Raw genomic sequence first — 72,089 nt, 5'->3', positions numbered from 1 at the left:
ATGTTGCAGTATCTATAACAACCCAAACACACAGGATTTCAGAATTAGACACCCCCAGTTATTAATTTCACCAGATCTGAATGCCCTGTTAAAAAACTTCACATCGCGTTCCCCCCTGATGTCATTTACGTTGAGTTGCAATAAATGCAAAACTCTCTGCAGGTTCTTGTCTTTGTCGTCCACTCTATTCAGCTGGCTTTGGAAACACACCGCGAGAAGGTGGGGGCTGGGTGGTGAGGGTTACGGGGGCGAGAAACGCAAAAGTAACGCAATAGTTACTTTTACTTGTAACTAGTTACTTTTATTGGGGAGTAACTCAGTTAGTAACTCAGTTACTTTTTGGGAGAAGTAACTAGTAACTATAACTAATTACTTTTTCAAAGTAACGTGCCCAACACTGGTCATGAGAGAGGGGAGGATTAGAATGGCTGATGTATAGTGAGGTTCCGTCTGTCAGTTGGGTAGGTGGGTGTTTCTGCTGGTGGGTGTTAATGTACAGCACACACAGAGAGATGGAGAGTGAGGAGGATCCAGCAGCAAAACAGCGTTTTCCAGATGGAAATACCGGTGTTACGTCGAGCTGCGTTTCCCCATCAGATACGGTTTCCCCTGCATCTCCGCACAGCGCAGGCGGCACGATTCACCACGCAAGCGACAGGAAACGCGCATGCTCGCTAAAGGCACGCAACAGTCGCCCTGTGCTCGCGCCACAGGGGAACTAACGGAGAGCGCGAACGAACAAATGATAGCCTATATGGAGAAAGGGAGAAATCTGGATGGATGGATGGATGGATGGATGGATGGATGGATGGATGGATGGATGGATGGATGGATGGATGGATGGATGGATGGATGGATGGATGGATGGATGGATGGATGGATGGATGGATGGATGGATGGATGGATGGATGGATGGATACTCTGCCTTTTCAACCTACTGTATTTTTTATCTTAAACATTATTTGATGGCCTTTGTGGCAGGGATGGAGATCCATATTTTATTTCACACACAGAGTATACATCTAGATAGATAGATGGATAGATAGATGTTGCAGTATCTATAACAATCCAAACGAAAGTGAAAGTGCGCATTCAGCTCGGCAAAGAACTCATGCTCTTCCTCAACACTGAAGTCCTCAGACATTTTTCTTTCATTGTTTCTTTCTTTGCACAGGTAAACAGCACATTTCTTCTTCTACGCTTGCATTATCGGCAGAGCAGACGCTGAATGCGCACTTTCATCTGGCTTGGTCTGCCGCAGTTTCCGTAGGCTCGTGAACTCGCAGGCACGCACTTTTAGGAAATCCTATACACTACTGTTTATGCTCTAAAAACATTCTAAATGACTTTGTTTCGAGTAAATTATGGACGCTACCCACTCAGGACACTTGGAATACATTGGACGAGCAGTATGGAGGAATATTGACACGTTTTTTGTGGACTTTTATGGACCTTTCTGCCTCGGGCACCATAGACCTCCATTATTTGAATGTCAGCAGACAGCAAGAAGCCTCCCAGATCTCCAGATGCATTTGAGATATCAAAAATGTACTCCAGAGTGTTGTTCAGCATGGGGGTGAGTAGAAAATGAAGGCTAATCATGTTTTGGGTGTACTATTCCTTTAATTTCATATACTCACCAGATCTGAATGCCCTGTTAAAAAACTTCACATCGCGTTCCCCCCTGATGTCATTTACGTTGAGTTGCAATAAATGCCAAACTCTCTGCAGGTTCTTGTCTTTGTCATCCACTCTATTCAGCTGGCTTTTGAAACACACGTCGAGAAGGTGGGGGCTGGGTGGTGAGGGTTACGGGGGCGAGAAACTCAAAAGTAACACAATAGTTACTTTTACAAGTAACTAGTTACTTTTATTGTGGAGTAACTCAGTTAGTAACTCAGTTACTTTTATTGTGGAGTAACTAGTAAATAAAACTAATTACTTTTTCAAAGTAACATGCCCAACACTGATTGTGAGTAGTCTTTAGAAAGTCAAAAGTTCATCTAGTAACTTATCAAGTTCTTAAACTCTGCCAGTTTCTGCATCCCATAGGGATTCTCTACAGCTGAGCTGTTGAGGTGTTTACTAATGAAATCAGCTGCATTTTATTGCATATTTAAAGCAGTTTAATAAAAGCACTTATGCAGTATGACAATACATATTTTACCAAAAATTTTACAAAATGTACAGGGGAGGTTTAGCCTCCCTAGTATTTGATGTGACATTGCCCCCGGTTGAAACCTTAGGAATACCATACTTACTTGGAGCTGCTCAATAGTCACAGACTAAAGGAGGTTTCTGCTCCAGAGCAAAAAAAAAATGGATGGAAATGGATTGGGACTGCAATTAATTCATTTTGAATAAAGAATGACTTTGTTAAAAAAACATGGTAAATCCCACTTTGATCATAAGCCTATGCTGTCTGAAGGTGTCCAAACACAATTTAATACAATGATTATGAATGTTCTTTTTGAGTAAAATAGCATCACCCCACCCCTCCTCTTCATCTGTTTGGTTGGTGGTGGAGCTGCTGAAAAGAGAGGAGAGGGTGAATCGGTTTTTCATTTGGTTAGTCTGGATGAAAGGAAAGCAACAAAAATGTTGCACTTATTCTGAGACCAAGCTTTGCATGTTGATTTTGGGCTAATATAACTCCAATTTTAGATTTGAAGCCAAATAATCTTTATTGTGGAATAATAAATCCTTACAAGGTGAAAAGCCATAAAAAGCTGAGTTTGAGATGGTGCTGATTTGACAGCATGCTTTAAATGAGACCTGAGCTTTTTCAGTTTATTTTATTTACCTTTTTGGGAGAGACTAAATAAACATTTTAACATTTACAGCATCACCACGGCTGCTCTACACCTAATGTGTATGAACCGAAGAATGAAAGCCCCAATATTACAGTTTCCACCACATCAAATGGAAAAAAGTCATACAATTTTTTTAGGTCTATTATCATAACCATTAAAAGGTAGAGGGTTAGGGTTAGTTAGAATCTTTTTAGGTCAAATTAAGTGGGTCAATTGCTTTGACTAAGGGAAATAAAGAACATTAACAATAGATTAAACAGTTTAAGAGCAATGTTTGTCAGGCAGAATATGTTGAGTGTGGCATAGTGGTCAAGGCATTGCATTTGGAATCCAAAGGTTCTAATTTCAAGCCCCACTCCCACGGACTGACACTATGGCTCCCTGAGCAAGATCATTGACCCCACACTGCTCTCCAGGCGCTACACAATGGCAGCCCATGGGGTTAAATGCAGAGAGATTATTTCATTGCTCTGTACTTTGACAGTGTACTGACAATAAAAAAGCTGAGAAGAAAAAGAAAATAAGAATCTGAGATTTAAAATCTGTCATTGTTAAGATCTAATTCAATCAATGGTAATCATTAAACTCAAAGCTCTGCTGCACATTTTCCATGTAGTTCACTCCAGCTTAAGCAATAAAATAAATAACCTAAACAAAATATATGCTAAATACACTTTTTTATTTCATTGTGACCAGTTCTACGTAAGTATTTAAAAGATCATTTTAAAGTATACTTTAAAATTATACTGCTTCTAGGTGAAAATGAACTTAATTCAGGGGTGGGCTTAGACACCAGTAAATCAGGATGCTGAAAACATATGAAACACTTCCTCATATCAAAAGCATTACAGAAAAATTGACATTAAAGTGTTACTATGTTCCTACATGCAAACAAAAACTCAATTATAAGTCATATATCAACTGTCTGTTGTCAGCATACTATGGCCCTACGCAGACGTTTGCAAGGGGGCTGGGTAATGAATAGTTTGAGGGATCAGCAGAAGCACTGAACTAGTATAAAATACATAATTTAAATGTCAACATGTTTAATGGTAATAAAAAGACATCTGCTGAATTGGAATTGATGCAACGTAGTTGTGTGTGTATAATAGAAAAAGCTAAAAAAAAAAACAGTGAAGAAACATCTGATCAGTTTGACTATGAACAAACATGATGAATGAAAACTTTTTAAACAAGAAAAACCAGTCTGACAAGGATTACAGGGTGGGAACTGTTGCAAAAAAAATTTAGTTTTTTTCCACTAGTGTTTCAGGGTCTAATCCAGGGTAAGACAGAAGATAGAGTTTGCATATTTTCTAAACCAAAGCCCAGGCTTTATTGAGCTGCTCTATAAAGCTTGGATCTCAATGCTAATCCAGACATTTTGAATTGAAAAAGCTTCCTGGATGGGAAGTGAAACATCTTCAACTTGGTAAACAAAAATCCAGTGGTGTGTTTTTTTACTTTTTTGGAATGACTGTGACCAGGATGACTGAGAATCTTTACCAGCATAAGGTACAATAGAGCAGGGCTCATTTTGACCTGTTTTGAGGAGATTACATCATAGGAGGATACGTCTGTATTCAGTGGTGGTTGCTGTTCTTTGTAACGTGGGAGGCTCAAATGTGTTAATTAAATCAAAACGTCAAGGTATGCTAATAATTAAATGTGCAAAATGAAACCCATAAAACACAATATTTTCACTAGTTGAAATTAGATATGGTTAGGCACTCTGAAATAATAAACTTCAGAAACCAAATTGTGATTTCATATTAATGGAAAAGATTTATTTAAATTTTGCTGGCATTCCAATTCAGCTGCTGTGAGTTTCTGCCCATATTTCACATTTCTTCAACTTTTCAACACATTAACTAAGCTTCTAATGTAGTCTGTTTCTAAATGTTCTAAACTTCTATATTTGTATTTCTTTCCAACAGTTATGACAGTTCTTAACATTTCAACAATTTCAAACTTAGCTCCTTACTCAAAACCATATTCTTCAACATTTCAGTCACTATCCTTAAAACACTATATTTTTTTCTTTAACTAAATAAGATCCCAGTTTCTCCATACTATTTTTCAGCTGTTTGTGCTCATTTATTAGATCTCAGCAGGTTTTATATTGTCAACTTTAGCTAGATTCTTAAAACTTTTAGAGCAGGTATTGGGCTTTTTCTGTCTCTTACTATTTCATGACATTCGTTTCTGTTGGCAATTTCAGTTTGCTTCTGCTACTTTTCAGGAAAGTAATTAAGCATTTCTCTTTTCTTCTATTTTCGTTGAGTTTAATTTCAGATTGCCTGTCAGAATAGGCTACTGATGACAGAAGTGTGCCACGTAGAAGTAGAAACACATCCGGTGAAAAAGGCGGAGCTAGTGACATCTGATATATCCTTTATTTCAGTTAGACCTATCTTCCACTTAGACCTTGACTTGCCAACTGCACTTTCCTGCAATATTTGCATCCATCAGCAGCATTTATTTCCCCCTTTACCACCAAGATGCCTGTGGAGTTTGAGCTGTGCCCTGGCCGGATGATCGGAGGGAACCATCCATGCTTCATCATAGCTGAGATTGGACAGAACCACCAGGGAGACATCGAGATAGCCAAGAAAATGATTAAAATGGCAAAGGTGAGGGTTTTTTTTTTCAAATCATTTCATACATGTAAGTCTGTTTTGATTATACCTGGCAATTTTTGTATTGTATACATTTTTTTTCTTTGACATTCTAAATGCATTTTATTATTCAAAATTTCTGGATGTAGTTAATGAAATTAAACACGTTTAAGATTCACAATGAAGACTAGTAATTCAAAATTTTGTTTGTAAAGCAAAAATATTTTACGAAGAGACAAAACTGTTCCTAAATGCAGCTCTTATCCATGTATATATAAACATTATTCATTCAAAAAAAATCCCCTGAGAGTAAAAAAAAAAAAGCTAAAAAAAATCAGACTAATTGTAAATAAAATTTCTCTTCTTTTTTTTAACTTATTATTATTGTTAATATCATCATTCGTTTATTTTTATTTTACTTGTACTGACAATAATGGGGTTCACAGAGGTATCTTTATTCTTTTTGTTGAGATGTTGGACCTCTTTTGGTATAGAATTAATGGCACGCCCTGTAACTGATGGGTTTTTCGTTCGAGCACAATAGACACAGTTGTACGCTATACTATATTTACATATGAAATTAAATGTAAGGGTAAAAAGAGGTGAACAGTGTAAAAATGCTAAAATTAAGAGTTTCTTAAAATACTTTCATATTTTTCTTGGAGTTTATTGCAGATTTTTGGAGCATATTAATTAAAAGCTGCTTCTGTATGTGACTAATTGTACAGAATGTTCACATCTGCTGTTCTAGTTTTTTATTTCCTTCTCTGTAACCATTTCCTGATGTCGGTCCTATAGCTTTATATATATATATATATATATATATATATATATATATATATATATATATATATATATATATATATATATATATATATATATATATATATATATATATTCAGTTTATATACCTACTACTTTTTATGTACTTTATTTACAGCCTACCGTCTTAAAAGAAAAACTGCGTTTTAAAGTTGTTCTTTGAGTGAATTTCACAGGTTTCAGCCACACGGATTTAATATAGTGTTAAAAAAAACACCTCAGTTTACAGGATATGTTAGATAATGAACTATCGACGTTATTTTATTTTTATTTTTACAATAGATGTAGAGCTGCTACAATTATGTTCACATACATACATGAATTAATTAGACAGGTAAAAAAGGAATTACCTTAGCGTTACGGTTTTATTCGGTGATAAATAGAAAAACTATTTTATGGGACTGATAACCGCTCATAACGACCATTTGATGCGATGATAACGCTCTAAAAGGCTGGCTCCGCCCGCCGCTTTTCTTTTCTTTTTTAACTAACTTAAACATATCAAGGATTTCAAAAAACGCCCTTTGTCGTGGGTAATTGATAAAATCTGAATGAGTAAAAAACAAAGATAAAATACGCAGAACGACTGATTCCCGCCCGCGCGCATTCATGTGCATAACTTTTGCGTTTTAAATGTAAAAGTAGTTTGTAGTTCAGCTTAAAAATAATCTTATAATAAAAAAGAAAGAAAGAAAAAAAAGCTAATGAGACACTTTGTCTCAGACGAACGGGTTGGTTGAAAAAGTTGTAATTTAACTCCTTTGGTTATTTTGTAAATGGCGACTGTTAACTTTACCGTTCAATACAGTTATTTATGCAATAATGAGTCTTTAGTGTGTCTCTGAAAATAGATCATCCTCAGCGGTTAGAGCTGTCCTAAAATGACGATTGCTGTAAAAAAAAAATATTTGCGGTCCTTAAAGGATACCATATACAGGTGCTGGTCATAAAATTAGAATATCATGAAAAAGTAGATTGATTTCAGTAATTCCATTTAAAAAGTGAAACTTGTATATTATATTCATACATTACATACAAACTCATATATTTCAGATGTTTATTTTGTTTAATTTTGATGATTACAAATGACAACAAATGAAAATCTGAAATTCATCATATCAGAAAATTAGAATATTACTGAAGACCAATAAAAACAAAGGATTTATAGAAATGTTGGCCAACTGAAAAGTATGAACATGAAAAGTATGAGCATGTACAGCACTCAGTATTTAGTTGGGCCTCCTTTGGCCTGTATTACTGCAGCAATGCGGCGTGGCATGGAGTCGATCAGTCTGTGGCACTGCTCAGGTGTTATGATAGCCCAGGTTGCTCTAATAGTGGCTTTTAGCTCTTCTGAATTGTTGGGTCTGGTGTATTGCATCTTCTTCTTCACAATACCCCATAGATTTTCTATGGGGTTAAGGTCAGGAGAGTTTGCTGGCCAATTAAGAACAGGGATACCATGGTCCTTCAACCAGGTACTGGTAGCTTTGGCACTGTGTGCAGGTGCCAAGTCCTGTTGGAAAATGAAATCTGCATCTCCAAAAAGTTGGTCAGCTGCAGGAAGCATGAAGTGCTCTAAAACTTCCTGGTATGTGGCTGCGTTGACCCTGGACCTCAGAAAACACAATGGACCAACACCAGCAGATGACATGGCACCCCAAACCATCACTGACTGTGGAAACTTTACACTGGACTTCAAGCAACGTGGATGAAGTGCCTCTCTTCTTTTCCTCCAGACTCTGGGACCTTGATTTCCAAAGGAAATGCAAAATTTACTTTCATCAGAGAACATGACTTTGGACCACTCACCAGCAGTCCAGTCCTGTTTCTCTTTAGCCCAGGCAAGACGCTTCTGACGCTGTCTGTGGTTCAAGAGTGGCTTGACACAAGGAATGCGACAGCAGAAATCCATGTCTTTCATACGTCTGTGTGTGGTGGTTCTTGAAGCACTCACTCCAGCTGCAGTCCACTCTTTGTGAATCTCCCCCACATTTTTGAATGGGTTTTGTTTCACAATCCTCTCCAGGGTGCGGTTATCTCTCTTGCTTGTACACTTTTTTCGACCACATCTTTTCCTTCCCTTCGCCTCTCTATTAATGTGCTTGGACACTGAGCTCTGTGAACAGCCAGCCTCTTTAGCGATGACCTTTTGTGTCTTGCCCTCCTTGTGCAAGGTGTCGATGGTCGTCTTTTGGACAACTGTCAAGTCAGCAGTCTTCCCCATGATTGTGTAGCCTATAGAACTAGACTGAAAGACCATTTAAAGGCTTTTGCAGGTGGTTTGAGTTAATTAGCTGATTAGAGTGTGGCACCAGGGGCCATCAATTTTGAACCTTTTCACAATATTCTAATTTTCTGATATGATGAATTTGAGATTTTCATTTGTTGTCATTTGTAATCATCAAAATTAAACAAAATAAACATCTGAAATATATGAGTTTGTATGTAATGTATGAATATAATATACAAGTTTCACTTTTTAAATGGAATTACTGAAATCAATCTACTTTTTCATGATATTCTAATTTTATGACCAGCACCTGTAAGCGTCCATTAAAAAATAATAATAAAATATCTTACATAAAATGATAAAAAGCTGTACCAGTGAAGGATGCATTCTTAAATCCACCGGGTAGAGCTGCAGATTCGCTATTTAATGCTTGTACGGTCCTCTCGCCAGTGGAGTCTGACAATCTGTCTTTGGGAGTGCGGACTGTCAGCGGGGAGGTGTGCATAGTAGCAGAGTAGTCTTATTAGAGATTTTATTTTTAACAGGCTGTAACGTTATGATAATAAAGTAAATAAAGTAGGAGAATTACGTGAATATGTTCTGATCAAAAGGGTACAAAAGCGCATATACTTCTTGCAAAGGATGAGGAGAGCCCACCTGCCCCCACCCATCCTCAGCACCTTTTACAGAACAGGGTTTCTGCGAGTCAGAAAATCTTTAAAAGTCATTAAATTATTAATTTTTAAATTAAGGCCTTAATTGGCATTATCATTCATTAAATTTCATTATCATTGCATTTAAAATGCTTTATATAAAAGGAAAAAAAAAAAAGTCAAATATATCAGATTTAACTGGTTCCACGTGTTTGCGTGAAACTGCTTCAGGTTGATCGTAAAGATAAAATTTCTGTGCCTTGAGGATATGGCTACAGCCTGTCGATGGTAAAGATTGCGAAGGATTTGGCCGCGTTTATATATATGTATATATATATATATATATATATATATATATATATATATATATATATATATATATATATATATATATATATATATATATATGGTGATGGCTAACCAACCAGACATTGTGTTGATCGACAAACAGCAGAAGAAGGCAGTAGTGATAGATGTGGCAATCCCAAGCGACAGCAACATCAAGAAGAAAGAACACGAGAAGCTTGAGAAATACCAAGGACTGAAGGAGGAGCTAGAAAAGATGTGGAAAGTGAGAGCAGCAGTGGTGCCAGTGGTAATTGGAGCACTGGGGGCTGTGACCCCCAAACTGGGAGAGTGGCTACAGCAGATTCCAGGTAAAACATCAGAGGTCTCTGTCCAGAAGAGCACAGTCCTAGGAACAGCTAAGATACTGCGCAGAACCCTCAAACTCCCAGGCCTCTGGTAGAGGACCCGAGCTTGAGGATGACACATACCACCCCACGAGGGGTGAGAAAACAGTTTTTTTTTTTTTTTTTTTTTTTATATGTATATATATATATATATATATATATATACTTTAATTTAATGCTTTTTAATGCTCTTAGAAATAATGTTAATGCCATTATATATATATATATATATATTTACATATTTATTTATATATATAATGGTATTAACATTATTTCTAAGAGCATTAAAAAGCATTAAATTAAAGTTCCTCCTTCCTGTATACACCCTGCAGAAGCACCATGGAGAGCATTCTGACCAGCAGGGGCGGAGCTAGATGGGGGGCCAGGGGTGGCCTTGGCCACCCTTAGCTAATCTATGGCCATCCCCTACCATTTTTTCCCCCTATAATACAGACAGTGGCAGCAGTAACACTCTCAATATTCAAAACTTTTTCATTTTTCATACATTAACAATTGCTTGACAACAAAAACACTGGTTAATTATTCACATCAAAATACTAACATTAAAGATGATTTCTTCCCCACTGCCATTAGACTGCTAAATGTTGTTTAAAATGGGTTATTTTATTTTAAAAAAAATAATGTTAGAACTGTAAATATATGTTATATATATGTTTATATTACTGTTTTTAATGTTCTTAATACTGTTTTCAAGGCTGTACTTTAAAAAATGAAATTGTCTAGAGCTGTTCTAAATGGAATTTTTTTTTGTATACACTCGTGTATACAAAATGACCAAATAAATCTGTCTAAGTCTAAGGACATACTATTATAAAGTCGTAATATTAGAGACTTAGAATTAGACTCTCATTAGGAGAATACAGTCATAATATTACGAGATTAGACTCCTAATATTACCAGATTAAAGTCTAAATATTACGACTTTATTCTCATAATTTTTTTTTTCTTTTTGTTCGGCCCTAATACTCCGTTGTACACAGACAGGACTAAAGCAAGAAAATGGAGCAAAAATAAAAGAAATAAAAATCAAGAACACTAGAAACCAAAATTTCAAATATACCATTTATAGCTTTAGTAAATGTTTAGATTAAAGAGAGAAAAAGTTGGTTTAAGTTTTCTTTTTTTTTTAAGTCAGAAATGCACAACACTAAACTCACACATAACTCAAATTGACACATAATGATGTCATGACACTGTATGTTTTTTCTTGGTAGGTCTAGCTTTTTCTAAGTTAAAAAGGGCCAATCAAGGGCCAAATGTAAAAAAAAAACGGCGTTCCCCTTTAAGTTTGCTTATCATTTGCATACTTGCTTTTTTAAAAGTCACATGTTCCTTACTTGTGGAAGGAACCTCATAATATACATGTATTATATATGCCTCATAATATATATGTATTTTTTATTGCAAAGCTGTAGATTTATTGAAAATATAACAACAAATATAAAATCCAACATGTATGTTTTATATGTTTTGCCTCCTCTTTTATAGGACTGTGGTGCTGATTGTGCCAAATTCCAGAAAAGTGAGTTGGAGGTGAGGTTTAACAAGCAGGCCTTGGAGCGTCCATACACCTCCAAGAACTCCTGGGGGAAAACTTATGGTGAACATAAGCGCCACCTAGAATTCAGCCATGAGCAGTACAGGGAGCTGCAGAAATATGCAACAGAAGTGGGGATCTTCTTCACTGCCTCAGGGATGGACGAGGTAACAGACTTTTGATTAAAAGCTCATGATTTATCTGATCAGAGCTTTAACCTGTATCTGTACGTTTCAGATGGCTGTGGAGTTTCTCCATGAAATCAATGTCCCTTTTATCAAAGTAGCATCTGCAGATGCCGACAACTTTCCATATCTTGAGAAGACAGCCAAGAAAGGTGAGAACCAAATGCAACTAATCAGCCAAGTGTTGGAATTTTATGTTGAATTTTAAAAACTTAAAGGTACAGAGAATGATCTTTTATATCCTGGTGGATTATCAAAAGAAGTGGTCCTCCTAATTGTCAATAATGCTGGTGATATGTTTACGTAAGGCCATCCTATGTACTCGTCCTATGTTTTTCTGCGCATATACACTTTCACGTGTATATGTGTGGTGTGCTATGGTTTCAGACAGTCATTGAAGCTCACCTTTCTCACCACGGTTCTTTGAAAATGGCTGAGGATCGTAAGAGAAAGAGTGTCTAGTAGCTTGTCTTATGGACAGTAGGCTGACAGTTTTTTCCCCATTTATTGAGTTAAATAGCCTTCCTTACCAACTTGGTCACATGTAAAACCTTTTAAAAAAGACTTTTAATGTGATTTACCTCTGGAAAATGAAGCTCACAAGCTGCACCCAGGCCTAATGACACCCAGATCTTTAGAAACAACGAATTACTTAAAGGAATTGTGAAGGATTTCAGCGAATTTTGAAAAAGATCCTCCCTCTCGACAAAAAATGCACATGCACAAGACTGTAACGGCTCCTGAGAGAGAACACCTATTAAAGGCATGCTAGAGCATGCACAAGCACATTTTTTGTTGCTGTCTGCATCACTCAAAAAAAACTTACTGTCCAAAAGAAGATTTGCAATTTTTCCACTATGTCATTGTCACCACCTGTAAGTGAAAATGGGGACAGGCAAGTAGGACACCCTTATGGAAACATATCACCAGCATGTTTGACAATTAGGAGGAACAATTATTTTGATGATCCAGAAGAAAACGAACATCCTCCTCACTATACCTTTAATTGTAACTTGTCTGACAACATGAAGAGAAAAATAAGTTATCAATCAGCAGCAAAATGTGTCCCACCGAAAAAGAAAGATATAAGATCAGCTGTTTGCATTTGCTCATGTTATCTATGTCTGAAGATACAATGTGTTTTTTATATGCAATGTTTGACAGGTAAACAAAAAGGGAGCACTTTGAGAAGCCACCATGACTATTAAATATCATCTGATAATATGTTTTCTTATGTACCGTATATGGCACTGAAAAAGGGCTGATTAAGCTCTTATTCTCTTATCAGGCCGTCCCATGGTTGTGTCCACTGGGATGCAGTCAATGGAGACAATCCGTCAGGTGTACAAGACAGTGAAGCAGCACAATGAAAACTTCACCATCTTGCAGTGCACCAGCACATACCCTCTGGACCCTGAAGATGTCAACCTCAGAGTGATCACGGTAAATAGCTTATTGTGCATGATTATTCAGCGTATCAATATATCAATATAGGGCAGTCCTCCATTGGAATGATAAAGAAACAGAGCTACAGCTGGAAGTGCTTTCATAAGTTGTTTTTAAACCACATACACTACCATATTTTCATTTGGGAAAACCAGGACACGTGATCAGAGGAAATGTTACTTGGCGCACAACAGTGGTGAAAATTGGAAGTTCAGTTTAATATAATGCAACCCTGTGAATAGTTCCGTCTGAGATTAATGAAAATTGTTGTTTTAATGGTTATTGAGTCAGATATGTGGCGGTAATGTTTTGTTTATCTAAAGGTTTTTATCTGTTACTGTGTAAATGGGTTTGGCTGTAATTTAAGGACCAATTCTAATATATCCGCAGAGAGGGAACTATAAATCTGATAGGAGTTTAATTTTTTTATTGTTGTTTTGCACAATATGCTTAACTAAGTATTTTTTGTTGTTGAATATTAGATATTTTGCAGATATATTTTGTAGATACATTGTTTAGATTTACTTATATATTTCTAACCCTTTTATAGAATAGAATAGAAAATCCCTTTATTGTCCCTCAATGGGCAGATTTACAGCAGCAGAAAGATTATTGAAAATGGTCACACAAATGAGGACCTTAGAAAAATGTATAAGAATAACATAATAGGGAAAATTAAAATATAAAAAATGCAATTCTGTAAAGTGTTTTAACAATATAAAACCGGATAATTAATAACCAATATGCTGCTATGGACATTTTTACAGTAATGGTTATTTGAAAATAGCAGCATCATCAGAGATGTGCAGAATGACAGCAGCAGGTTATTTAACTGACTAAGGTTTCTATCATTACATTTGATTTTATTTGTTCCTGCTCCCGGTGGTTGGAACCTTTATTCCACTCTGGATTCTTGTGAGTGTAGTCTTTGTTCACTTTAACTTTTTAAAAAACAAATAAATAAACAAACAGTTTTGAAAACCTCGGTATTCATTATTTTCCTGCTTTGTGTGTCAACTTTCACGGTTGCTAAGCAACAGAGCATATGGCGGTAAACCATGATAAACTCGGTATTAAACTTTGACATCTTTTGAGACGAAGTCTTAACATGACCATCTCAGCATGATAAGCTTGGTATTAAACTTTGACAACTTTTGAGACGAAGTCTTAACAAGACCACCTCACTGTATAGATCCTATGAAATACCCCAATGCATTGGAATTCATGCCTAACCATTAAATATCTCATCTTTTAAACACCTGATGAGGACCTTAAATCTAACCACAGTTAGTGGACTAATACCCTACCATCACTACTCTTCTCTAATTCCTCTAAAATCCCTTACACCCTATCTTACACTGAAGTTATCAAAACCTTATCCTTAAGTAATACACTAATTCCTACCAATATTAGTCCTCAAAAGTATATATTTATGAAACGTTTCCCTCTACCTACCTCTCTTCCCTCAGTTTACAACTGCAGGGTGTGGAGGAGGCGGAGTTTACATGCCAGACCGGCGGGGGTTAACTTAGCCCATTCCAGGGCGGTCTATCCTGACTCTGATTCCTTCATTGATCTGAAATTAAAATTAATATGATCATCTTCAATTAATCATAACCTCTATAAAACCCAACCTTATCCTTACATTATACTACACTTATAGCACATATCACCATACCAGGACAATTAGCTACTAACCCTAACCTATGTAACCCACATCTAAACCTAATTTTTCATGTTTCTTATCAACTTACCAGATCAATTAGCTACTGACCCTAATATTAGTGGAATCCATACCTAAACCTAACACCTGACCCTTACCCTAAATTACACTTACCCGATCCCTAACCCTGACTCTTGCCCTAAACCTAACTCTGACCCTTGCCCTGACCCAAACTCTGACCTTTGCCCTGACCCTAACTCTGACCCTTGCCCTGACCCTGACTCTGACCCTGACCCTGACTCTAAAACCTAACGCTAATTCTCAAAGTTCTACAAACTGGCTTGGCTATGGGTCTGAGAGATACCAACAGATGTGCACCGCCCCATGCAATTTGATCCTCTAACTAACTGCCCTAGTCGTCGGACTGGTTGGAGGGGTCATCGAGAGAGTGTCTAATGCCCAACCCTTAGGACTCCATCTTGCAGTCGTGAACAGAGCTCCCGAAGACTGCTAGATACTTTAATGGGTTGTCCTTTCTCTAAGCTGGTGAATTCCTCAGTAAATTGCTTTTGCTGACAATATTTAACTATGGCTACTATGGCCTTGTCCAAATCTTCCACCATGAGTGGCTTGGTCGCAGTATTTTTTCTGCAATTGCTCATCTCCTCTTTCATGGAGGACTCCTTTTGCTCTCCAGTGAGGTTGGACTTTGCCAGAGTCAGACGAACTGTCTCCTCTTCTCAACATAGGAAGAAGCCAGTTTTTTATTTTCAGAATCCATGCAACAGATCTCTTTAGACGTATCCAGGAGGAAAAATACTGGATCAGGCGAGACAGAGGCTCTTCTTCTGTATGTATGGCATTAACCACTGATATTCTCTTTACCTCAGGATCTTCAGGTAAAAGCACACTGATATTTTGTGGACTGACAGGCCACTCACTCAGAGGGTGCAGCAAGAACTGAGGTCCTGACAACCATGTAGGATGTTTAATCAATGCATCAGCTTTCACTCCCCTGGAGGCTATGTCTGCTGGGTTACTGGCACTGCCCACATATCTCCATTGTGTGGCATCAGAAACCTTGAGAATTTGTGAGACTTTGTTGACCACAAATATTTTATAACGTGAGGTCTCATTTTTATTGTACTTGAGGACTGATTCACTGTCTGTCCAGAATACAGATTCCAGCAGCTCCATTTGGAGCTCCCTTCTCCAAAGTACATCCATACGGCTTGACATAGTTGCAGCTATTAGCTCAATCCTACGGATGGTTACAGATTTTAGAGGAGCAACTTGAGATTTTCCCATTACTAAAGCACAATGTAGTTCAGAATTCTGGTTCTTCGACATCAAGTAAGTAACTGCTCCGTCTCCATCCTCAATGGCTGTTTTAGCGATTTCAACCAGCTCTTCGAGACTGACTCGGGTAAAGTCTAATCCCATCCGAATCCCATCCTGCACAGGTCTCTCAGGATTTTCTTTGCTGTCAAAATCACGGGGCTCAGCATTTCAAGAGGATCACAAATGGAAGCAATGGTTGAAAGTATTCCTCTTCTGGTAAGTGGTCTATCCTTAAGCTTTACTTTGAACCTAAATGAGTTCAATAGACCATTCAAACCCCAGTACTCTTTTAACTGGCAGATAATCCAACTCCAGGTCCGACTTCTCCATGCATCCTGCTCTGTGAGTCACATGGATTATTTTGAGTACCTTTGGTCTATTACTCATCCACTTAACAAGAGAAAATCCTCCTTTGGAGCATAAAGTCAGTTTGTGCCCTGCTCCACAGAAAATACATAAATTCATTCCATTTATTCTGATTTCTTTTTCTTCCTTCACAGGCTGAGATTTGTTCTCCACTGTTCTGCCTGTAGTTGCAAAGCTGGCTCCTTTGGACCGAGGCATTAACTTTGGTTTGTATGATACTTTATTTGTTATCTTTGAAGAATCTTGTATATTGTTTGGCAATATACAAGAGACAGGACCTGTTAGAATCTTGACTTGTTTTTCAATGAAATTTGCAATATCACTGAACTTGACTCTTCTTCCTTGACATTCCTGTAGCTCACATGCTTTAGTTCTCCATCTGTCTTTCAGCTTCTTTATAATATGCAGCATATTAGAAGTCATGTCCAAATCATAAAGATACAGCTTCTGAGGAATAGGCTGTAGTCCTGTAGAGCCTTCACATCCTCTGACTTTATCATCGGCCATGAAATAACTTTGACCATGTAGCAATGTGCAACCTTCTGCTCATTCCCAAATTGTTCTTTTAATAAAGTTTTGGCTCTTGAATATCCATGATCTGGATTTAAGTTGTGGCAACTTCTTACATGTTCTTTAGCGTGACCTTTAGTATGCTGTTCCAGGAAGTATAAACGGTCAAAATTGTTTGATGTGTTCCTTTCAACGCCGTTCTCAAAGGCCGTTATGAATGTGTAATATTTTAATGGATCACCATCAAATATTGGAATCTCTCTCTTTGGAAGAGAATTAAAGCATTGTTGTTGTATTAACAAAGTAGTTATTTCGTTTTGCTTCCTCATAATGTCAAGAACATTATCATTGCTTTCCACAGCTGATATATTTGAATTCATGTTTGCACAACATTCTTGATTAATATATTGGTTATTGACTTGTTCCTTATGAAACACATAAAATTGAGGACCTTTGTCACCTGAATATGTCATGCTCTCCTTCACAGTGTGTTTCACAGATTGTTTTTCATCCTCCAACCTGGTTCTTTGTTTTGCACATAATGATGGATAGAATTCATCTGCATTCACATTAAATTGGTGTTGAGATTTTACTTTTTTCAAATATGAGTTCATTCCATCTGATACTTTTGATCCTTTTCCACTTGTGCTTCTAATTCTAACATTCTTTCAGCGATTTCAGTGTCCAGTTGTAGTTCCTCTTTCCTTTCCTGCGCAGTTTTTCCTCCTCTTCCTCCAGCTGCAATCTTGCTTTCCTTTTACGGAGCTCTACCTCTTCCATTGCATGCTTTTCTTCCAGTAGCCCTTTTCGTGCGGCTAAAGCAGCAAGCTCAGCTTCAGCTTTTAAACGTGCAGAAGAAGTTGTAGAGATGCTGCATGAAGATTTATGAGATTCAACATTAGAAAAACTGTCACTTGGTTTAATGTCATCTCAATTTATATCACAAATGTTTAATAAAACATTTGTTTTTCTTTGATCCACAATATGCCTGGATTTATTGGTTTCAGTTGTATCCAGTTTTTCACATGAACTGTTGTGTTGTTTGGTTTCCTTTATCCACTGTTTTATTTCATTTTGAAAAGTTTCTCTGTCTTTCATTATGCTTGACATCTATTCAACTTGTTTATCCACTTCTTCCTGTGGCAGTAGAAGCAACAATCGATCATGAGCAGTATAAGCACATTCACACAGCTTTTCCAACCTTTCCGGTAATTCTTTTATTTGAGCCACATGCTCCTTTTGTTTCATTAACTCTTATTTGTTGCATCATTCCTTTCATTTTATTTACAAACCATTTGCGTTCAATTTTGCAGTCTTTCAACTAGGGCTGTGAAAACTGACGCGTTAACGTGAGATGATCAATTTTTGGAATTAACGTGATATTTATTTTAATGCATTAACGCAGTCCTGCCCTGTTTTACCTACAATTCAATTGTCTGGCATAAGCGATATGGAGGAGGCAGAAAAAATTTAAAAAACAAAGACGGAACAATAAACAAACATGTTGTGGTTTGCTCACATTGCAAGAAGGACTTTTCGTTTTACCGAAACACCTCAGGCCTTAAATACCATCTTAACGCTAAGCATTCATTTGTTGGGGCTTTAACTTCAGGTGTTACACCTGGCATGCGTCAGACCACCCTCACCAAAGCAGGCCATTAAGTAAGTCTACTTCTGAGAAGCCGACAGACAAAATTGCCAGATGGATAGCCAAGGACTGTAGACCAATTAATATTGTCAAGGACACGGGCCTAGCAGAAGTTTTGAAAGTCGCAACTTTAGACGCATTCTACAAGCCACCATCAAGAGGCACAGTGGTGAATAAAATCAACAAACTTTATGAGGCTAAAAAGAAAACGAAGGAAGGGAATGTGGCTTCAGTGCAATATGTTGCTTTGACAGGAGACCACTGGACCTCCGTGAGTAACAATAAGGGCATGAGGAAGAGGCATGTGCTCAACAGTTTCAAACCGTGGCACACAAGTGGAAAATTGAAGGAAAAATAACAACTATAGAGACGGACAGTGTGCGCAATATGACAGCTGCGTCTTAACTGCTCCCATATGAGCACATACCTTGCATCGCTTGCATGCTGCAGAGAAGCATCAATGTGAGCCTCTCCAATAGTGGATTTACAAATGTATTGGCCAAGTGTCGAAAAATTATGGGTCATTTCAGACACAAGGAAGCAAACACCATGGAGCTTAAAACACTGCAAGCGGCTTTGGGGCAGCAGCAGGAGCCACTGATCCAAGACGTGCCAGCGGGATGGAATTCCACGCTGGAAATGATCAAGCGACTGAACCGTAATCAAGCAGCAATTAAAGCAACCCTGGACCAACAACGCCACAAACTGGTTATGCTGATGCCACCAGAATGGGACAAACTGCAGAGACTGAGCACTCTTCTAGAGCCCTGCATGTAAGGGATGCACATACAATGTGCACATTGAAAATTAAATTGAACTGATCATGCACAAATTAAAAATAACTGATTTACCAGCATACCAACTGGTGTTCAAATATCTTATGTATGTGTGTGTGTGTGTGTGTGTGTGTGTGTGTATGTGTGTGTGTTATTTTACTGCAGGTATGTAACTGAGATTCTGGGTGGAGAGGCCTATATCAGTAGTACTGCCTCCCCACTGCCACCTGCGTCAAGTGAAGGAGACCCTGCATATGTGGCGAGCTTTAAGACAAATATCCAGCAACTCCTGCATCCATGGTTCCATGCGAACAACTCTTTTCAGTCGCTGGCCATATTGTTCAGAAGAAACGGTCTGCTTTACATTCAGCAAATGTTAACCAGGTAGTTTGCCTTAGCAACTGGCTAAAAGATGAATAAATAAAAGGTAAAATGACCACATGTAATTGTTTAAAAGTGGAGTTGTTTGTTCAAAACGTAATATGTTTCATTCACCTATCCTGTTTAAAAAAAAAAAAACATTTTAAAGCAATGCAGACATCCCAAGTCTCCTGAAAGTTCCAGGAGTTTCCCTGATATAGATAGTTGTTGACGGATGCCTGCCAGTCAGATCAATTATCCTGGATTTTAGACTCTGGGAGGTGGTGTTTTTTAAATGCAAGTGAGAGGATGCTTGCAATACAATAATTTGTGCGTCATGTGCGGATTAGATCTGATTCGATTGCGCAGGAACAACAAGAGAGAGCGGGGTGCAGGGAGGAGGTTTCTGGTGAAACCAGTTCCGCGTATCTGTCCAAAGTGATGCTCTGTTCAACCAGCGTTCCAAGTGACTGGTTGTCAGAGAGCTGATTGGATCAGTCCGATAAGTTTCTCTGGGTTACTCTCTGGCAGTCACTTAGTTACCACTCAAAGCTGTGCATGAAAACTGGGATCCTATCTCAATACCACTGAAGCTATCACCTTTTTGTTTTTGAATAACTAGTAAAAGAGAATTTGTAAAGAAATAGAATGAAGTATTTCCAAAGGACCTATCAGTAACCATGTCTGTTCCAGCGCAGATCATCATTAGAATTTCTGGCCCCTGTTGGCCCCTGTCTAGAACCGGCCGTGGTGAGGAATGATGACACCGTGGCGAGGTGCACTGTGAAGCGGTTAAGCATCTCCCTGAAATTAGTTTTTGGAACTTGGGATGTCTGGCAATGGCTAAGTTTAATTGTTGCAAATTATATATTTTTTTTTGATTTGTCAATAATAAAAACTTAAATGTAAAACCCGCTGCTTGCTTATATCTCTGTTTAGAAAACAATACACAGAAAATATACATTTTTCAATAATATTTAGGCTTGTGATTAATTGAAATTAATTCAAGAAACCTTGTGATTAATTAGATTAACATTTTAATCGTTTTACAGCCCTACTTTCAACCTTGTACATCAAACTCTTCTCAGTAGGTTTGATTTCTCTTTTCACACACTCTGTTTCAGAACGCAGAATATCACCATTTGTTTGACTCTTTTTGATTTATTTTTTATTCCGTTTTTTTTCTTCATTAAAACATATCAAATAGTCATAGATTCTCAGTTTGTGATGAGCAGAGTAGTTAATTTCAACAAAGCATCATAATAAACTGTGTGCAAAACCCTCATTGCACGTCATCCTTATCTGATTTTCATTCAGAAGGGGAGGGATTGGACGCTCCCGCATTAATGCACACGGATTCCTTTTCACAAACAGGTGACAGACAGGTGGTTTACCTGTCCTTCAGTGAATTAAGTCTGGGTGTGGCGCATTTCAATATGAACGTTGGCGCTGCAGGCACTTACTAGGCGTTTACCTGATGCATCTGTGGCCTTCATTAAAGGCCTTTCTTGTGGGCAAATTGTAGTGAATCCATAGCAACCCTTGTAGAGATAGGGTCCTGTATATGTATGATGCGCTGCTGTCTTGCACATGGAATCCAGGAATACGTTTTTGGTGTTTTAATACTGTTCAGTGCGTTATATAGTCACTCACAACAGATTGTAACGTACATGATGTGACATACTGATTTAGATGATAAAGCAAACGGTCAACAAGAAATACAGCTACCCCTCTCTCCTTCGGACTGCAGGTAAACTCACCCATTTAAGCAATCAGCTGACACAGGTCCAGGGGCAGAGCTAAATGGGGAGCCAGGGGTGGCCATGGCCACCCTCAGCCAATCATTGGCCACCCCTACCATTTTTTTTCAGTGGCTACGTTCACAAATCCGAATCCAATCCAAATCCGATTTTTTTTGCCCATATGCGACCTGGATCAGATCTTTTCATGGCAGTCTGAACAACACAGATCCGATTTTTTCCAATCCGACCCAGTCCACGCTATGTGGTTCTGGATCTGATACAAATCTGATCTTTTCAAACGCGACCTGTGTCTGAACGGCCAGGTCGGATGAATCCCACCTGAACGTCATTAATACCCGACATAGTTCACTATTCTGCGTCTTGCTACACAGAAGCGGGAAGAAAAACAACCATGGCGGAAGATGATGCGGAGAGCAGAACTTATGTTTAACCATATTGAAAAGATTGAGTTTTTACGGTTGAAAAAGACCAATAGATGCACGCTGGCACTACCATCCATGCTTACTTCCGGAAAAAAAAAGAGCATGCTGGCCTGTGACGTCATTGCGTCTTCTACTGCGCATGCAGGACACTTGCGTTGTATGACTGCAGTTCACACAGGAGATCACATACAAGTCGTATATATTTGGAAATATGAACGGCAACACAGAAAAATCGGATTACGCAAAAAAACCCCGGAATTGAGCGTCAAGGCCTACAGTGGGAACGTAGCCAGTCGCACCAGTAATAATCTCAAGTGGAATATTCAAAACATTTAAACTTTTCATATATCAACAATTATTTGACAACGAAAGCACTGTGGTTAATTATGTGCATCAATGTACTAACATTAGAGATTATCAGTGCAGAATTCATGCTCTTTTCAGAACTAGATTTTGTGTTTTATGGGGTAAAGAGAAAATGATGCTTCTCTGCAAGTCATCTAAGAGTCTTCAGTAAAATCATAGAAAAATAAGTATTTTAATACAAACATATTAAATGATCAATTTATGTAGATATGAGTGCTTGTAAATATCTATTTTATGCAGAATGGTTGTTACAAGTAGGTAAGTAATGACAATGGAAAAGATGTTCGCAGCATAACTCAAACTTATAAGAATATACTGTAGACTATAGCTTTTATCTAGAAAGCACGGATGTTTAAATAGATGCATCGATTTGTTAGCAAAGGCTGTAGGAAAGTATAGCTTGTCTTTATTTAGAAAATATGGATGTTATGCTTATTCATTTTCCTGTAGGAACAGTGTATATTGACTATGAGGTTGTGGTGCCACCCCTCATCGGTTATAGCTTGGCCATCCTTATAAAAATGTTCTAGCTACGCCTCTGCACATGTCACCACAGCAACTACGCCCCATGTGATACATACACCTGCATACCTGTCATTATGGCTCCTATATACTACCCTCCGCATTGTTGTCCAACATTGCTGTTTTTTTGCCACTTCTGCGTAGCAATAAGCAGAAGAGTGACTATCCCTTGTCAGGTATTAAACAGATCTATGTAAAGATCCGATCTACATTGTTCAGACTGTCGTGAAAAGATCAGATCCAGATCGCATATGTGCACAAAAAAAATGGGATTTGGGTCACTTCAGGCTGTGGTGTGAACATAGCCTTAGTGGCTTCATGCCAATCAACTTGATTTTTCAACAAAATGCAGAAAGCATTCTTCATTACAGAACAGGTCGTGATTAACGTACCCATTACCTGAGCTTATAATGGCACCACAGCTAAAACAAACAAAGATGACAGGACAGCAGATCTTTCTTCCTTCTTTTTTTTTTTTACTGATATTGAAATCAAATGGACAATGAATATACATGGTCAAGGAATAACAGGATAGTATCTGGTATTCAAAACCACAACTGTCTAATTTCAGAAACATTAATTTTTTTTAATATACTGTTTATATCGCCTTCTGTATATGTACATAGGTACACTTGTAAAGTACATAAACACACTGTTTGGGTTGCAACACACATACACACAGGTCGCATATATTTTGTAATGATTGGACGTTGCTTAGTTCTGACTGGACAGGGGGAGGGCTAACTGGGGAGGGCCTTCCCCGGAAAAAAAAATGCATAGAATGGAAATTAGAACACAATATGCAACAACAGGGCACTAAACACACAGATTAAAGTACACACTGGATTTGGAGTTTTGTTTGGTCCATCAAAAAAAAAAAAAAAAAAAAATAGAAAATGCACACTGATAATTAGGTCAGAGGAGAATATAAAGTGATATGTTGAATGAAACAGCAGGATTCACTGGACTGAAATGTTAAGGTGATACTGTTTGGAGGAGGTGGAGGGGGTAGTGTAGCTGTAAGCCTGAACACACAAACATCAATCTTTCCCTTTTAGTGTCCCAACTCACCACTCTTAGTTTCTCGAAGGATCACAGACCAAACAATTTGGTCACATATAACAAGACTTTTACATGCGCCACAATACAGGAGGTCCTGACTATTCTGAGGTTTAAAGAGAAAATAATCTATCAGGCAGGAGAAAGGATAATCTCTACTGGTCTGCAGGAAGGAGAAAAACTGGGCTGATGTGGATTCAGCAGATGCTTTGTTGGTGTTTGAGGTGGAAAAAAAGAATTCAAGGGGAGGAAAAGGTGGAAAAAAAAAGTGACATGGAATGACTTCACAAGAGCTCACTGGTCTCTAACGGACCAGCGGGGACTGCTTTAAGGAGATGAGGACGGAGCGCATGCGGGAGACATCTTTGGCCTGCTTGCTAGACTTGGGGTTGAAGTCGCAGAGCCGAGCCACCCGCTCCCACTCGGTGCCAGGGTTGTTCTCGTCCAGATCTGAAATCATGGCTTCCTCAGCCGCCCTGGCAGAGGAAAAACAGGTCAGTCAGTAGAAATGTAGTAGAATGAAGTAAACACAATGAGAATGACCTATGCAGAGAGCCAACATCAGTTGTATCACATCGTTACATCACCCTTCATTAAGCTTTCAAAGAGACACTTGAATATGAACTCTACATGTGATTCAACAGCTGTTGGCTGGGTTAAAATATTAGCTCTGCAGGGTCACCCTCAAGGAATATAAATCGCCTCCTATACATCAACCGCAGCCACACCCAGAGCTTCATTACCTGCAGCAACATTTTCAAACAGAAAATTACCCAACATTTCAAACAAGCCACACCAGCAGAGCAGCTACATTAGCCCCATTGATTTTAGAAAGAAAAGATTAAAGAAAAACAATGACATAAAAAAGGATTGTGGTTAAACATGATTATTCATGAAATAAAAGATGTGTTTGCAGATCTAACAGAGGTTAAAAGCTCTGCTGCATAGACCTCTTTCATTGAATACACAACGTTAACATAAATATCTGTTCTTTTTAAACAGAGCTACTGCACTGTAGCCATGCACTGTGCTGTGGCAGAACAGCGGGAGTGGTAACAAATGGGTTTCCTTTGATCGTGGGGGGTTAAAAAAAAACAACCAAAGACTGAAAGGAGTAAAATAAAAACAACCAAAAGAAGAGAACATCTAAATGTTAGTCATCAAAACCTTTTAATAACCAATACAACCTACAGCTAAACAATGAAAACATTCTTAAAACCCACCAACACAAACTACCAGCAGTTTGAAAAGTTCCACAGTTAGCAATAACAAAATTCCACTTCACAATACCAACAACAAAAAAAAGAGAAAAAAAACTAAAGCAGGGGATGGGAAACTAACCGACATGTACCATGACATCCATCTACACAACACAAAGGGATAAAAGGACAAACATTAAAAAAGGGACATTACATCAATTAGGGGAGCTTTACGACGGAGCAACTAAACTGTACAACATGAAAATACAGTCACGAAACGGAGTCTGTCCCCTTCTCAAAAATATCAAATACGTAAAGGTTCTGGGGTTTCATTTGTTTACTTAACTGGTCTAGACGGTAGCAAGGATGGTTAATGTGTGTGCTTTAAGGTGCAGAGGAAAAGAAAACAGGGAGAAACAGTTTCACCAATCAGAATTCAAAATAGAGAGAAGACAGGGAGGAGGAGTGAAATAAAAGACAACAGAAATGAGCTCATTGCAGATGTCAAGGCAAACATGCTATAGTCTTTAATTTTTCCATGACAATCATTTCTGTGCAGCTTTAGGTTCAATAACCCCCGACCAAAAAATAAATAAAGGTGCTGAAACATCTCACCAAAAATATTAGTTAACAAATAAGGACTTTTCAAAGATCATATCTTCTTTCTGGAAATGTGTGAGTTCTACGATTCCTCCTTAAACTGGAGAAAGTTTCAATAGAAATTAGTGAACCATAGGCTGCACATGTCAAGCACTGGATAACTAGCAGGGCTTATAAACCTGTTTCATAGCAGATAATATGATAATGCAGTTCACACCTTAAACCAGTTCTAGAGACACATATTGTTGACTTGCATAGTAGCCGTTAACTTTTTGGAGTGGTGGTCTAGCAGTCAAATGGCTGCAAGTACACAAATTCAAACCCCACAGCCTGTCACTCTGGGTCCCTGAGTAGAAGCTTTAGCCCCAAATTGTTCCCTGAGCCCTGCCCACAGCAGCCTTAAGGCAAATTATGCTTCTGACGCATGGCTCTGCAACCGTCAAATCTGTCTCTGTTCGTGACCACGTCCTGACTACGCGTCGGACGGTCGCAAACTCGTGCAACCTCAAGTGGAAGTGCACAGAAAAAAGCAGCTGTGATTGGTTCCTAGTATGCCTTTCGGGCTAGCTGTGTGGTCGTCCTCGATTCGGTGCAGTGGCGCGCCATTTTTACAAAACCAAGGAAAAATGGACAACTAAGACGAAAGGTTAATCTGTCTTTTTGTCAACTCCATTACGAGAACCTGTTCCGCTTCGATGTCTAGCAACTCTAGATCCATCTCCGTGACCGTGATATCTTGCAGACGCGCCATTGTTGTTTTGGAAAACAAACACTCCTGCTGGTGCCGCTGAAGTTCTCGTGACCATCTGCCGAAGTTCTCAAGAGTTCTCGAATAGGCTCCCTCTTGCGCTTTGGCGGGAAACTGCTGTGCGTACCTAGAAATTCGAGACCGACGGTGCAGAAATATACCAGCAAAACTGGTTTGCGACAAGATGCAAGCAACATTTGATGTGTGCGGTCGCAGAAGACTAATCAGGCCCTTTAGAGAGAGGGTAAATGCAGAAGTAGTATTTCATTGTAAAGTACATTTGTAGTCAGCAAAGTTTATCCTTTTACTTTTACAGCATTTAGAAAATCTGGTATATATTATAACAGAAGTTTAAATGAAAAACCATAGTAAGATTACTTTAATAGTTTCCCTAACTAACCAAAGTTCTGGCCTGGCCACATGAAAATTTAGGTGGATATGAGCATATCTGTCATTTTACTGACATCTGGGCTCCCTCCCCAGGGTTCTGACCAATGCATTGCAGCACAACCACTGCTACGCTAAAAGTTCTCAAAACTACACTAAAATCAGTCCAATACACTGAAATTTATTAAAACTAATAGTCATGGAAACTGTTTTAAATATGTTTACTGCCTTAATGCCCATATAATCAAGGAAAGCTCTAAAAATATATATGAACTATGCCCCCAGTCAACACATGGGCTAAAAAAGTTTCTTTGTAAATCTCTAAACAAGACCTTCAAACATTCCATTTTAAGCTTAATTATCTGCTATGAAATTTGTCTATTAGCATGTCAATAGCTACAAAGCAATAAATAGATCTAATAATAAGCATGCAAGCTGTTGTATTTGAAGCAGTTGTGCATTTAGCATAATAGTGACAATAAATTACAGAAAAGCAAAAAGCATAGAAAAAAATGCTATGGGGAATCTTTGTTGGAACTTATATCAGAAGTAAAACCACTTTCAGGGTCACAATAATTATTAAATTTAGAACACTTTAAAGCTACCTTACCATTAAGATAATGTAAATAAATCAATAACATCTAAAAAGGTATAAAAAGTAGCGATTATCTTAAAATAGAGCTGAAACAATCAGATTACCCGTGTAGAGACGCCAAAACATGCCTTTAGCTGACAGAGTGACCCACTTAGAGCAGTAATTATGCAAACAAGGTAAAAAAAAAAAAAAAGTATATGAAAATGTTGCATTTCTAACTCCTCAAGTGGAAACGTGAGAGTTTCACCTGGTTTAATTACCTAAAAAGTCTTCTTTACAGATTCCTTGGCTATCTGATTATTAATTAATCCAAAAAAAAATCCACAGATTATTTGATTTGCAATATAATTGTTAGTTGCAGCCCTCTCTTCAGGAAATATACGTTACTTCATGTAAACACTAAACGCACAACTACTTCAAGCAACTGTTGAAGCACCCTACACCTAAGCTCATTGGAACCTTTTATGAAAAAAGAAAATAGGAAACACTTGAGAATAAAAGAAAAACAAGCAAATCGGTGTTGGAAATGTTGCCTTTATCCTGATACAGCTATAGGTGAACCAGCACAGATACGAGAGATGAATGTGGATAGAAAACAAGCAGTTTAGGATGAATGGAGGTGATTTGCATAGATGTCAATGGTGACTTGTAAAGCATGTTTTAATGCTGGAGTAGACCGAAACCTGAGGCCAATATTGAAGGTAAAGAAACAAGAAAAATGCAGCTTTTCTTTCTTTTTATTTGCCAATTGATTATCCCAACTTTAGGTCATATTTTCAAATCTATAAACAATGTGAGGTATCTCGCAAAATGCTGCATAATTATTCCATATTAAATCTTAACCAGGACTTTTCAGCACTGGTAATAAACAAAACAAAAAGTTGAGAGGATAGCACATTCTTTTAAAGAGAAGAAAGCCCAGTGAAAAGCATAAAAAAGGCTTCCTTTTTACCCATCTTCTAAAAATAAGTATGAATGGAAACATCAATAGCTTGCTGCACTCAAATAGTTGAATTTAATTATTTCAGTGTGAAAATAAAGAACTGTTGTCAATCATAGAGCTCCCTAATAAGAGTCAATTTTAGATAAATCGGTCTACCACCGGTGTAACAACATGCGGGTAATTGGTTTTGCCTGTTTGATAAAAATCCAACATTAATAACTCTAGATCAACACCGTGAAGGCATCCACTCACAGGTGACATGCAGAGGAATGGGGGCTAAAAATCATGAACAGAATTGGTCATTTGAAAGTATAAATCTAGACTGTTAAAATGATGGGAAATGGAAAAAAACTCAACAAAATGACAATACAAACAGCTAATTTCTAAATCTTATGAGATTTGTATGTATGCAGTTGGATGAAGAAAACAAAGAATATGAGAAAAATTAAAAACATTAAGGAGGAGAATGTTAGTTAGAGCAACATACACATAACCAATGAGGTCAGAGAAGGGCTGCTTGTAGAAGTCTTCGTCCAGCACTCTGGACAAACATCCGCCCAACAGAGCAGCAAGAAGGCAGGAGAGGAGAGAAAAAAGCAGTAACAGGGAAGAGGGGATAGAAACACAGGCATTACAGGTTATAATTAAGATAAAAAGTCAAAGGATCAGGTTTGTTACCGTAAACAAAGTAGGAATTCACCGGTTCCCAAAGAGGGAGGGAGGAATGATGGCCACTGTGTGTTGTCTCAAGGACAAAGTGGTAAACATTGTTTTATCATTTACCATGAATAGTATAAGTAAAAAAGAACTGTGCCATTAATTTAATTTTTTAAGGGTCTACAACTAAGCAGCCACAAGTGTCTGTTTTGACCTTATAAATTAACTCTTCATAACTCACAAATTCTTTAGAATCCTATTTTAAAATATCAGTATATTAACTAAAGTTTTAAAGACGTTTTGCTTTTGTTCAAGGAATCCTGGCATTGAATTTCCATAACAAAATAACAAAGTTTTAGAAATATTAATTTAAAACATTTTTTTTTTTTATTACTTTTGAAAGTTTTTATTTATATTTCACTAAAATCAACACACAGTTTTATGTTTTTCTATACTTTGAAACCTAAAACTACATTGAATTTGTGTTTCTTTAAATTGGAAGCATTTTTTATATAAAAAGGAAATCCATTAAAAAAAATATACTTTGTAAATATATAAATAAACTGTATTGTTTTTATTAAAAAAAAATATAAATGCCATAGCTATGGTTTCAAATTTTTTTTTTTTTTTACAAATTTGTACATTCTAGAGTTTATCTGCTGGGATCACAGATAAACATACTGATTTATATTTAGGGTCAGAAACTTTCTACATGCTACGTGCATACATTTTAGTCCAGGTAAATAACTGTGACCGTTTTGTTATGCCAGTATTTGGATGCCGTTCTTATCCTGCCACAAAGCCACTACCTGTTATTGGTTTTAGTTTTCTCCAGCTGCTCATTCTGCCTTGCATGCCACTCCTCCAGCTCCAACTTGGCCTTCTCCTTCCACTCAGACTCCTGTGTGCGAGAGTTAGCATCTGCAGGTGGGGAAGAAAAGGAAACAGGTAGTTAAACAGAGGAGGAAGCAACAAATAAGACAAAGCAATTGAAGAACACACTGTGTACAACAAGGAGAAAGAAGGTCCTTAATTTAAACTTAAAGTTGCAGAAATTGGTGTGTAGTCTAATTTTAATGCTCATTCCAGGAGCATTAAGGAAAAAAAAAAACACTGTGGAGGATTATTAGTTTTCACACATGCATAGTGATCAAAAGTGAAGGCAATAATCTGTATTTTGTGTATAATATCTGATCAATTACTTTTCTTCGGTAATTCACTTTGAAGAGTAGAGTGGACTTTTAGAGCATAAACAGTAGTGTATAGGATTTCCTAAAAGCGCGCGCCTGCGAGTTCACGTGCCTACGGAAACTGCGGCAGACCAAACCAGATGAAAGTGCGCATTCAGCGTCTGCTCTTGATAATGCAAGCGTAGAAGAAGAAATGTGCAGTTTACCTGTGCAAAGAAAGAAACAACGAAAGAAAAATGTCTGAGGACTTCAGTGTTGAGGAAGAGCATGAGTTCTTTGCCGAGCTGAATGCGCACTTTCATCTGGTTTGGTCTGCCGCGGTTTCCATAGGCTCGTGAACTCGCAGGCGCGCGCTTTTAGGAAATCCTATACACTACTGTTTATGCTCTAAAAACATTCTAAATGACTTTGTTTCGAGTAAATTATGGACGCTACCCACTCAGGACACTTGGAATACATTGGACGAGCAGTATGGAGGAATATTGACACGTTTTTTGTGGACTTTTATGGACCTTTCTGCCTCGGGCACCATAGACCTCCATTATTTGAATGTCAGCAGACAGCAAGAAGCCTCCCAGATCTCCAGATGCATTTGAGATATCAAAAAAGTACTCCAGAGTGTTGTTCAGCATGGGGGTGAGTAGAAAATGAAGGCTAATCATATTTTGAGTGTACTATTTCTTTAAGAAAATCTGAAATCAATGCTTATTTGAGCACAATGGGGCACTCTGCCATGTTAAGAACTAATGTCATTCAGAAACATGAAGGGTTTTTATACATTTCTCATATCAATTTTAAACTCTTCTATAGTCCTCTGGCTGTTTCAGTTAATTGAAACATAAACACCAAAGTTCAACAGGAAAAGACATGAATGGCAGAAGTAAAGATGAAAGTAGAAAAAAAGCAAGGATGGCAATGTAAAAAAAAAATGAATGACTAGAAGCGACACAAGAAAATTAAGATTAAGGGACATCGAAAGGATGGAAGGATTACAGAAGAGGAAAAAACTAGAAGGGACACAGAAGGAAAGATACAAGGAAGGAAAACTTAAACCATTCAACCTAAATAGTAATTAATCTCTCGCTGAGATCTATTCACATACTGCAAGATTTTTGGACCTGTGAACTGTTTATTAGCTCCTTAAAAACCAAAGCATAACAGTCATACTCACCTAGCACCTCCAGCCTCTCTCTTTGTTCCTCCCTCCACTTGCGCAGACTTTCGGGTTCAGCCTGCAGCCGATCAGCGTTGGAAATTGCTGCGTAGGCATCCGATGGCCCATTGCTTTCCTGCAGAACCAACAGATAATAATTCAAAAACACAAAAAGGCAACTAACTTCAAGAAGTTTTGGTAGAACTGAATCAAAAAGTTTCTATCTCTCTTGATGATGTAAAAACATGTTTAAAAACACTTTCTTCTTTTTTTCTCTGATATACAGGCAATGCATCCATTCCTAAAAGTGGGCTTCTCTCAGTGCCAGAAGTCCTGACAGTGCAAAAGGCTGAAATGTTGCAATGACAGCACAGGAAAAGGAAGCTGGAGTCATCAGCTACAAGAACCCGTACCAAGTGGTAGACTGGAGTCAGGCTGCATAGGTGCTAAAAGGCAGTATTTTCTACATTTGGACAATAATCTCTAATATCTTTTGCAATAAACATGCTACTGGTGAAGCATATCACTGAGGTTCGCCAGACCTAAGCAGCAATTTTTTTGCAGAATTGCATAAGACTGAAAATGTGAAAATCGCATCACTACTGTAGTATATCCAGATATTTTTCCCTTCACAATTTCCAATTCTTACCCGTTTATATCAGAGTTACTGAGATAGAAAAGAGCAGTTTAAAACTTTTTCCTGTCAACCAAGCCTGTCACCTTGAGGATCTTCTTTTTCTTTCTATCTAAATTGGAACCTAATGATTCAAAGAATCCCTGTAATTCTGTGGTTTTTAATTAAACATTTACCTAAAGAAAATGCTAAGATTGAATAGAAACATCGATTAATAAAATTAGCTAAAAATTCAAACAGGAAAAAAAAGAATAGTAAATGGAAATAAAACATTACCCCATGAAACTCTCCATTAATGGCGCCATCTGTAAAGAAAGAAATAAGGAAAGTTAGAAATACAGAATAAACATTAAGGAGCATATCATGAAAGCACAAACTATTATGAAATGTACAGTAATTAGTGTAACGCTGTTACACTTTGAGGAGTTTCACATGGTCATATATGACGTGTCAGCATTTCCAACATGTAAAATGACAACACTGATCAAAGGTTACTGCGTTAATTTTCTCAGGCGGAAACCAATAATGTTAGTCAATGGGCACGAGCGGTGAAGCTACTGCAAATGTTATCAGAAACCGTTACCCTCAAGAAACAACGGTCAACAATGTACTCATTAGGCTAAACTAGTTTAAAATTACCTTGAGTGTTTCAATAAGCACATAAGTGAAAAGGGAACCCACTGTCTCCGATGTTTTGTTAAATAAAACCGACAGCAAACGACACATCAATTAGCATTAGCTAAGCCCAAGCTCACCAAATCTCGTGTCAAATTACCGTTTATACTACCGCGAGCATTTATTATTTAGCGCCTTATATCGTCACCGCCTCACCGTGTATTTACAGTAACTGTGGGGATTACATTAACCCAGAATAGAGGCTTTATGGTTTGTGAGCACAGCGGTTACAAACCGTTAGAGTCTCTAAGCGACGAAGGAACCTCTCCGCCGTCCAGGATGCTGAAGCCCTCGTCATTCTCGATCCCCGCGATTTCGCTCTCCTGCTGGGCCAGGAACGCGGCGGCCGGGTCCTCCTCCGAACCGACGCCGTTTCCAGCGGCGGGTGCGTTCAGCATGTCAAAATCATCCATGTCTGGAAGGCCTACAAGAGGATAAACGACAGGGACAACAAGCAGGTGCTGGGATCTACAGAGAGCTATCGGCTGGAGGAAGGGCAAAAGGGAAGACAAATCTGAAGCTGTTAAAGCGGAAAGAGGGGAAACAACCAATTAAAAAGCAGGATTGCTGATTGACAGCACCATTGGCCAATCAGTGGGCAACTGCCTCGGATTTGGACCAATAGAATATTCTCAATCTTTTCATACGGTCCCATGATCACCTACGTGGGTAAATACTATAAAAAAAAAAAAAAAAAAAAAAATCCGCAGTCAGTCAGAGGGACTTTAGACAGGGTGTATTTGCAGCTTGGTGATTTATTGAGAGTACAATATTTTTTTGATTTTACAAAAATGAAAAGGGGAAACAAGAAAAAAATATTTTACACAATTGTGTCATACGAGTCCTCGTTTACCTTTGACAGCGTTTAAATGTAGGTGATAAATATGAGAATTATGAAAATTGCAGCATTAAAATAACTATGATCACAAGCAAATAAAAAAAGCTTATTTGGCATCCAATAAAATTATCCATATTAAAATTATATATGGGATTCATCCCAAATTTAGACCCACAGAATGAGTTTTATATACAGTCATAAAATTAAATCCCAATACACTACAAACTTTGTAATGAATTATGATTAAAAAAATTTTTTAACTTTACTCTGGACATGCCTGATCCAGGTTTCATTAATTATTTCTAGGTCATAGAGCTTTGTTCTCACAGATTTCTCTGTATATTAGTTTTAGTTGTCTTTAGTTTTACTGATACTTTCTGTGAAGCACAAGCTACAACTGTCCCTCGCAACGAAGGCGTTGTTTCTGCTAAAGCACAGCGTCTCACTGTTAATTATTAACAACTCTGCAAGTCTCTCAGATCTCAGGTGACAAGCAAACAGTCACCAGACTCTTGAAGTATGCAGCTTGGAGAAAAAAGGTTGGCTTTTATAACATCAGAGCAATATCTAGACAGGAGGAAAAGATTCTGTAGTTACTCAGAGAAATGATTTAGTATTATGGAAAATGCCACCAGTTTTGGAGAACAAATCTACATAATCAGATTGCACCAAAACAGTTGCCTAAGCTACCAAAACAAGACAGAAAAAAAAATACTTTTTAATATTAAAAATGTTTATTGTTTGGAAAAAAAATCTTAAAAATGATATAAATATATTTAATAGTTAATACAGTATATGTTATACAACAAAATCTAAGCCCTCACCAGCCTTTACTACTAAAGCAGCTATCTGACAGCATAGCCATAGGCCCCTCATATGCACCTTAAATGAAGTCAATAACAACATGGAAATAAAAAAAATAAAAAAAACTACAGGTGCCTACATTCTCCAAGACACAAAAGTTCATAAAAGATATTGCAATAACTTGAATTATTAATATCATTTGTAACAACAGAAAAAAGAAGCATCAATACAGCAGAATGTCTTGACAGCACTTTGGTCCAACCAGTTTTTACACACACCAAAAATAAGATAAAAACTTCAGAGCTTCATTAAAACTTTGTTTTACTTTTAGGAGCATATAAGAGGTAAAGTATTGAGCCGTATACTTTACCCCCTTCCCACCACATGTCAGTTAATATGCAGGATTTCCTTCAACCCAAGGAAACAAAAAAATTTCTTTTGTGGACAGTTCCAAGCAGCACAACCCTTCCAATACCAGAATTATGTTACAATTTTAATATAACAGCTTTTTATTCCAGTAAAAGAAAGAAGTAAATTTCACCAAAAAAGTTCTTATTGAAGGACAAGAGAAAGTTTTTTTTTTCTTTTAAACCAGAAAACACTCTGGTAGTATACACGCCTAGAACAAAGACTATAAGGTTTAAACTGGAGGAATAGTTGGGAAATGTTTAGCTTTTTTCAAGGGCACTATTTGTGTTTAGAAAAGTTTTCTAAGAGCTCAGATGATACCATCCTAAGAGATCTGATGAATATCAACCAGAGGAGCAACACACATCCTACCTGGAGATTAAAAAATGTGGGAAAAGCCAACTGAGGAATTAATCAAGTTGGGAGCAAAAATCTAGCAACTTAAGACAGGAAGGATATTTTCATGGGAGGGGGGATGGGATGGTAGACATATCTTTATCTGTGCTGTCCCCTGTACCTTTTCCACAGAATTAACAAATTCATTTTTGCTAAAACAATAAGATTTCCTTTAATACATTATAAATAGTACTTCAGCTAAATAAAAGGTCTTGAAAGGCTTGGCTGGTTCTGAAGCAGCTTTGTTTGGACTGAAGGAGCCCAGAGCTAGCGGGAGATGTGCAAAGAAAAAGAAAAGGTTGGTTTCAATACAGCTGTCAGCAGTGGCGTTAACGGATTAAAAACATGGCTAAACTCTGTGGTACATATGATTAAATGTCAGCTTCAATTAAGAAAAGAAAACCTAAAGGCAACTGGAAATGCTTCACAATTTAGATAACAACAGTCTGTACTATAAGCAAGCCTCCTTATCAATTTATCAATTTGATAAATTCCAGTAAAACATTTTCAAGTGTGTTTAAACGTTTTTAGAACGGTTAGTCTTCTCAGTATGTCCTTCTAGTTGCATAGTCTAACACCATGCTGGCAGCGCCAAGTAAGGCCGGTTCTTCCAGGTCAGATTTTACAACCTTGATGCACTGAGCAGAGATGAGCGCTCTCTCTGTGATGACGTGCTGCATGGGAGCCTGATAATAAGAAGCCAGCACTCCAGACAAAATAACCAGCGAGGGGTTGACAATGTGGAGGATATTTACAATCCCTGCACCCAATGCCATGGTTGCTGCAAGAGAAAGGAGACACAATTCACTTGTTAGCCACAGAAAGCTGTTGTTGTTTTTAAACTTAACTTTAAATTACTAGATGACAAAAGCCATTCATCATTCTGATGTCTTTAAACACATGTGAAAAGACTGCTTCTGAGAACTCAGCATAGAAGTAAAGCCACTAGAAAGTAAATGCAAACATGTGGAGACATTAGCTGCGTCTCAATTCGCAGGCTGCATACTTCGGAGGACCCAGCCTACCTAGCCTCCGGAGGACCCAGCCTTGCTAGGCTGCTCCGGAGGATCCTCAGCCGTTGGTAAATGGGACGGTCTAGCCTTTGGCGCACTTCCTGGTTGCGACACGTCATCACGTCTACCTCAAAAACAGCGGCAAACAAAATCCGACAGCTCGAGAAACACCGAAAAAAACAACAACAAAAAAAAAAAACGGATATGGAAATTTTATTTTATTTATTTACTTGTTATTGGAGGAGGAGAGTCCGTTTTGGCGGCAGCAAAACCGGCGATGGATTTTTCTCAGGCTGGCAAAGCGCAGTGGAGAGGTAAGATTTACCTATTATTCTAACCCACAGGGGCCTGCTAATGATCAGAATATAACAGTTATTAAACTGGTATATTCTGTCATCAGATTGATGAATATGTTTAAATATCAAATTTTATATTTATTTGTTTCTAACTCTAGTAATTTGAATTGAATAGTTAAATGTGTACAAACCCTGTAAATAACTGACTTAAATAACTACTTTCACTATCACTAATGTTGTGTTGAGAAGCCAAACTGTTGAGAAATAAATAATTTTTTGTCTAAATTGTTATCCCCTTACTGCCTGATTTTATTTGCAATTATATATATAAAAAACATAATACAGGAAAAAAAAATCTAAATATAAAAACGAAAAAATAAGTTAAATAGTGGATCTAGATCAAGTAAAATTTAATTTCTAATAAATCATGTAATAAAGATAATGAAAAATAGATAGATGACTGAATAAAAGTATATATTTTTGTCTTTTTTTTCCTACAGGTTATAATGGCATGTGCTGTCCTGCACAACATCTGCCTGGGAGCTGATGACATCACGGCCCCAGAGGATGAAGAGCAGGACAACACACCAGAGGATGAGGAGGGGGAGAACATGTTGGAGGTAGTCAGTGGTGCTCCATGGAGGGACCAGCTGTCTGCCAAGGTGTCTGCCCCTGGAGGAGGGTCTACCCGACCACCATTACATTTAGATGGCAAGTAGAATCACATTTTAGCTGTTCTCATTTCAGGGTTATGAAAACAGTTTTAGTAAAGTCATTATTTTCTGCGTCTTTTTAAACTTTTTTAGTAACATGGCAGCCGTCGATTGGGTCAGCCCTGCAAACCCTGATGGACGATGTGGTGAACAGTGGAGAGAGGCACCCCGACCCCTCAGATGATGTCCCACTCACAGTCAGAAGACTCCAAGGTCATCTGTGTGGCACCGCATCCAGTCCAGCAGCACCACCAGGGACTCCTGCTCAGTCAAATTGTATATATATACATGTTCTCTAGTAATATTTATTTTATATCTTCTGTTAATAGCTGTAGTAGTAAATTTTAAAATCTAATGTAAATAGTTAAAAATGTTTTTAATGGTTTATTGTAAATACTTGCTTCTCTAAACATAAACTGATGTCACTGAGAAATTGTTCTAAGTTTACTTAAATTATAAAGAAGTGATGAAACAATGTAAAAAGGTTAAAAGGCTTTAAGAACACACGACAACAATAACTTTTATAAACAATTTAATAATTGAATTTAATAACAGCAACACATAACCTGAACTTGTTAAAACAAAAACAACAAAAAAAAAAATAATAATGTCTGTCCACCATCCTCTCCAATAAATTAAATAATCTGTCCATCCTTTCCCGCCTCCCTCTGCCATCTGATATCCTCCCTGATTAAATCCACCAACTCGTCAGTCCTTCTTCTCTTCCTCCTTTCCCTCCTCTCTCCTGGCCTCTCATCCTCATTCTCTTCCTCATCGTCAACCTGATGCTGCTCAGCCTCTGCAGCACTTGGCCCTGGTGTGTCCTCAGGGATGGGGGCAATTAGGACAGGTGGGGCAACAGAGGCCCTTTGTCCTAATACCTCATCCATGAGGACAAACCAGGGCCAGGTGGCAGCAGTAGGCTTCCCACTGACCCCCTGCCCTGTCCCTGGATCTTTGCATTCCTAAAGTAGAGGAAAACTATTTGTATCAACAGATGCTATGTTCTGTAAAGGAACATAGCATCTTCTGTAAAGGAATGATTCATGATTTGGATAGATTAATGAAATTCTACAGAAAAAGACTTTGGAATGGTAACCTGGAGATTACTTTTTTAAGCTTACTCAAAGTGGAAATTAACATGAATATAATAAATGTAAGATGTAATTTCCCTACACACACACACACCTATATATATATATATATATATATATATATATTTAAAAAAAAAAAAAAACTGTTTTCTCACCCCTCGTGGGGTGGTATGTGTCATCCTCAAGCTCGGGTCCTCTACCAGAGGCCTGGGAGTTTGAGGGTTCTGCGCAGTATCTTAGCTGTTCCTAGGACTGCGCTCTTCTGGACAGAGACCTCTGATGTTTTACCTGGAATCTGCTGTAGCCACTCTCCCAGTTTGGGGGTCACAGCCCCCAGTGCTCCAATTACCACTGGCACCACTGCTGCTCTTACTTTCCACATCTTTTCTAGCTCCTCTTTCAGCCCTTGGTATTTCTCAAGCTTCTCGTGTTCTTTCTTCTTGATGTTGCTGTCGCTTGGGATTGCCACATGTATCACTACTGCCTTCTTCTGCTGTTTGTCGATCAACACGATGTCTGGTTGGTTAGCCATCACCTGTTTGTCAGTCTGGATCTTGAAGTCCCATAGGATCTTAGCTCGGTCATTCTCAACTACCTTAGGAGGTGTCTTCCATTTTGACCTTGGGACTTCCAGCCCATACTCATGGCAGATGTTCCTGTACACTATGAGAGCTACCTGGTTGTGGCGTTCCATGTATGCACTTCCTGCCTGCATTTTACACCCTGCTGTTATGTGCTGTATTGTTTCAGAGGCATCTTTGCACAGTCTGCATCGGGGGTCCTGCCTGGTGTGGTAGACCCTGGCCTCTATTGATCTTGTACTGAGTGCCTGTTCTTGTGCTGCCATGATTAGTGCCTCTGTGCTGTCCTTCAGTCCAGCCTTTTCCAGCCACTGGTAGGATTTTTTGATATCAGCCACTTCTTCTATTTGTCTGTGGTATATGCCGTGCAGTGGCTTGTCCCTCCATGATGGTTCTCCTTCCTCTTTCTTGTCCTCGCTTTCGGTTTTCTCCTGCCTGAGGTATTCACCAAGCCATTTGTCTTTGGGGGCCATCTTTCTGATGTACTCCTGGGTCTTAGTTGTTTCATCCTGGACAGTGGTCTTGACACTCACTAGCCCTCGGCCTCCCTCGCTACGCTTGGCATACAGTCTCAGGGTGCACACACACACCTATATATATATATATATATATATATATATATATATATATATATATATATATATATATATATATATATAGGTGTGTGTGTGTGTATTTCATTACATTATCCAAACCTGAACATACTTTGTTTTTTGTTTTTTTTAAGTTGTCCCACACAAGGATCACTTCTATCACAAATATGAGATTTACAAAAAGTGTCATCTGGGCATCATTTGATGTGATCAAATTATTATCTTTGTAAGTTGGTGTTTGAACAGGACTTCTTTTAACTTGTGTGACTTTTACACAGAAATGCAACATGTAGATGGAATTATGCCTCAACTCTTCCCTCCATCCGACTGCAGCAGTATTTTTGGCCCCGATGATAAGGTGGTCATTTTATCCAATCCTCTGTCTGCTCCCTGGAACAAAATGACATGTAAAGCATATTACTGTTATGTCAAAAGGCAAAATGACTTTTCTGTATAATTACGCCGGTATTGTTCCTCAAGTGAATTATACTTTAAACCGTATTATACTGTACTGTAAATTAACTATACATTATTGAGTATTAAAACAACATGTTTGCAGTATTGACAGCCTAGTACAGCTGGACTAATGTTATGTCTTTAGCTGCATTAAGGTTTAACAGTTCTAATCCTTAGTAATAAACTGTTTGAGAATAAATAGATCCGATTAGTGAGGGATACCAGCACAGGTACTATAAGATGTAGGTTAAAATAAAAAATTGTGATATTTGTATGAAGGCTTTTAATGTTGATGAGCATCTCGTATCAACAGGTTAGCTTTAGCTTTAGCTGGTCCTACACATCCCGGTGGCTCCGTTAACGTCATGTATTTTAATAAATGTTCAGATAAAAAAAACAAAAACAAACTACTTACATTTAAAGCTGTTCTCCACACTACTGCTGGTGCTTCTGCTGCTTTCCGTTGTCCGTAACTTGAAGAAAATCCGACTTTTTTCTTCTTCAACTACTAAATAAAGAAAATAAAATAAAATAAAAAGCGCGCAAAGCACCTCAGGAAATCTAGTGGGAGGCGAAGCCACTAAGGACGGTATTTTAAGGCTGCATTTTAAGCGTCCTCAGAATTTTTGCCAAATGGGACGGCCTCCGCGCAGCGTTGTGACGTCAACGGCCTTAAAATGCGTCCTCCGAAGTACGCAGCCTGCGAATTGAGACACAGCAATTGTAATGCTTTGTTAAATCTCCCCTGGGGCTGTTTTCCTTGGATTCCTGAGTCTTCATTTATGCTGGTGAAGACTCTCGGTCATCAAGGTCATAGTCATTCCAAAAAAAAAAACAATCCACTGGACTTTGTTTCCACGTTTGAAGACGTTTCGCTTCCCATCCAGGAAGCTTTTTCAATTCAAAATGTCAGATATAGTGTTGAGTTGGAGGCTTTATAGAGCGGACCGAAAACAAAGCCTTGTTTTGGCTTAGAAAACATGCGAATTGAACCGGACGAGCGGGTCCACCCCTTTGGAATGGGGATCGATTGGGTTCTTTGTTAGCCTGCAATACCAGATACCTGTCTGTGTCTCTGAAAAGGGTGATGTCGGGGGGAATTGTTGGCCTGGTTGACCAGGCGAGATGTTCTGGTCCCCTTTGGAAGGATGATAGCAGGAAGGAATTTACACAAATTACACGATCGTTAGTCTGCTTACGATAACACATTTAAATAGTGCTGTAATTCAACTGATATTATGAAGCTGATATTTTTCTGAATTTCAGAAAAAACTTTTTATGTCAACAGGCAAACAGGTTGCAGGTCAATTTCTTCAGTACAATCATTATAATGCATCCATCTCTGTATAACTGTTTAATCGTCTATAAAAATAGTCTAAAGATCATATCAAAGCTGCAGTTGGGAAAAGAAACAAAGTTTTTAGTTTTACTGAGCAAAATAAGCTATTTTCTATTTTGCTCTTACCTTTGTGCAGAACGGCGTCGGCTTTGGAATTGCCGTTTCTGGCTGCGCTGATGAGATGAGCAGCAGTGATTTGCTCAGAAAGCTTCATATCCATCCCGTCCACCATTAGCTGGTCCTCTAAAGAGCAAACCACAACAGTTAGCATTTAGATTCAGTTAAGCATATGAATCTACATACTTTCTGTCCTCTTTAAGCATTTTTGTTTTAAAGCCCAAATATGGCCTAAACTTCAAAATGTATGTGCACATCAAGGCAGCTTGTAAACACAAGTGGTTGCAATTAATATTGTGTGCAGAGAAAAATGAGAAGAGAAGGCACAATTTTTTTTTTGCATGTGTAGCTTCATAAATATGTTTTTACAAAAACCTGAAACTGGATGCTGGCACAGTTTTAGCTTCTATATTCAGTACGTGCGAAAGGCAGGTGTAAAACTTGTGTTCAGGAATTCTGTGTTGATTGAGGTTATAAAGGAAGGATTTCTAAAATGACAGAGAGAGTGAGCTTGTGCGGGCATGTTTGTGTTGAAAATAATATGCATGGACCAGGATGGGGATGTGTTAAAAGACGGATTTTCTTGTGTTTTTGACAGCTTCAGTGAAGCAGTGATTACGGGCACACCTTGTTTAGCAATAGTCTGAGTCAAGCGGGTGTTGTAAGCAGCTCGTGGAAGAAAATCCATAGATAAATCTGACCATGGCTACTTCTCTGTCAGGATGTATGATTGATATTTAATATTTTACAATATTTATTTGTGTTTTCATCTTTTATTTTCTTACTGTTCATCATAGTACTTTCTGATACCCAAGTAAATGGTATACTAAGGGCCTATTCCTCATATTATTATGATAATAAGTATTACCTTCACATCTGTTGTAAAATTAACTTCTGTTTGCACATTCCATCCTTTGCACATAAAATTTTAGTAAAGTGCCTGCAACACGCTCACTTACTGCACATGAAAATGTGTGAATCCTTATTTGGATTCTTTAAAAATCAGCTTCTTAATGCCAAGTGTGGGTTACACACATGCAACCTCTGAGTAGTGTTGTCGTTTCTTATTTTACATCAGAATAGTTTAGATAACAGCACTTACCGTCATGCAGGCGCTTGGCCTCCCTCTGCAGAGCCATGCCTGATGCAAAGGCTTCTATGCAGCCCTGATTGCCACATGAACACTCTGGGCCTTCCAGAGAAACCTTGATGTGACCCAGCTCAGCAGCACAGAACGTACTACCGTGGATCAGCTCGTGGTTATGGATAATGCCTCCTCCAATACCTACAGAGTCAAGATATCAATATCAGTAGGCCTGTCACGACAACAAATTTTGCAGAAAAATTAATTGTCTCAAAAATTATTGCGATAAACGATAATATTGTTTGAAGACCTTTTTACACTGATTTAATGGAAATGACGTAATAATGCATGCATTTTCCTGATAAACACACTTTATTTTCAACAGAACACTTAACACTGGAACTGGTTAACAAAATAAAACGAGAAATAAAAATTAAATGGACTCTCAGTCTCTGTTAACTGAAAATACACTTGAATAAAAACTAAACACAAAATAAAAACGTATATACAACATATCACGTTTGTGATGTGTATGTTTTCCTCAGGAGTTCATACTGTCTATCAAATGTGTGCAACATTTTTCGAAATGCCGGCTTTTCCACAGTATTAAATGGAAGCATCTCTTTAGCAATTAAATGAACTACGCTGTCTGTGAGCGCGCGCCACTTTGCGTCGTCCTTTATTCATCCTTTATTCGTCCTTCATTTGGTTTGAATCCGAAATACTCCGACACTGCAGCTGTTGCGCTCGTTTTTCAAACCAGTTCCATTTCGAGCTTTTTCCCCCCAACATAAGATGTGGTGTTTTTTTTTACCTCGCTAACTCCTCTAACTCCTCACGGGGCTCTAAAGCTGCAGAAGTACAAAATGATGCGCGCTGACTACCTGATGCGATAGTCCACTCCTCCTCCCTCCTCAAAAATGAGGAAGTGGAGGGGTCAGTAGATAGCACCAGAGTTAAGCCTTTTCATCCAGCGTCATCAATAGAAGGAAAAAAACACAGGCAGAGACGATATAGCCGATAAATTAAATGACGTGGATAATTTTTATTTATCGTGCGATTAATTGATTTATTGATTATTGCGACAGGCCTAAATATCAGTGCACCTGACAAAATTAAAGTAACCAAACTCAAATTAAGTCTTCAACTGTTGAACCCTGGGGGGACTTTTGCAGTCCTGATTGATATATGAATGATTCATTAAAGACGGCCTAAGCTAATGTTTCTATAAAGGAAAGGGATCAGCAACATTTCAATTCAAACAGCTCTTTTTTTTTCCTTTGCTAAATATTCATAAATTAATAAAGTAAAATCTTGGAGCCATTTTTCTTCAACTCTGTTCGGGCGGTGGTTTCACTAAACAACTTAATTTATTAATATTTTCTTTTTTTTTCATTTTTCTTGTCGAATAAATTAACTTCTTTTATTAAAATCGCTAACATCTTCACCAGAGCTTAGCCTTAGACCACTTTATTAATCCCACCAGGGGTAATTCATTGGAGCAGTGAAGCAGAGAAAAACAAGTAAATAAATAAATAATAAAAATTAAACTTGTAATAACATAAAAAGATGATTAAAAAAGAAAAATGTGACAAGGAGCTTAAGGACTAAAATTAATAACAATAATAAAACATAGAAAGACACTAAAAATAATAACGGAGTTATCTTTTCTTTTTTTAAACACACCAGCCACCTTACAAAGCATTAAAAGGTTGAATAGCTGCTGGTATAAAATTATTTGCATGGTGGATAGCTTTACAGTGAGGCATTACATAGCAGCGTCCAAAGATAATTCATTTTAGAGAACATGTTCTGATGATGAGAGGATCACTTTGGCTTTCTTTGCAATGTGTTCATTAAAAAAGGAAGCTGCCAATATATCTTTACAGCAGAAAACCTTAACTGTATGACTTTTTGTCTATCAAGGTTTATACATATAAGGTTAGTAAAAGGTTAAAATTAAAAAAAGACAGTCAAGAACTTAGAATTCAATAAATCAGCTTATGTATGTAAGAATAAACATATCTAATTCAAATTCAATAATGTTTTATAAGGTAACTTTGGTTAATAACTTTGGTTATTACATTTAAAATCAGTATGGGTTTAGTATTATTTGTAATATAAAAATAAATAGGAACTTGCATGCGATACCTTCTTTCTCACCTGTTCCTGTGATGACTGTGACAAAGTTTTCTACTCCCCTGCCATGACCAAACTTCCTCTCTGCGAGAGCGGCACAGTTGCCATCATTGTCAACCCAGACAGGAAGGCCAAGGGCGTCTGAGATTGGAGTCCTTAGGTCCACAGACGACCACTCCTGGATCAGCTTGGTAGAGTGAAGGACGATGCCCTCCTGAGGGTTTACACGTCCACCGGTAGATATTCCTACAAATAAAACATCAATATGTCTGAGATTTATTATTTTTACACCAGCTTTTGGCTTCAACAGTGTAAACTGCACGTGTTTTCATACCGACACCGAGGATTCTGCAGTTTAGTTGCACTCCATCTTGAATTGCGTCTTTGCACATCTTTAATATTAAATGCATCCTGTCCTCAAAAGTCTTTGGATTGGATTCAGTGTATTTCTTTACTATATTTCCCTGGAAGGAAGCAGAACAAAGTGAGAAAGAAAGGAAAGTACCAAAAAATTACTTTATATTTTCAAATATATACATTTTAAGCATCATAAAGGTAATATTTCTCTATGTTGCATAAATAAAGATAGTTTCTATTAAACCACATTCAGATTCAAGATGATTTGTTGTTTTTTTGTAAAAAAAAAAAAAAAATCTATGAAAGCGACTGCAGTCCATTTCCTGTGAATCTCCCTTTGCTGACCTCTCAAGCCCGTGGGTATCTTTATGCATAGATATACATACATATATATATACAGAAGAGCTATATTTGTATATATTTTATCACTTTTTATTCTTATTTTTTATCTTATTTTTTTATCTTTATTATATTGTATAGTTGGATGTGTGTATATATTATATAAAACTGTAACTGGAGCGTGTAAAAAAAGTAATTTCCCTCAGGGATTATTAAAGTATTTCTGATTCTGATCACCTGTTGCTTTTTCACCTTTTTCCATCGGTTTTTCTTTCTACTCAACCTGTTTCTTCTGTTTTCATGCTTAGATACAGCACTTAACAGTCAGCTTCTTAAAAAATGATTCTCTGTAGCTTATCGAATACTGTATTTACATGGGCAAAAAATCCCTGATTGAACTGAAAACTGTTTGGATTAAAAAAAAAAAAGAAATAAGCCAAAAACACTGATTATAATAGTTAAAAATCAGATAATCCGATTAAAATGTGTATCTTTGTACCAGGCAGCGTTAAAAGAAAAAATATAACTAGTTAAATTTATGTTAATATAGCCAGGACTGTCTGCCTTACAAAGATCAAACCAGCAGAACCTTCATGTCCATGCACTGCTTCGACTTAATTACTGTGACTAATTAACTCTTGTATTCAAGTATATCCCGATGTATCACTCTCTTTAGGTGACCCTCTATTGACCCTACCCTCATGCAGACGATGGCCACCCTCAGGTTGGTCCCTCCCAGGTCCACAGCCAGAGCGCTCTGTGTCTCCAGGATGTGGTCGATGTCCTGGGAAAAGGAATCTTTCACAGGAGGGAAGCAGAAGGTCTTCTGAAGGGGCTCTTCCAGGTCAATATTACTCAGAAACTTTAGAATACGAGGCACTGCATTTCCATCACCATAGATTTTGGAGCTGGGTTAAAAAAAAACAGAAAAGCGAGATGACCAATCATTCACATTGTCTTTAATGCAATTTGTTTTTAATCACATCAGATAAATCAAAAATAAAGACTTAGACATAAACATGATGGATGTGCTCTTTAGAGTCATATCATTAAATTAAATACTAAGGCAGGGGTCTTAAACATTTTCCAGGCCAAGGACCGAAACTGATGGTGAGATGGAGCGGGGACCCCCTAATTATATATACTGTATGAAATAGTGTTATATCAAATTGGTCCTATAGTCACTCTATTACAGATGGAGTAATGCAACTGAAGTAATTTCTCCCTGGGATTATTAAAGTATTTCTGATTCTGATTCCTGGTTAATGGGACAGGTGTTGTGAATGAAACAGTGCCCAGCTTGAAAGAGCTCCTGTGTGTCGCTGAATGTGTGCATTGAAGACTGAAAGACATCTTCTGCCTCCACTTATCTGTTTATGTCTGGATTTAAAGACATTTCAATTAGTGGAAAAAATTGCAGGGGGGAATAAAAAAAAAGTTGAATCGACCAAAACTTTTGCAGCCCCCCTGCAGTACCTCCGTGGACCCCATAGGGGTCACAGACCCCCTGTTGAAGACCTTTGTACTAAGGCAGTGGTTCTCAAACTTTTTCTGTCATTCCCCACTTTGGACAAGGGGGAATTTTCAAGCCCCGCCTGTCCCCATCGCCCCAACACAATGCTAATGAAATATGAAACAATCTTAAAATGTTCCAATTTTATTGAAGTAACAAGTAGTATCTAAATACAAACTATCTACGTCAAATAACAGCAAGCTCAAAAATAAAGAAAATAAAAATGCAGCTGTGTCAAAATTTGTATCAAGCTCAAAGATAGAAAAAATTAATGTGCCACTCTGCAATCTGTTAAAAGAAAATAAGTGAAATCCAACAGGCAATACAGGTCTATTTATCCCTGCATTAGTGGCTGCAATGAGCCTGTTTTGCATTGCACAGTTTCTCAAAACGGGGTTGCAGGCTTGATACTGCCACTCTCAAGTCATGCTTTGTTTTCAGTGAAGCAGCAGCTGAAAAGCCCATCTCACAGAGATATGATGTGGCAAAGGGAAGAAGAATGCACACAGCTCTCTGCCCGATGAGTGGATACTCCCTCTCCACTCCAAACTAGAAACATGAACATGTGGCTGTGTGAATCAAACGCCGTTATTTATTTAAGATAAAATATTTCAAATTCAGTTATTTATGATCAACCTGCGCCGCCAATCCCGGCGCATGTGCGCTTTATTTGCAGTCTGGACGCTGAGGGTAAACATTGCAGCGCTGAGAGCGACTCCTGCGATAGCGGGGGAGAACGGGGTTGGGAGGGAGGAGGCGCCCCACGGCAGCAGGACAAGAAAAGGAACGATACGTTCTTTCCCGTAACCCCCAGATTCCACATACTCCGTCAGCGCTCCGCTCCGCTCCGCCCCGCTGACGTACGTCGTGCGGAGCGCTTGTCTTTCATGGAAATCAATGAGAGCTGTTCCACATCCACCGCTACTCCTCCGCACGTCTCCGTCCACGTACGTCTTCTCCGTCCGTCACCGACAAATTACGGAGCCGAGCTATTTTTTGCTCCGCTCCGGTCCGGCCAGGTCAAGATCCGCAATTGCAATCGCACCAAACAGGAAAAAGAACCTTGACAAATTCCGGTTCGTCAAATTAAAATATAGTAGCAACAGATCGGTGACTAGAAATTATAGCACAATTCTTATAAATATCTAAAAAATAAAAAAAACTAACACCGTTTATTTAAATGATTGGATCCAAACTATTGGTTATTCACCAACCAGGAAGCAGATTTCTCATCTCCATTAAAATATTTATTTTATACCGAGGGACTTAAAGTTTAATCAAATCCATTCAAAAGAAACTTCTTATTACATGAATGAAAAGAGATGCTGAGTTGTAGAGAACAAGTTCATTAAAAAAAAAGCAGTTTTGAATTATCCTTATCTCTGTTACAAAAATCTACAAAAAAAAAAAAAAAAAAATATATATATATATATATATTTGGGCAGAAACTGAACATATGCTGGATGATGGTGGGATTTTTTTAATATGTCATACTAAATTAAGCGCTCACAGGGTTCATACAGGAATGAGTGACTCTAATTTAATGCTATTTTAATGCTATTTGAAATTATTTTAATGCCATTAACAAGAACCATGTACACAAGTTATTAGTGTACATGAAATATGGAGCTGTAAGCACAGTTCCATGACTCCTGTATGTATGTAAAAACACACACACACACATATATATACGTATATATATTCTCTAGCTTTTTCTCCGCCTCGAGCTTCCTTTCCGAACATACGGCTTTATAAACAGTTCCACGCAAATTAATAGCGATATAATATATCTGACGAAATTGTTTTTAGAAGCATTTTTATTAAAGAATCATAAATGCAACGATAAACATATTTAATTAATTTTAGTGCCAATTAAGGGCTTGACTAAAAAAAGAATTATGAATTGTAATTATTTTTAATGATCCGCGGAAACCCTGGTTCATCTGGCGCATGCCCTCTACGATCTCCAAGGAACTCAGAGCGGAGCGGAGGGGACAGCGGCGGCTGTAGGCTTTGCTTTGTGCAGGCGGTCTGGAGCGCAGCGGGGCGGAGCGCTGACGGAGTATGTTCTCCAAAAGTCGCTAGATTTGTCGCTAGTCGCTTTTTTGAAAAAGAGTCGCTGGAGGGGTCTGAAATATGGCGACAAAGTCGCTGAGTTGGCAACACTGGGGCGCGAAAGTTTATTCCGTTACAAATAATATGCCGACGTCACGTCAATCATCATTTTGGCACTTCAGTTCCAGGTGAAATTTTTCTCATATCTAATGTTCTTTTAATTAGACTGCGTGTAGGCTAGTAATGATTACTTTGTGGGTTTGATTAGTCTAAAAAGCGGCAACATACAGCTATAAGGACAGTTTGCTCTCACACGTTATAGTCACACACACACACACACACACACACACACACATACACACACCGGAACTTGGCGCGCCCCACCTGTCACGTCTCAATTCCCCACCAGTGGGTCGCGCCACACACTTTGAGAACCGCGGTACTAAGGGATAATTATGGTGTCACAAAGACACATATTTACAAGCTGCTACATTTAGTTCCTTTTTCAGCATTATGTTAAAGGTTCAAAATCTTTTTTCTTAACGTTTACAGAAGTTAAGATTATCCCAATTTCTCACTTTAAAGGATATGCTTAATTCTAAGAATATGAAACATGCCTCACTATTCAAGTTTAGAGAAAGGCAAATACATCGGCCGGCAGATATTTCTGACCAATATTTGCGATTATTTCTTCTATCAGTATCAGCCAAAAGGGGCCTGTATTAGCTGATTCTTTATTGTATTTATTTAACAGCCATGCATCATGTGGAATGCACGCTTTGCAGCTCCTCTCCATTTGCTGTAATGTTTGTTTAAGGATTCATTTGGTTTGTTAATAGCTGTTGCTTCTTTCATTTTTGATAGGGACTCATGTAAGATTGGTTATCGTTGTGTTAGTTTTATTAAATTAAATGCAGGAAGATTAAAATATTAGCAGTACATAATTGGGATTGGTTAGACGGAGGGTAAAATAATTGGTATCGGCCTTAAGAAAATCTCTGTAGGTTGATCTCTAATCAAGATATATCTAGAACAATATTGACTTTATAAGAGTTCAACTGACTGAGTCAATGTTTACAATGTTGTGTCACCTTGGATCTTGAAACCAAATCAAAGATATGCAGGAGCACCTCACATAAAAAAAAAAAAAGTATAAACCAATAATAAAGTGTTGACCAAAAACTGGATGAACATACCAAGGATATCGCTTTCCAAACTGAAGTTCCAAAGCATGGTAGATCTTGTTATGCGTGTCAGCATCTCTGACATGTAGAACATTTTCACCTGGAAGATAAAAATAATAAAACATAACCTCAGAAAAAAGGTAAATTGATAATGCAAGGAAAATTTAAGTTGATGATTGGTTGTGTCTTTCTTGCTAGAGCTTTTGTTGCAGGAAGTGCAGCATACAAGAGAGGTTTTCTTTTGAAAAGCATTTAAATCACACCTCTGCTTTGCATAACGAAGGCTTGTCGGCAGCACATTTCAGTATAAATGGCGGCTGCAGCTGGATCAGAAAAACACCTCAACTCCTGACATTTTGTATATTGAGGGGAGATATGAATGAATCCCAAAATGAAAAAAAGGTTGAAGAATTAGAAGTAGGCAGAGTTAGCAAAGAGGCTAAAAAGAAAGGAGAATGTGGGTGGAGCAGGGAATTAAAAAAAAGTTATAAATAGTCTGCTGATTTGAATTCAGGAAGAGGAAAGTGGTCATGTGACTCCCCTGAGAAGAATGTGACTCGCTCAAAAACTAACATATATGGCAGGTATTCTCGATTGGTTTTATTACATTTAAAATGATTACGTAATTGACAGCTATATTGCCAAAACCCTTTCTGCCATATTTTCAGCTTCATTAATCCTCTAGCTTCTAACTTTAGTCTCTATTAATTGACAAAATGCCTCTATGTAGATCAGGGACAGATTTTCCGAAGTACAAACCTTGCATCAGACTCTTAACATGCTTAAGAGTTAAATGTTTATTTATGTAATAAATTGAAAAAATTGTCAATGAAATGCAATCATCAAAGCTCTTTTTTGCTTTTTGAATGTAAAACCATGACTACAGCTAAAGAGGGCATAGTGGATGAAACCTACCAGTTTCTCTGCCTGTCTGCCTTGTTCCCAGGTTAATGACCGGCGTGCCAAAGGCCCCGGCCTCCCGCACTCCGCAGCTGCTGTTTCCAATCATGCAGCCCGCGTGGCACACCAGGTGGATGAACTGCTCAAAAGGAATGTGCTTCACAGCCCGGAAGTTGGGGTGCTGCTCGATGCCCTTCTTTCTCATGACCCGAACCATCTCTTTACTCCCTGTTTAGTTAGGAAGGATGAGTTTAAGTCGCAATTACATCTTTTCAACCCACTAAATGCATCTTCAAATCAATCTAAAAGTATTAGCTGGGACTGAAATCATGCAAATTGCAGGGCAGCTCAGTAAATTTAATAAAACTAAGAAGTTAGTTTAAAAATTTGCTTTAATGTGAAAATTATAGAAACCGAATCCAATAACAGTTGTTTATTAGCTATATTAATTTGGATGATTTTGCCTCCCAGATAATTAAAACCTAGAGGTTAGCGTATAAGAGAGTTAAGGCAATAACTAAGTCTTAAAAATGGCTTTTAATTACAGAAATATTATGCCAATGAAAGGCCAAAAGTATAAAGGCTGGCTGTATGGTGCTAAAGCAACATAAGTGATCTCCTTGACGCCAGGATGGATCGGTTCAATTATTATAAAAATGTTGATATATTTTTATTTTATAAATAACTAAATTATTATATTTTATCCAGTCAGACACAGTCTTTAAATTAACAGAATTTAACACTTTTTCTTTGTGAGAATTAAATCTTTCTTTGCTTTTCAGTTTTGTGAATCAAATGAGAAAATAAACATTCTGCAGATATTTCTGAGATACAGGTAGGAGAATAAAAGGTACAACAAACAAATAACTCACCAGCATCAATATTAGGAAAGAGGATGAGCGTCTTCTTGTTAAAGGAGATCAGTGCATCCAGCATGAGTCCATAGATTTTAATGGAGTGCTGGATGTCTGTGGTGACCGGGGTGCTGCAGCGCCACAATGTAATCTTGGTCCTTCACTTTGTCCCCTGCAAAGTGAAGAGAAAACAACATTTCATTTCTTTTGGAAACTTAAGACATTTTTATCTTGCATATTTCAACAAACTTTCCCAACTCACAGTGATTAGACTATTTTCAACCTGCCTATAGGATCCAGTTCAACTGGCATGCCTGGAAATGCAGCTGTGAATACACCCTAAGCAAATGTATGGAGTCAGAAAGGGGTCAAAATGTTTGTAAGTGAAAAAATAAAAGTTGATATTGAATGATATTGAATGACAAATCTGAGAAACTAAAAAAGCAAACATAAAATAATAAGAATTTAATCTAAATTCTCCCCCTCTGCTTGAAAAATCTTAGTTCAGTTTAGTGTTTTAATTACAATTTTTCCACTTTTTATTTCTTTTCTTATTGCAGTTTTAGATTTTCAGAATTAAATCCATTTCCTTCAGTTACTTCCTTTTTGTCAAATTCCTTTTTCAGTTTCAGGATTTTTTTTTTAATTTTCAAAAGTTTTTTTTTCCACATTCAGATTTTGAGCCCAATCTGACGAGAGCGGACAGGGAAACTGACAGCTCTGGAGAGATGTCCCTTTCCATGTTGCATTCATTGACTGTGGGAACTCTGTCTATTTCAGCAACACATTCTCTGCAGCAATAATTTGTCTTTTTGGCAAAATCCTGTGAAAGATATTACGTTAAAGACATTTACACTGGAACTATCACTAATCATCTTCCAGGATGCATTAATATATGTAAAAATAAACATCCATTGTATAAACCGTAAAACTTTCACAACTGCAGTCAAAATCTAAATGTAAAAAAATTGATTTGAAAGTCTAAAAAATCCTGAAACTGAAAAAGGAATTTGAAAGTTAAAAAAAAGAAACTGAAATAAATTGATTTGAATCTGAAAATATAACATTTAAAACTGCAATAAAGAAAAGAAATACAAAAATAAAAAGTGTAATTAAAATACTAAACTGAATTTAGATTAAATTATTATTTTATGTATGCTTTTTTTAGTTTCTCACATTATAAGGCAAAAATTTTACATTAAATATCAACTTCTATTTTTTCTGTTTCAACTAAGATTTAGAAGTTTACAAACATTTTTGACCCGTTTCTGACTCCATACAAATATAGCTAGTTGCTCCTGAAACATGCTGACAGCATTTTTACAGGCATGCAGGACTTGAAATTCTTTTATCTAATCAAAATCCCCTTCCGAATGTAAAAGGAGATCTTTGAAAGGGTAAAAGTTAAATTTTTTATGTTGAAAACAATTTAAATCCTCTATCATTTAGAAAGCAAAGTTTCAATAGGACTGTTATTCTTCCATGCACACCTAGCCAGCTCTTGATGATATCTATGTAGTCGTCTCTGTGGTAAGTTGAAAGCAGCTTATCGTACGACGGGCAGCCAGCTAGGAGGATGCGAGAGTGGTCTTCACACATGGCGATGAGGTGCTGCTCTGCCATGCGTGTGCAGCAGGCATGATAATGGGCCAGTTTACTGATAGCATGACGAATCGAATCATCAATTGTTCCACTGACCTGTAGTGAATTAAGGAAGACAGATGAGAAAAAAAATATACTTTAGTTTCAAAGTTCAGAACTAATTCTATAACGATAATCTATTGTGGCAATGTTCATAGTATAAAAGATCAACCCGTGATGATATATAGCAGTAAACATGTATTTAGTTTAAAAAAAGAATGAGTTTAGATGGAGATGGTTCATTGTGATGAACACCGTCCTCTGACCTCTCCTCCTTCCAAATGAAGTATCCGAATATTCATCAGCGCAGCAGCAGTTGCCAGAGCGAGGGCGTCGAAACGGTCGCCATGTACCACCAGGATGTCTGGGTGAAGCCTCTGCAGGACGTCTGGGAGCTTCACCAGGGCCAGGCCGACGCTCTCCACCATTGCTGCCTCATCTTCTCCTCTTACAATGGTGTGGAGTTTGGAGCCAATGTCAAAGTCGTCCTGTTCAATCATACGGAACGTGTTTCTAGAGAGAAGAGAAGAAGAAAAAAGTCAACGGATTCAAGAGGGCGATAAGGATGAAAAACAGATGTAAACCCAACTGCCAAAGATGATAAAAAAAATATTTAATTTAAATGTCCTATTTAGGTTATATTAAGTTGTTAAGAGAGTTCGTACCCGTAATCGTCAATCAGATGGGAACCCAACACCACGACTTCCAGTTCAAACTCTTCAGGGTGGGATTTCAGCCCAAACATGATGGGAGCCAACTTGGAGTAATCTGCTCTGTTGCACGTTGCCACACACACTTTCAGTCTTCTCTTGTTCTTCAGAAAATTACCAAGTAAAAACGCCAGTTCAACTTAAGCTGTGTAATCACAGATCTACATACTTAAAGAAAGACTGAGACCAACTTCCATATCATTCAAATTAAAAAAAAAGGAACAAAAGAACAAAACATGATGCCATTAACAGTATTCATACCCTTAAACTTTTCCAGAAGTTATTAATTTAAATGTACAATGTCAAACCAAGTAACTCAGCAGAAAGAATAAGAGTGACATCTGAAAAGTGTTTCCTTTATATATTTAAATAAATTTTTATCCAATATCCTAAATAAAACATGGGACATGATGATTAATAAACAAGGGATGGAGACAAATCAGAGAAGCAAAAGGAAAATATAAGCCATAAAAAGTTCCATTTAATTTGCTTACAGTCAGTTGCTAAAGAAATTTCCAAGTAGAAACCAAGATTGAACCTATTGGCCCAAATGCTGATATGTGGTGGAAATCTAACGCTGTTTATAGCACCCAGCTGAACATCCCGACGGGATTCTTCAAGCATAGCTATAGAAGCAGCATGCAGTAGAAAAGCTTTTCAAAGTTAAGCTTGGTTTATGGTTGACGCGTTTTGAGGTCCACGTGGCCAAATTATGTCATTTTGGGCTTCCATGCTCCTCTGCGTGTAAAGAATTACTGCATTAAGCACCTAGGAAAGTTCGTAGCGAAGCGGACGGATCCGCGCTAAAAACAACAAAATCTGTTACCCGTCATATATTATGACTGCAGCTCCTGCTGTGACGGATTCTCCTCACCAGTCTGCGATCTACTAAATAATACCTAAACCTAAAGAAGTCTATTGAGAAATACATGTAAGGGCCCTATTGGGTCACAACATATGACGGGTCACACATTCAGTGGTCACATTGGCCATAATTGTGGAAAGGCACAGAGTAAAAATGCTGCAGGCGGTGTGATGGGTTCCTCATTTTTCGTGCGTCAAGCATAATGACCCCTTTAAAGGTAGGATGGGTGGAGCTAAATATATGGATAACCATGTAGGAAAACAGGTTAAGGGGCTCCAGGAAAACTTCCTGATGGGGCAGAGTAGGATCACAGCCTGAAGCATAAAAGCAAAGATTCCATGGAATGGTTTCTATTTTATAGTAAAACGGCCTAATCAAAGTCCAGAAGTTAATTAAATATAGCCATGTCTGAATGCACGCCACACTTTTCAGTTTCCTGCTTGCATGGAAATCAGATTAAAATTAATCTAATTTCCTCTTCTCTTACACTAATCTAAAATCTCATTAAATACATGCAGATTTTTTTTCTAATCAGTGGGGAAAGAAAACTATAACAGGGGTGTGGACGCTTTGCTTGATGCAATAGAATGTAGTAAATCAGCGGAGGAATGTTTATCTATTCATAACAATTCAACTCTTCTTATTTAAACTTCCTCCTTCCTATCTGGGTAGGATGACTTACCTGATACAGGTTTTCTTCACTTTTCACCTTCTCCATCTTTTCTTTGCTTCTTTGCATTCTCAGATAGTACAGCTCCTAGGAAACAAAGCCCAGAGGATTAGATGATGGCCCTCCAATGGAGATTTCAGCTAAAGCAGGTTAATCATTGCTGTCCTTCTAAAGTCCAACCGCAGGTCATACTCACTTGTGCCTTCCATGCGTTCAGAGTCTGAAGCATGAAAATAAAACAGAACCAACTATAAATGCAGTCAATTTAGACAGGAGGTACGCTAACAAGCTTTTATGTAGTCAGTTAGTCCAATAAAAAAGGGAAAGGTTAAACCTTTGACTGGTTATGATTAAAGTCTCACATTTTCTAAATAAAAATATACACTTTTGTAACCAAATGAAAAATCTAAACACCTGATAAACTTTGGATACATTTTAACAGCACATTAAAAGTTATTTTATTGTATCTTAGAGCTAAGAGCAGCATTTCTTTAAACCGTCTATTGTTTTTTTATTTTATTTTACTTGAACTCTTGACTGGAGTTCATGTGACTGGGCAGGAAGAACCGGTTAGCATTACTTACCATCTGGATAGGAAGGTGTGGTATCAACCGGATTTGGCTTTGTGTATAAGCTTGTTTAACTGAACTTATACACACAGCAAAAATGACAGAGATTTACAGGATTTACAGGTCTATTAAGGGCAGCATTAAAAAAGGCCAATGCAATAGCACCAGGATATTTTTTTTAACATCCCAGTAAAGTAAAATGTAACATAAATATGTAAACTGAAAATTTTTCCACTGTCCTCAGTGTCTGAAAAGCTTGACCAGCGCAAATGGGGCAACGAAGGAGCAAAAAATATAAAAAGGCACCAATATATCAGCCAGAGATCAGAATCAGATGATTTGACCGACACCATCTGATGTGTGGCAGGTTAAACCCTAAGGTTCCTTATTTATTTTTCTATTTAATAATAAACTGTAACTAAACCTTCTAATCACTGAAATAGAACAGCCAAAACAACATATAATAAACATCAACTACAACTTAAATGCACAGAATTCAGACAAAGATGACCGACATTTATTTAATTTCCCTTTATGATCAATAAAGACTTTTTGAATCCAATTGCATTGAATATACTCAATGTAATCATAATTCCCCTATTTTCTCATCTATCAGAAAACCTGCAACACACTTTTTAATATTTGATTTAATTTCTCAACAAAATAGAAAAAAGTCATCAGTATCAGCCAGAAAAAGTCTGACCAGTTTGTCTCTGAACAAGGACTGAAACAATTAATTACTGAAAGAATCGTCAACCAATTTAGTAATTGATCAATCGTTAACTGGAGTACACTCTAAAACACGCCTGTCATTGACAATGTAACCCACTAAGAGCAGTAATTATACCAAGATTCTAAAAACTATATAAACAATTTTCATTTAAGATGACAAAAAAAAAAAAATGTCACTGTCAATATGCTTTATCCAGCACTCCTCAAATGGAAACATGCTTTAATTTTCTAAAAAGACTTCTTTAAGGAATCTTTGGCCACCCGATTATTTATCGACTGAACGAAAAAAATGATCAATTTGCTAGATAATTGTCAGTTGCAGCCCTACTCTGAAAAAAAACACAATGTATGAACCGTTTAAAACAACAGGTTTGACCGGTTTATCTAATTTAACCGATGATGTGGCGCCACAAACCTGATTATTACGCAATTCATATTTTTTATAATGATTGCTTTTATTCAAGTTTAACCAGCCTGGAAACTGTAGTCAAACCGATCTGACTGATTAACGACATCCATATGACGATTTTACATCAAACACCACTTGACTGTTGTTTTTCTTAATAAGGTTAGTGTTGGGGATTTTCCCACTAGTGTTTCAGGTTCTAATACAGGTTATGTCCCAGAGCCAGTTAATAACTCCTTTGAATAACCGGTTTGTTTCTCCTCAGACAAAAGGTCACATCAGACCATTTTAAATGTGTCTTTCAATATATATGATTAAGCTTCTGTGTAGGAGGGCAAACCACTGGAAGCACTGGCTCCAAACAGGACAGCAGAATCAGGTCAAACAGGTTGCTGGTCATTCATCTAAAGACGCTTAAACAAGCAGAGTTTTTTTCTGGTAAAAAATAGCGCAGAAAGCTTTAAACTGGGGCTGAAACAATGAAACGTATTAATTATGATTATGTGATTCTTAAAATAATCGGCAACTAATTCATTAATCGATGAATCCTTAACTGGAGTTTAGAGACTCTAAAACATGCCTTTAGCTGACAGAGACCCACTTAGAGCAGTAATTATACCAAAATTGTAAAAAAAATATGTATATATATATATATAAATATTTTGCATTTAAGATAAAAAAAAAAATAAAAAATTGTCAAAATGCTTTATCCATAAGTTTTAATTTCACCTGGTTTAATTCTGTATAAAACCTTCTTTAAGAAACCTTTGGCTATCCGATTATGAAAAACTAATTGGCAGATTAATCAATAATCAAAATGACCGTTAGTTGCAGACCTACTTTGAACCAAATGTTATTTAATTTCTATCACCCTCTAGAACACATTTATAACTGCTTTGGTGACAGACAAAAGTTTATACTATCATTATGCACCAACATGAGTGAATCTTTAGTTATCATTGTTCAATAAGTTATAATCCATCAAATGGCCCAAATAGGGATTAGAATAAAAATACAGGACTTTTAGCATAGCCCTGTGTAACTGAAACATATAGTTTCAATAAAAATAAAAAAATTATAACATGTTCAAACATTATTACAGAGCCTTTAGTTTACTGGGAAATAAAAATGCACAATTAAGAATTACTACTCTAGAAACAACTTGAAATTATTGACTAAACTTCATGGCTCTCCTAAATTAACTCCCCTTGCTTTATAGAAAAAGATTCATTAACTAATTAGCTAATAAGTTCATATCCATTTCTGTCCATTCACATGATACATTTGTGATATCCCGGAAAACATATCTACACATTATGTGACTTCCTTAAGGGTTTTCAAAACACGTAGTGCAGCTATGTCACCAAACATTCTGACTGGGAAGTTTCAACACCACCACTGGTAATTAGATAATCCTCCAGGGGGAAATTACTCATGTCTGACCTTTCCGCCAAGCCCAACTGCTAAATGTTTGCACTGCTTAAAGCCAGCTGAGCTGTTGTTTTAGTCAGGGGTTGTCTGAAGACTGAAAATGCTAAAAAGGTTATCCTTCAAGATCACGCTAGTGAGTAAAACAACATATTTTTCATTTTCAAAGTTCAACGTGTTCACTACCTACTCAACCCGTTTGACCGCTTTTTGTTCCAGGTATGAAAATAGACAAAAGAAAAATCAATATCACCACAGCCGTTATTGTGCAAGTGTGTAACCAGCCCCTAGTTAGCATCCAGTCCTTCTGGTTCAATCACAAAAGCAGCTGCTTTAGGCAAAAAAAACACTAAACTTTGATCTTTAAGGTAGAGTTAAAGACTAATTCACCTTCATTACCTATATTTTATCAACCTTTTAAATAGAACCATCTGCATAAAAGATGTGAAGAGCGTCATATTTATAAAAACATATTGTTGAAACCAACAATCAACCAACAATGTTGTTGGAACCAACTTTGTTTTATAAGCACAGATTTTTAAATTATAAATATTGAAAAGACAAAAAAAAAAAAAAAAAAAGACAGCTTTGCTGTGATAACAAGACCAACACTGACATTATTGGACAACTATGTCTGCTCCTCCCCTTACCACACAGAGAATGCTTGTTTTTTTTTGAGGTTTTAATGGCACTAGTGGTTTTTTTTTCCGACAGTAGGCTGACAGGAAACAGGGGAATGAGAGGGGGAGAGACATGCAGGACTCCAACCGAGAGGATTCGAACCGGGGTCACCTGCGTCGAGGACTACGGCCTCCATACATGGGTTATGCTCGCTAACCACCGCCCCACCGAGCACGAACCCCACAAGGAGAACGCTGAACTAAAAACATCTACATGTGGCTCTCTGGTTCTGGTGGAAGTACTTTATTCCACTTTATTCCACACCAGTAGAGCCAGTAAGTTTGGAAAAAATAAACTGATATACACATCATGAGACTTGAATTGGTTAATTTAATCTCTTTCCAACATTTGGTTACAGTATCATACTAAGAAACACGGTAAGTAATAGGTCACTTTTTATTTACTTTATATTTAACACTTAATTCCTTACTCTAGCCCTTTGGGTGGCAGTAAACCCTTAAAATTGGTCTGTCCCCACATAGAAAGCTACATCCAGCTAGATCCATGCATGCAAGAAGAAGTTAGCACTTTTTCACACCAAGGTTACAGTAAAATCCTGCAACAACGGACACTAGAAAACCAAGCTTTCAAAAACTGAAAGCCTGGGGTGAAACATCAACAAGTTTAGAGTTAGTGTAAATTAAAACCCTAATAAAAATCACAATATTGGTTACAATCATTCCGCCCAAGTACGTTACAATAAAAGGGAAAACATTTTTAAATTTAAGCATGAATGTCTCAAATCCCAGCTAACCAGTGGATAGTGATGGATCGGTTGCACCAAATTGGTCTCACACATGCACACGTGTGCAAAAGCTGCTGATGCTACATTCACTGATCGCTCTGAATGAGATACAGACATTCTTCCACTTGAGCATCACAAGACAGCATCAGCAGCCAACACTAGAACATGGGGGCAGGGATGCAAGCAGGAAGCAGGAGATGACACAGCGACAGAAGCAGAACAACGATGCAAAATAACAAAATAAACACAGACACCGAGTGAGGAGAAGGAAGACCACAAAAATAAACACAGGAACAATGACAGGGGGGAAAAAAAGGGCTCTGACTCACATGAGGATCTCTGCTCAAAGTACCCGGCTGCTTTTCCATCCCTAAGCTCTGCTGATTATAAGCTAAAAATCCCCCCTTTTTTTCTTTCCTTTTTTCCAAATCCAAATAATCAATATTTCTTTTTACCCCCCTTTTTTATCCCAACATTAAGCAGCAGAGGGAATGTACCAACCAGCAAACACATGAGGAGAAAGGAAGAGAGAAAGGTTTGGTGACAGAGACGTGGAGCTGGGGGGGAGGGGCTGGGCGTGATGAAGGCAGGAATGGTTGGAGCGGCAGCTCATGATTGGACAAACATGAAGAAGAACCACCAACAGCCATTCTTCAAGACACACAGGGAACCATAAAAGAACGACCCCTCCTATTTAACACACTTTAATTAAACCTTTTAGCCAGATGTCAAATCCTCTTTAAACAATCCAATTCCAAAGCAAAGAACCTTATTAAAAACATAACTAAAAAGTAAATATTGCAATAATAAAACAACTTATTTAATCCAAAACCTCCTCAAACAGAAAATGTGGCACTGTGTATTTGATATGAGGGATCAGTAATGTTTCACAGAAGGGCAACAGGTAAGTAAACTGCAAACATTGTTGATACACCATTGACATCCTGGTTTAACGACGTCACAAATGACATCAGAGTATAACATGTTGGGACACTTTGAAGAAAAGAGCAAAGAGAGGCAGAACATGGACTGTGCACCCATTTTCCACATGATAACCATGAAATTGGACAAACCAGAAGCTTTTTACCTTAACGTTTGGGGGGCATCCTCACTATAACCCTAATATAACCCTTTCTGTCTCAGATTATTTTAAAGATGAGAGACACGGAACTATTCCTGCTTCAATCTTTTGTATTTCTTTCATGAGCTCATAAAGAGCAGAATGCAAAGTTAACAAAACCTGCAGTCATAATAAACCAGCCAGGTTTTGTACTGATGGTTCCCATGGGGCCTGGTGAAGGAACATTGTGTCTATGAGCTGCAAAAAAAAAAAAAAAACTATTATGTCTGGCTTTGTATAGGAAACATGAGAGGTCATATTAAAAGACAGCAGGTGTAGTGCAAACTAAGTACTGTAACCAAAGCTAAAGAAAACACTTTCACTAGGAGGTCTTTATCAGTCTGTGCAATAGTTCGCACAGACTGTGCAAGGTTTATTTTACTTTTTGATGGGAACATTGTCTATTAAAATCAAAACCAGGATCTAGCTTCCAGCTGATTCTGGTTGGTTAATCAAACTAAAACTTCAATCTGGAAATACAAAAACACTAAAACTTGATTCAATGATCATTTTTCAAGCTAGAAAATGTTTACACTGGCTGTTATATCTTAATGCCATCTAATGTCCCTCTCTAAGCATTAGGGTTTATCTTTTAAACTGGTACAAAAAAAATATTTCAACCACTAGTAGTTTTAAAGTAGATAAAGTCCATAATGTATGTACTTTAAAACAAACAAAAAATGATCAACAGATCAGAGTATTTTTTTTTTTTTTTCTATTTTTCTGGTTTAACTGGTTCCTTCACATCCCTCCTCATCCTGGTTAACACCTAACCAGGTATAGGAAGTTAAGCTACCATCAGCTCATCCACTAGTATGGTGGCCGGCAAGGTAAACAAAAGAATAACTGAGTGTAACCCCCATAAATATCCATAATAAAGGCTAGATGTCTTACGGCGGAGGCTCAAACGTCATCACCGGCGGCCATCTTGCCTCAGGCAGGCTTTCTGGTGTGCTCTGTGGTACCTAATGTAAGGTGAGTGATCAGCACGAACACAAATACTCTTATCTCATTGAATTCTTGACGGATTTACAAACAGTTTGGTTTCTTACAAACATTATGAATGTGGCTATAATTCTTGATGCTTATGTCGAAATTGCAGATTTTCTTGTCGAAAAATGACTTAATCGTGCAGCATAGTTGTACATCACGGCTACTTGGGCAAGTTATCAAGGCTGAGACTATTGGTCAATTATATAGGTTTTACTGACACCAATTACGATTGTATGACAATTAATCTTTGGTGTAAATTACAATCTTTGTGGATGTGGTTGTAGTTATTAGTTGGCTAATAACAATAATCTGAGTGTTGTTGTATTTTCATTATAAGCCTAACGTTAGCTGGCTAATAACAAGAAGCTGCGAAGTGAGACCTAACGTTAGTACGTTAGCAGCTAACCTTACAGTTTAGCTAGCTGCTAACGTTAACCAGCAACTTTACATCAGTGGAAGAGGCAGATTTGCACATGATTTCCAATCGATTTGGTTTGTCAACACATCTTACATTATGTTACAGGAATTTGCTGGGTTTATTAAAAGGAAGATGCCAGACTTTTGCTATGACATAATAGTATTACAAGATTGTTGTTGACTCAAAGCTTTTATAAGTTTGTATTAGTTTCATTTGGACAACTTTTTATAAGTAGTTTAGTGTGGTTATGTCATTCTCAAGTGCATACATACATACAATTACCCCAAACAAATTTCATTTAGGTGTGTATTTTTGTGCTTACCCTTAATGTTGAAAGAATGAAAAAGGGTTGGAAATGTGACAATAATTTATACATCTGGGAACATTTCTCACTTTTTTAAGGTTTCCCAAAAATGGAGAGATGAGGAGGCTGTGGGAACTTGCCCTAAGAAGGGATGGTTTTGTTGCAAATGACAGGACTGTTCACTGCATTTCAGGAGTGAGGATTTTGACCGAACAGGGCAGACTGTCCGACTTAAAGATGGTGTTGTGCCAAACATTTTAAACTTTCCAGCTCATCTTCAAATGGCATGTGTATCATTGAAATTTAATCACATATTGATATACCAATCTTATACACCGTGAATTGTTTTTAGTCACTTTTGTTTTTGTTTCTGCAGGTTATATAATGTGTAAGCAGGAGGAGAAGATCTTCCATCCCCGTTTGCTGACATTCCTGCACTAGTACATGACCACAGCTACCTTCCTGTCCGCTTTGATGGCCTTGTGGACAACGGTCTCTTGTACATTACACAAAAGCTCAATAAAACGAAAGTTACGTATGTAACTACGGTTCTATGAATCCCGGATGACCGCCAGAGGGCGGTGCTGAAAGCACTGAATGTTCCCTTCGGGCATGCGCAGTTCGAGTAATTATACCAACAGAGTCACACCTGTGACACCGGATGACCACTCAGAAGCTATATAGCCTGGTGTCATCCTTTGCTCTGCTCCTACAGAATCTTCTCGCAAAAGCAAGGATTCTGAGTGACAGAGAAGCTCTGGCGGTCATCCGGGATTCATAGAACCGTAGTTACATACGTAACTTTCGTTCTATTTCATCCCTACTGACCGCCAGAGGGCGGTGCTGAAAGCACTGAATGACTAATGCCAACGATGTCACAAGGAATCCTGAGCGCATACCTCACAGAGGAGGCCCAGCAGAACCTTGTAAAAGGACCTGACCCAGGGGATGAGGGCCAGCCACGTTGACACTGTAGAACCTGGTGAAGGTGGTTGGGGAAGCCCATGAAGCAGCAGCACATATTGCTTCCAGCGGAACCCCCCTCAAAGCAGCCCAGGAAGCGGTGACGCTCCTGGTGGAATGTGCTCTCACACCGACTGGCAGGGAGCAGTGACCTGCAGCGTAGGCGTGGCAGATGACACTCACAATCCAATGGGACAGACGCTGTTTAGAAAGAGGACAGCCTAACCTTGGACCCCCATAGCATAGGAAAAGCTGGTCCGAGCGTCTCAGATTGGCGGTGGCTGCAATGTATGCCTCCAACGCTCTTACTGGGCACAACAACTCAGACTCATTCTCAGTTGTACCAGATTGAGGCTGAAATCGAGCCAGGCGCAATGGCTGGCTACGGTGAAAAGGAGACAACACCTTAGGCACAAACGCAGTATTAGGCCACAGGGTAACACCAGAGCCATCTGGATTCCACCTGATACACCTAGGGCTGACAGAAAGAGCATGTAGCTCGCTGACCCTCTTAGCTGAGACGATAGCCATCAGGAAAGCAGTCTTGCAGGAAAGCCACTTGAGTTCTGCTTGTGGCAAAGGCTCGAATGGAGGGTGGCACAGAGCTGTGAGAACCAACGGCAGATCCCAATCTGGGGCTCGTGGAGCGGGCCGCTGGCACAACCTACGAGCACCACGCAGAAAAAGTGAAACCAGTTCATGGCGCCCCACTGTACGGTTGTCAACAGATTGGTGAAGACATGAAATTGCTGCAACATACACTTTAAGGGTCGAAGGAGAGCGGCCCTTATCAAGGAGAGACTGGAGGAACTCCAAGATAGTGGGCACCGAGCAGGAAACCGGGTTCTCATTGTGGGCAGAGCACCACTGAGAAAAGAGGCGCCATCTGTTAGCATACTGCAGCCGAGTGGAGGAAGCCCTAGCACTCAATATGGTGTGTCTCACAGTGTCTGAACACCCAGTCAGCCTCCCAGGGGCCATGCCCACAGCTGGAGACGTTGAGGGTTGGGGTGCCATATCTGTCCCCCCAACTGAGACAGCAGATCCCTCCTTGCTGGAAGACGCCATGGAGTACCGTGACACAGACTCCAAAGCAGCGGGAACCACGGCCGCGCTGGCCAGAACGGAGCTACCAGCAACACTCTGTGGCCCTGCTCGAGAACCCTCCGTAGAGTCGGCCAAATCAGTGAGAGGGGTGGAAAGGCATACAGGAGAACCTGCGGCCATGGATGAGCCAGTGCGTCCTGGCCCAGTGCGCCCGCCACCCCGGTTAGGGAATACCATAGGGTGCAATGGGTCGACTCCTCTGTGGCGAACAGATCTACCTCTGCCTGCCCAAAGAGGTTCCAGATTATGCGCACTATGTTGCGGTGAAGAGACCACTCTCCCGGAGCAGGTGCCTGGCGGGATAGAGAGTCCGCAACCTGGTTCTGCCGTCCTGGCAGATACGCTGCACGCAGGGTACACAGACGGGGAAACGCCCATTCCAGGAGATCCCTTGACACCTTCAAGAGACGCGCTGACCTGGTGCCCCCTTGGTGGTTTATATGATATACAACAGAGGTGTTGTCCGTCCGAATCAGCACATGCCTTCCCTCTAGGTGGGGCAAAAGGCACCGGAGCGCCATGTGCACAGCCCGCAGCTCCAGCACATTTATGTGTTCGGTGCGCTCCCTTGGGTCCCAGAGACCCCGAACAGCTCTGTGTTGCCACACGGCACCCCAGCCCATGAGGCTGGCATCCGTGGTGACCACCTCCCTTCGACACACTACTAGCCCCATTGGAACACCACTGGACAAAAGGGTCCCCTCTCGCCAAGGAGCTAGGGCATGGAGGCAGCTCCTGGTCACCATCAGCCTGCGATGCCTGTGCAGCCTGGCGTCTAGGCGAAAGCTGTTGAGCCATCGCTGCAAAGGACGCAGAAGGAGCAGCCCTAAGGGCACGACACGAGTGACTGATGTCAGTTTGCCCAGCATTCGCAGGAAGATTATGTAGGGAAACTCCCTGCCCAGTCTGAATCGACGGACAAGCTGGAGTATGTCGTCCACCCTGTGAACAGATGGACGGGCCATCATGGTAGCGGAGTCCAGATGCATCCCAAGAAAGGTGGTTGTCTGAGATGGAACCAGACAACTCTTTGCCAAGTTGACTTTGAGGCCTAACAGTGACACATGAAGTAGAAGCTGGGACGTATCCCGAGAGGCAGCTACCTGAGAGGGAGCACAAAGAAGCCAATCGTCCAGGTATGGCAGAATCCTGACTCCGGAGGCCTGTAGAGGAGAGAGGGCTGCTTTCACGCATCGAGTAAACACCCTCGGGGAAAGGGAGAGCCCGAATGGGAGCACCCGGAATTGCCAATGGCGCCCCCGATAGGCGAACCTGAGAAAACTGCGATGTTCTGCCGCAATAGGCACGTGAAAGTAGGCGTCTGTCAGATCTATTGATGTAAACCAATCTCCCGCCACAATGGTCTGAAGGACCTCTGTTATGGTGAGCATGTGGAAGGGAAGGACCTTCAGGTACCGATTCAGTCCCCTTAGGTCTAAAATGGGGCGAAAACCACCGGTCTTCTTGGCCACAAGGAAGTATGTTGAGTAGTAGCCTCTGGGTTGCCGCAGAGGATCTACAGACTCGATTGCCCCCTTGCCCAGGAGGGCAGAAAGCTCCTGGTCTAGTGCCTGAGATTTCACCGGGTCTGTGATGACAGTCATTTTGACCCGGTGTGAGAGGGGGGGCCGCCGTCGGAACTGGAGCCTGTAGCCATTGGCTAAGGTGGCAACCACCCATGGATCTATGGCATGAGCAGCCCAGAAATTCAGCTGCTGATGGGAAAAATGTCCGACGGCTGGCCCGGTGGCATCATCTTCTATCCCCACGGCCCCTGGGGGCTCTGGGGGGAGGGCGTCCAGGATTTGAGGCCCGGGTCTGTCTAACAGGGCGGCAGACTGGCTCACGAAAGTCCCTTCTCGGTCTCTGCCGCACATCATGGGGATAGGAACCAACAGGTCTGCCACCAGTCTGAGGTCGGGGCTGAACGCTGGTGGTAGTGGAAGGGCGGCCCGAACGCTGGGGAAAGGCAGGTATGCTCCTGCGAAGGCCGGAAAGCTGCTGGCTAGTCTGACGTGCCTGAGCAGTCCGTTCCAGCGCCTCCAAGGCAGCTGATCCAAACAGCTCCCCTGGTACAACCGGGACACCCCTGAGGGTCCTACGGCATGCTTCAGTCAGAGGAGACTGTGCCAACCAGACCTGTCTACGAGCTTGGACAAGGAAAGACATGACCCGTCCAAGCTCTCTGGTCATCAGCGCGAAGGCCTGCAGCGCTGCGTCACTATAACCAACCGCCGCACTTGCACCACCAGTGTCCTGAACAGATGCAGACAGGGCAAACATGAGGTGCGCCAGGGAATTGCCAAGGCGGCCAGCACGCGCTCCTGCATTGTACGCCTTACAGAGGAGGTCATCTGTAACCCGACATTGAGTCCGCGGGCACCGGACATCAGGACGCAGGGCTTCATCTGGTGACACAATCAGTGAAGCAACAGCGGGTTCAATTGCTGGCATACGGTCCAGGCCGGCCTTCACCGACTCATGCATGGCAGCTAATACGCGACCATCCGAGGAGAGACGCGACAGCGCTCTCGGTTCCCGCCAACAGGCGTGTAACTCCTTCAGGTACTCCTCTGATGGAGGTACAGAAAAGGGAGTAGGAGCCCTTCCACGTCTGAAAAAAGCACTCCCGGAGCTGGATGCCTCTCCTTGTGGGAGTTCCAGCTGAAGCTGCTTCAGGGCCATAGACATGACCTCCCGCATGGAACCGTCACCGGCCTCTCCAACCGCACTCTGAGATGAACATGAACCAGCCTCAGAGGCTTGAGAGGACCCTGCCTCCTCCTCATCTCTAAAATGGGAAGCGGAAGCAGCCAGAGAGATAACGTCATCCTCTACAACCAGCTCAGGCATTGGTGGGGAAAAGAGCCCAACCACTGGGAGCGAGGGATCAGATTGCCGTGTCTGCAACAAGGACTTCATCTCTGCCAGCTCTGCTGACAACTGCTCCACCCTTGTGGACAGGCCCTGGTCAGGTTTGGCCCGCTTCGTCCGGGGGAGGGGCACAGATGCTGTGGTCCCACCACGGCGCTTAGAACGCTTGGGGGGAACCACCTGCCCAGAGGGCGGAAGGTCCGAGCCCTCCTGGGGGCATAACTGGGCCAACCGAGCCACCCTCACTGCCTGGGGCATAAAGCTGCAGTTCATGCAGGGGTTCTCAGACAGCGCCTCCAAAAGGTGCTCATGTCCAAGGCAGGTAGGGCACAGGTCGTGGCCATCCTCTGCCTGCAGGGCAGCCCCACAATCCATGCAGCTGTGAGAGCCATCCATGTCGAAGGCCGACAAGGCTCAAAGAACAGAAAGTATCGAAAATCGGGAGAGGGGGCGCAAACGCAGCCGTCACCAATTACAGCAGAGAAACGAAAGAGGCTGCGAGCACAAGGCAGCCGATACTGGGAGAGGGGGCGAGAACCGCTACCGTCACCAGGAATAAAACCAAAAAAGCTAACAACGTTAGCTGTAGGGAAACTTAAGTTGGGAGTAGGAGCGAACAACGCTAACGTCTCCAATTATAGCGAATAAAACAAGAGAGGCTGCGGACACAAGGCAGCCGATACTGGGAGAGGGGGCGAGAACCGCTACCGTCACCAGGAATAAAACCAAAAAAGCTAACAACGTTAGCTGTAGGGAAACTTAAGTTGGGAGTATGAGCGAACAACGCTAACGTCTCCAATTATAGCGGATAAAACAAGAGAGGCTGCGGACACAAGGCAGCCGATACTGGGAGAGGGGGCGAGAACCGCTACCGTCACCAGGAATAAAACCAATAAACCAAAAAAGCTAACAACGTTAGCTGTAGGGAAACTTAAGTTGGGAGTAGGAGCGATAAACGCTGCCGTCACCAATTAAGAGAGCAGACCAAGGAAAAGACTGCCAAAAAGGTTGATATTGGGAGAGGGGGCGAAAAACGCTGCCGTCACCATTTATAACAAAGCAGACCGAGGAAGAAGGCTGCAAAAGTAGGAAATATACTGGGAGAGGGGGCGAAAACCGCTGCCGTCACCAGGTATAACACCAACAAACTAAAGAAGCTAACAACGTTAGCCGTATAAAACTTCGGCAGTGAAGTTATTCACACTGGGAGTAGGGGCGAAATCGCTGCCGTCACCAGTTCGAAACAAAACAGCACGAAGCTGTAGGTAAAAAGCTAAAGCCGTGAGCCGGGAGAGGGGGCGCGGACGCTACCCTCACCAGCAAACAACTCACTTACCTTCCGTAATCCTCAGAATCGACCCGTTGCAGCCCTGGGAGGGCGGAGAATAACCGCAACTCCAGTCAAGAGACAGGGGCTTCAGACAACGGGGAAGTTAGCGAACCGCTTGCGAGAAGAAAAAAGGAGCAGAGCAAAGGATGACACCAGGCTATATAGCTTCTGAGTGGTCATCCGGTGTCACAGGTGTGACTCTGTTGGTATAATTACTCGAACTGCGCATGCCCGAAGGGAACATTCAGTGCTTTCAGCACCGCCCTCTGGCGGTCAGTAGGGATGAAATAGAACCTTCCTTTTCAAAGGGCATTAGCCAAGCTATGTTTTTGGGTCATTTTTTAAATCTCTGTCTTCCATGTGTATACCATCACAGTAGTGTAGGTGGGGATTTCAACATGCTACATCTATATATACTTGTGAAGGGGACTATTGTACCAATTTTAATAGCAAATAAATGTCACTTTTATAATGGTTTAAAAATAGGAACTTTTGTGTAATTACCCCTGATATATAATTTGAAACCTGGATTATGCTTCTACACCAAGAGGTTGCCACACAATAAGCCTTTTTTATCAGTATTTCATATTTTATTATAACAATAATATTCATATTATAAAAGTATGTATGTAAATATATATAAATTAGGACTGTGAAATAATTAATCACACCCAAATAAAAGTGTTTATTTATATATATCTATATATAGATATCTATATCTATATAGATATATAGATATCTATATATATAGAGAGAGAGAGATATCTATCTATATCTATCTATATCTATATATATATATATATATATATATATATATATATATCTATATATATATCTATATATATATCTATATCTATATATATCTATATATATATATATATATATATATATATATATATATATATATCTCATGTTGCCATTCAGTACACTGAGTTTTAATAGCATGTATTGATTTAACATAAATACCTTGTGCATGTGTATATTTATTGCACCTGTATGTTCCATTCAATGTTCTTTTCATATGAAATTCCATGGTTATAATTATTCATAAGTGTGCAGTAGCATAACTACATGTCTGACTTTTGTTTAACAAACCAAACAGTTTGAGAATCGTTAGACAATTGAGAAAGTTATGGTTATTTTAAGTACATCCGCCTTTAAAACACAATGTTACGAATGAGCGAGCTGCCTGTGGCAAGATGGCCGCCTCGTGCGGACGTCGACCCCCATTGGCCAGCAGCGCGGACGAGACATCTAGCCTTTATTATGGATATCTATGGTAACCCCTCCTACTGTGAGCGACACGTTGACTAAAACCATCTTCCCTGTTTGCAGTGGCCTGTGTTAGCCTATGCTAGCCGGTGGGTACATAACTTCGCTAAAGTTTCCCTGTATTTGGGTCCACTGTGTTTTTAAACTATAATTGCCCCAAATGCGATGAGTGTTACCTTAAACTAGAGGCGTGGCGCGTGTCTCAGACTGAGGTTGGGTTCACCTGCTCCTCAACGGTCGCTTTTCAGATAACAGTCAATATACACATGCTGCGGGGTATCAGTACAGTCGCACTGGGCGCTTTAAAGCTTCGAAGCTATACCGGATGTTTAATGTCTGGACTTTCAAAATAAAAGAACCGATTCGGCGTTTTCCTTGCGTTTGTCAATATTTAGAATAAATGATTACTTGTAGAGGTTAATGTTGCATGAATCACATTAACTCGACAAATAGACTCATTCTATATTTAAAGAGTTTAATAAAAAGGTGAAAACAAATCATATAGGATGCAGATCCAGAACGATTATAAATACATTTTTGACTGATATTCACTAATCTAAAGAAAGGGGCGGAGCTAGATGGGGGGCCAGGGGTGGCCATGGCCATCATCAGCCAATCATTGGCCACCCCTGTCATTTTTTTTTTCAGACAGTGGCAGCAGTAATACTCTCAAGTCGAATATTCAAAACATTTAATTTTTCATATATCAACAATTACTTGACAACAAAAACGCTGTGGTTAATTATGCGCATCAATGTACTAACATTAGAGATAATTAGTATCCATGCTCTTTTCAGAACTAGATTTTGTGTTTTATAGGGTAAAGAGAAAATGATGCTTCTCTGCAAGTCATCTAGGAGTCTTCAATGAAATCATAGAAAAATAAGTATTTTAATAAAAACATGTTAAATAATCAATTTATGTAGATATGAGTGCTTGTAAATATCTATTTTTTTGCAGAATGATTAATGAGACAAGTAGGTAAGTAATGACAATGGAAAAGATGTTCGCCGCAGAACTCCAACTTATAAGAATATATATCCACTGTAGCTTTTATCTAGAAAGCACGGATGTTTAAATGTATGCATCGATTTGTTAGTAAAGGCTGTAGGAAAGTATAGTTTGTCTTTATTTAGAAAATAAGGATGTTATGCTTATTCATTTTCCTGTAGGAACAGTGTAGATTGACCATGAGGTTGTGGTGCCACCCCTCAGTTTACATCGGTTATTGCTTGGCCACCCTTATAAAAATTTTCTGGCTACGCCCCTGCTAAACACCCTTAAAGGATATTAAAATGCTTTACTAAACCCCCTTAAATGATAATTGGCCTGTGTTTGTATATTTTTTTTTTCAAGTTTGGGGATTTCAAAGCAACTCTTACACTATATTTACTTATTTACCCATTTGCACACTGATGGTGGCAAGCTCACTCACAGCCCACCATCATTAGGCAATGCAGGTGGAGTTTCTTACCCAAGGACATGAGAAAGAGATGTATGGAGTAGGTGTTTGAACCTGCAATTCAGTTGCTTTTTGTATCTCTGCTTCTGTCTCCTCAACCCCAGCAGGCCTTGGCAGATGGCCACTCAC

The 72,089-nt window shown here is 39.0% G+C and overlaps 3 protein-coding genes across 5 annotated transcripts; 1 reads left to right on the top strand and 2 right to left on the bottom strand.

The window, feature by feature from the left end:
* Window positions 1-5,246: 5,246 nt before the first annotated feature.
* Window positions 5,247-13,083, top strand: LOC119787144 (sialic acid synthase-like). Its single transcript, XM_038290801.1, has 4 exons — window positions 5,247-5,446; window positions 11,341-11,556; window positions 11,627-11,726; window positions 12,863-13,083. The coding sequence occupies exons 1-4, from the start codon at window positions 5,315-5,317 to the stop codon at window positions 13,066-13,068; spliced, it is 654 nt and encodes a 217-aa protein (XP_038146729.1). The 5' UTR covers window positions 5,247-5,314; the 3' UTR covers window positions 13,069-13,083.
* A 10,981-nt stretch (window positions 13,084-24,064) lies between these two features.
* clta (clathrin, light chain A) lies at window positions 24,065-33,119 on the bottom strand. 3 transcript variants are annotated; one of them, XM_038290775.1, is made up of 7 exons: window positions 32,833-33,119; window positions 32,199-32,227; window positions 31,307-31,424; window positions 29,755-29,866; window positions 28,776-28,829; window positions 25,362-25,397; window positions 24,065-24,292 (listed from the first exon to the last, which is right to left on the bottom strand). In XM_038290775.1, the coding sequence occupies exons 1-7, from the start codon at window positions 33,008-33,010 to the stop codon at window positions 24,121-24,123; spliced, it is 699 nt and encodes a 232-aa protein (XP_038146703.1). In that variant the 5' UTR covers window positions 33,011-33,119; the 3' UTR covers window positions 24,065-24,120. The 3 variants fall into 3 exon arrangements, with proteins under 3 accessions (XP_038146703.1, XP_038146710.1, XP_038146719.1); XM_038290782.1 differs by lacking the exon at window positions 25,362-25,397; XM_038290791.1 differs by lacking the exons at window positions 25,362-25,397; window positions 28,776-28,829 and having other exon boundaries at window positions 32,833-33,117.
* Window positions 33,120-34,157: 1,038 nt separating this feature from the next.
* On the bottom strand, window positions 34,158-60,649 carry gne (glucosamine (UDP-N-acetyl)-2-epimerase/N-acetylmannosamine kinase). Its single transcript, XM_038290763.1, is given in 16 exon segments — window positions 34,158-35,824; window positions 41,255-41,371; window positions 42,348-42,530; window positions 44,493-44,714; window positions 44,803-44,932; window positions 45,862-46,072; window positions 49,929-50,016; window positions 50,832-51,044; window positions 51,689-51,797; window positions 51,799-51,842; window positions 53,161-53,368; window positions 53,578-53,824; window positions 53,977-54,125; window positions 55,569-55,643; window positions 55,753-55,776; window positions 60,447-60,649. Coding segments are annotated over 16 exon segments (2,295 nt in total). The 5' UTR covers window positions 60,486-60,649; the 3' UTR covers window positions 34,158-35,588.
* Between the last annotated feature and the right edge of the window lie 11,440 nt (window positions 60,650-72,089).

The sequence above is a fragment of the Cyprinodon tularosa genome, unplaced genomic scaffold (genome assembly GCF_016077235.1).
Source record: "Cyprinodon tularosa strain WSP-4 unplaced genomic scaffold, ASM1607723v1 ctg108, whole genome shotgun sequence".
In the NCBI taxonomy this organism is placed as follows: Eukaryota; Metazoa; Chordata; class Actinopteri; order Cyprinodontiformes; family Cyprinodontidae; genus Cyprinodon; species Cyprinodon tularosa.
This window is presented reverse-complemented; position numbering and strand designations above follow the sequence as displayed.

Bases quoted from the DNA above. Each gene is read 5' to 3' on its own strand.
- LOC119787144 (XM_038290801.1), top strand. From the start codon at position 5,315: ATGCCTGTGGAGTTTGAGCTGTGCCCTGGCCGGATGATCGGAGGGAAC. The intron at 5,447-11,340 runs GTGAGGGTTTTT...CCTCTTTTATAG, and splicing joins AAATGATTAAAATGGCAAAG to GACTGTGGTGCTGATTGTGC. The intron at 11,557-11,626 runs GTAACAGACTTT...TGTACGTTTCAG, and splicing joins CTGCCTCAGGGATGGACGAG to ATGGCTGTGGAGTTTCTCCA.
- clta (XM_038290775.1), bottom strand. From the start codon at position 33,010: ATGGATGATTTTGACATGCTGAACGCACCCGCCGCTGGAAACGGCGTC. The intron at 32,228-32,832 runs GTTTGTAACCGC...CTTTCTTTACAG, and splicing joins GTCGCTTAGAGACTCTAACG to ATGGCGCCATTAATGGAGAG. The intron at 28,830-29,754 runs GTAGTGGCTTTG...ATGTTTGTCCAG, and splicing joins AAAACTAAAACCAATAACAG to AGTGCTGGACGAAGACTTCT.